Source organism: Lepidochelys olivacea (genome assembly GCF_965140295.1).
Source record: "Lepidochelys olivacea isolate rLepOli2 genome assembly, chromosome: 1".
NCBI lineage: Eukaryota > Metazoa > Chordata > Testudines > Cheloniidae > Lepidochelys > Lepidochelys olivacea.
The window spans coordinates 196582335-196654423 of record NC_140411.1 but is presented as its reverse complement, the minus strand read 5'-3'; the positions used below and the strand labels follow the sequence as shown (position 1 = coordinate 196654423).

At 42.6% G+C, this 72089-nt stretch overlaps 1 long non-coding RNA gene across 1 annotated transcript; it reads right to left on the bottom strand.

Annotated features, from left to right (window-relative positions):
* Nucleotides 1-49409: 49409 nt before the first annotated feature.
* LOC311514787 lies at nt 49410-58051 on the bottom strand. The gene is made up of 3 exons (XR_014709939.1): nt 57938-58051; nt 57277-57363; nt 49410-49575 (listed from the first exon to the last, which is right to left on the bottom strand). It is a non-coding gene; the product is annotated as an uncharacterized lncRNA (long non-coding RNA).
* Nucleotides 58052-72089: the final 14038 nt, after the last annotated feature.

Sequence of the window (72089 nt, the reverse complement as noted above, 5' to 3'; positions counted from 1 at the left end):
GTGTTATTCATTGTTTCTATTTTGATGGTGCCTAGAGGTCCCAGTCAGGCATAAGAGTCCCACTGCACTGTAGGGCTCCGAATATGCTGCTGTTTTATTGCAGTGTAGATATGGAGGCTTTGGCTAGAGCCTGGGCTCTAGGACCCTGGAAGGAGTGAGGGTTCCCAGAGCTGGGGCTGCAGCCCATGCCCAAATGTCTACATACACCAAAATAAAACTTAGCCCGAGCCCTGCAAGGCCAAGTCAGCTGGCATGGGCCAGTCGCGGGTGTCATTGCAGTGCAGGCATACCCTTAGAGGGAGTTTTGAGTGGCTTAGAGCTTTGCATTTCCCCAATCATTTAATATTTTCTTCCTTTGCCCATTTATATTTTATTCTCTAGGATTTTGTCTCTTTGCTTTAGTGTCATTTGCAGGGACAGATTAAAGCCGGATACTTAAATGCCTGCAATTGTGGCCTTCAGTCAGACATAGGCCAGATGGCACCATGGGTCAGAGGAAAAGTCACAGCCACCAGTGCAGTACAGTACCAGCTGTAGCTCACGAAAGCTCATGCTCAAATAAACTGGTTAGTCTCTAAGGTGCCACAAGTACTCCGTTACTCTGAAACCAGCCACCAGTACAGTGTACACCTAAATTTTCCTTCCGGGCTGGCTCTCTTGGGAGGAAGATCAAGGACTTAGGAGCAGAAAGTTCACTCCCACTGCGTGTGTTTGATTTGTTCATCCTGTCTGACTTCTAGGCTAAGTTCTTTGGAATAAGGACTGTATGTGACTGCACAGCACCTAGAACAGTGAAGGTCTGATCCTTGATTGGAGTACCTAGGCTACAAATAATAATCTAGAGGAAGAGTCTCCATGTGGCCTTATCAGAAAGATTATTGGGGGTAACCAAATGAGGGAAAATGGAGAGGCTCTTAGGAGTTGTGGAAAAGGGGGGAAAAATCCAGATGGGAGGCTGAGCACTTCACCAATTGAAAATTTTCACCCCGACAGGTTTTCCTTGCTGAATTCTAGTATCCAGGCCATGAGGCTGCTAGAGCGAGTGAGCATCTATAATTTTTCCTCTAGAGTCTAGCTGGTGGGGGAGGGTATTTTGATAGATTGGGTGCCTTTTTTTACCCTAATATACTTGCACTGAGCTCGGGCAGTGATGGTCCACTCTTGTCTTTCTCAGCAAGCAGAGGAAAACTCTATTCTTCATATTTACAATGAAGCACTAAATGTATCAACCTGAAAATAAACTACTAAGCAGTTTCCACTTACAGTCTACAAACTTTTCTGATGATTTTTCCCCCTCCCTCTAATGCCTTTGTGGCCTTTGTGTCCCTCCTCCTCCTTTCCACCTCTCAAGGGAGTGTGAAAGCTGTTGATCAGGAACGTAAAATTCAGATTAAGCCCACTGGATCAGAAAGTCAAATTTGTCCTTTGATTCTTCTCCTGCTTTTGCCAAGTAGTGGAAAATTGCTTTTTGATTATGGAAAAGACTCAGAGCTACAAGTGTGTGTGTGTGTGTGTGCGCGTGCACTTATTGGAGGGATGCTGGGGATAGTGGAGGTGCTGGCTACTTTGTTGTTATAGTTTTATTTGAACAGCTTTATTTTATGCTTCTAGCCTTGAAGAGTTCACTAGACAGACACTAGCCAAAAGCAGCTGAATGAACCCACTGGGTATGACTGATAATGTGCTGGCTTACATGCAAAGCATGTGTCACTGCAGACTTCTGAGGGATGGAATGTCACACTTGCTAGTAAGGTTCTCTCGAGTGGTTGTCCTGCAATGGATATTATAGCTAGTGGTGATGGGAAGGGAACTTGTGTGTTTTCATGCTGAAGGTCCTGGCTCCTTTCCCCCACTCTCATATGTACATGATTTAGTTGACTACAGTATCTGAGACATGTGGCAATGGATTAATCCCGATCAATGAGTCCCAAAAGAAATCCTTATCCTCTTTTTTGCCTCCCATCCCTGAACTGGATCTTGGAGGAACACCCTTCTCCAAGTGTGTATTGAAACAGTGTGGGAATTTCAAGGGGACATAATGCTGTTTGTTGTGTCATCTTTCAGATGTGATTTTAAACCTGTGGTCCTGAGCACTTGTGATCACTAAAGGTTCCATGGCAATTTATGCAAGAGAGAAATAGAAACCTTGATGTCCTGGCTGAATACAACTGTTTCCATACTGGGTGTGGTGACCTCCCTAAGCTGACTATCAAAAATTCTTTTTGCACTCTTAATTGAATATTTCTGCCCTCTTAATTGAAGATTATTCTTTACTACCTGTCCTAAACTGTGTTGAAATATTTCTGTGAGTTGTGGAAGATCCACTGCCTTCCACACCAACCAAGAAGCTGCATTTCAGTGATGGCTCCTTTCAGGGATCCTTTAGGATGTAAGTTGCTATATAAACATTCAGTATCCATTAAATGTGGCCTAAATCTTGGGGCTGTGTGGATTTACAGATACATAGGTTTTCTTGGTTAACTTGACTGTTTGCATTACTTTAAATTAGTTTTATTAAAACCTCAAAGAAAAGAATATTCCTGCCATCCTAGCCCTCCTGTAGAACCCCCAAAAGTACTCACACGGGCTGCTTCGTGACAAAGGAAATCTGTTTATAAACCTGTGGAACAGAGGGCCCTACTGATTTACAGCCAACTTGGATTTGTGAAATACAGATTGTGCCAAACTAACTCAAGGACCTTTTTCAGTATAGTAACTGTCTAGGTGGAATAAGGAAACTGTGTGGACAGAAAGGCCCCTGATGGCATAAACAGTTCAGAGAGGCTGGAGAAGAGTTGTCCGGATAATATAATGTAGATATTAAACAAACAAATCAACCTGGCAGTCCATCTAGCAAACAATGAGTTAGTGGCATTGTATTAGAATAAAGGCAGGAGTTGTCAACTGAGGTCCCATAGGCACTGATGTTTAACATATTCATTATTGATGTAGAGGAAAGTGAAAGAGACAAAATGGCCTGATGATGCAAAGCTAGGACTTATAGCAAACACACACACAGTCGATTTGTTGGACCAGTGGGAGATGAGGTTTAATGTAGAGTGTAAGATTATTCACTTTGGATAAGATGCACCCCTTTGCAGAGGTCTATAGCAGATGTAATCCCCTAAAGGGGGACATAAGGAGCACACAGACCTTGTGCAGGCTGCATGCATGGGGTGAAAGTCACACTTAAGGAAGATTAATACTGATTTTACATGGCATTGAGTTAAATTAGAAGTAAAAAGGGGCAACTGTTGCTCAAACTGAATGAATTATCAGTTCAATGACTGCAAAAAGAAGGCCAATTCCATTCTAGGGGTGCAAATACAGAGCACTTTCTCTTTGGGCAAAGACGTTATATTGCCACTTTTCACTGCATTGTGAAAGACCACATTTATTATACCCCACATAGTTTGGATTTTCACACTCTGAAAAGAAATTCCAAATGAACCAGAGAGAGGGTTAAAAGAAAGGTAACTACAATGATATAAGGTAAGTCAGGAGCATGACCTGGGAGGGAGATGATTCCCACTGCTTTCCAGGGTCTAAAAAAGGAACAAGAGACTGAAGCTGGGATAAAACCCCCCAAACATACATGTCCCTAAGCAGCACCCTCAATGTCAGCCTTGGCTTAGAGACAAGGGAAGGCATTCAGCCATGGCAGTTCACTCTGCCCTCTCATCCTCACGGTGATCCTCCGAGGTCAAGTTTGAAATGTGTTTGTGGCAGGGAGATGCTTGCCCTGCGTCCCCTATGATGTACAGTGGCTGGCCTGGGGATAAATAGATTACATTGGTCTCCGCGCTATCAGTCGGATATCTTTCCTAAGCAATACATGCACACAAAAATTGAAAGTAATAAAAGATCTATTTAAGGTTGGATATTAGGGTAAAAGTTTAGTGACACTAGGAGAACGGGGAAGTGTACTTAGTAAGGTCTACAGTCATCACTAGTTTCAGAGTAACAGCCGTGTTAGTCTGTATTTGCAAAAAGAAAAGGAGTACTTGTGGCACCTTAGAGACTAACCAATTTATTTGAGCATAAGCTTTCGTGAGCTACGGCTCACTTCATCGGATCACTTCGGATCCGATGAAGTGAGCTGTAGCTCATGAAAGCTTATGCTCAAATAAATTGGTTAGTCTCTAAGTCATCACTAGACATCTGTAAGAAATAGATAGGAATAGCTAATAGAATAAGTAAGGTGTTCTATTAGATAACCCAAGAGCTCACTTCCAATCCTGCTATGATTCTATGAAGACTTCAATCATGATAGCCAGAGCAAGGCAGCAGAGTGGAGAAGGTAGTTGACTTATTTGTAGTTTTATTGTGCAAGTTGCTCTGTGGTGGGTGAGGAGAGGTGGGGAGCCAGATCTGTGTCAAAGACGTGGTTAGAACTCAAAATATGAACAGGGGTATAATCATCTGCAATTGCAGATATGTGGCAATTTATTTGAACTATTACTCATATTTTTTAAAGTTTTAGGCATCAGAATTACAAGCATCTGCATTACAAGCACTCCGCATACTGAGGCAGTGAGCCATAGAGATATTTTAAGAATGATCTAGGTTAAGATTTCCAGACTGCATAAGAGATTTGGAAACCCAATTCCTACTAAAATTAATGGAAATTGGGCATCCAATTCCCCTTAGATGTCTTTAGAAATCTGTCTTATTTTTTGTTCTCCCTAGCTTTTCCTCTTATGTGTAGTATGCACCTTTAAGGATTATTGCATACTAGGATAAAGTCACACTGTTGGGATTCTGACAGCCATCTTACAAATATATATGGGTACCTTAATTTTTGAGCCTTTGTTTGCTGAGTTTTCTGTGAAAACAGCAGTATATTTGTATTCACATTTGCATTCAAATGTTAATAGATTTGCAATGAACATGTGATTCTTCCCACTTGCTAAACAGAAGGGAAAGAGTACTATGGGCAGAATTTTCCAGTGTGGATCTCTACATTAGATGCCCAGTTTCACATTTAGGGAATGCAGTAAGTGCCTCAATGTGCATTTTAAATTCCTCAGTGCCTATTTGGTGTAATGCCCTGGCTCCTGTATCTGTATTACTGCTGCCCTCTCCTTTTGAAACCCCTGTACTGATTTGAGTGATCAGATATGGAACTGGATGTCCAAATCTGAAAACGGGGCTCAATGGGCCAAACTCTGCCCTAACTTTCATCCTGCACAACTCCACTGCTTTGAATAATCACTGGAGGTGCATAGGGCATATGTCAGGGGAGAATCTGTCCCACTGTGCTGGGAAGGCCTGGTTTTATTAAATAACTACAGGTGGGCCTGAGGTGCAAAGCTTTGATTCAGATCTGAACTGGCTTGGGGTGTTTGCTGGGGATTTGGTTTGGGCCATTATAGAGTTAAATGCCAGCTACGAAGTCTGTGGCTGTTCAGAATGGAGACTGTGATACAGTCATAGCTACACTAAACAGAGGGGGAAGGCTCAGCAGAAGCCCATTGTTAATTGCTGGTTGTTTAGGTTCACCAGCCTTTTCTTCGGTTCAGCTTTCCAGGAACATACAAGTACAAGCAAATAGTGTGTGTGTGTAAAACACACTGAGATCTATAGTTTCTGTGGGCCCTAATTATATGTTATAAATAGGGTGTAGCCCTCCTCTGGCTCCTGGTAAGCTATTGGTATGGTCTTGTTGTCCCACAGCTTGTGTACTCTAGACTGCTGTAAGCAGAGATGTAAGCCAGACTCACATCATGTGGCCTCCAACAAAGGGCAACTCAGACATACAAATAAAGGCTGTTTTTAAAGTTGTTTTGAAATCGGCTGCTCTTGTTTTCGTTTCCTAAAAAATATTGTATCTGTAGATAATTAACTCTCTCAAAGAGACAGTTGTTATTGAACAGCTTAAAGGCACATTCCACCCTCAGGCTAGGTTTGACATGGGGTTTTCTGAAGGCCATCATAGCCTTTATTTTTAATTTATGTAATAGGTTCCCAAAGGTTCATGCACTGCTAGGAAATTGGAGGCGATTTCTCTCTTGAATGGGCAACTTCCACAAAAGTTAGTGCATACATGGTAGGATTATTAAGACTAGGGTTATCCACCCCTAAAACAGAAAAAGATTACTCAGTATTCCTGGGCTGAATGTTGAGTTAGGGGAGGAAGGGGAATCTGGGTTCTCTTGAAAAGATCATTTAAGGGGACCTATTAACTTGCCTGATTGACAACAGTGTTGGCAAATTACCTAGAGCACCAGCAGCCCCATCTAATAGGTATAGATAGATAGAATGGTAAATGCAATCGGGTTAATAGGAAGTATAAACCACAGAACTACAGGTCTCAGCATGCAAGCTGGAGCACTGTATGATGGGACCGGGAATCTCTGAAGGCATCACCTCTGTATTGAGAAGAAGAGCAACCATGGAATGAATCTAAAATCACATGGCCTGCATTTTGCCTGTGGGATTCTCTGTGATTCTACTGCATTAAAAGCTGCTGACAGCTGTTGCCCTGAGGGAGGGCCTCACCTGTATATGGATATGGATCAGACTTTAAATAGCTATTAAAACAAAACAAAAAACTTGCTTTAAGAAGTAAAAGGCACTGATCAGACAGAGCAAAGCTAACCTCCAGCTATGTCATCAGAAGGGTTCATATTTGAAAGGTGAAATGGAAGGGTTTAAAAAGAAAAGTTTATGGGTCTGCATTATTAATGTGATACATTTGGGGATTTTAAAAGGATGAAAAAGACAGTTTGAAAATTCTTAAAAGCTCTTCACAAGCAGAGCTTAGCAGTAGAGACAGATTGTATGCTGGTTGGGGCAGGGACTATCTTTTTGTTCTGTGTTTTACAGCGCCTAGCACAATGGGGTCCTGGTCCATGACTGGGGCTCCGGGTGCGATGATAATAAATAAAATCATCATTAACAACAACAATAATAATAGAGGTAAGCAGTAGGTCCTGGAAAAAGCCCTGTTAGGTCAGAAATCCATAGGGGCTGGATAGAAAGACTGTGGTAACCAGAGGCAGCAATGCAATGAGAAGAATTTAGGAGACCTGGATTTGCTCATATTTTGGCTACTGTCCTGTCTGTAAAAACAACGAGGAGTCCTTGTGGCATCTTAGAGACTAATGAATGTATTATGCCCAAATAAATTGGTTAGTCTCGGGGCCGGCTCTGCCATTTTTGCCGCCCCAAGCAGGACGTCTGAAGACAGAAGCTGCTGCTGAATTGCCGCCGCGGCAGCCAGAAGAGTAGAGCTGCCGCCAAATTGCTGCCAGGGCACAGCCTGCAGAGTGGAGCTGCTGCTGATTTGCCGCTGCGCCACAGCCTACAGAGTTAAGCTGCCGCCCTGATGGCACACAGACTGCCATCCCTTTCACAGTGCCGCCCCAAGCACCTGCTTTGAACGCTGGTGCCTCGAGCCAGCCCTGGTTAGTCTCTAAGGTGCCACAAGGACTCCTCATTGTTTTTGCTGATACAGACTAACAGGGCTACCACTCTGAAATGTCCTGTTTGTGATTGCAGCCTGTGTACATTAGGGAATAATCTTATGTGCAAGGTTCTATCCTATGTCATCTAACTTCTCCTAATTCCAGACATTCTGTGGCCAATGTAAATACATATTTGTGCTCCTGCAGGAAGAAGTGTCCCCTCCCCTTTGCCTTCTTATTCCCATACTGCTTAGTCATACAGTACAGTATGTCCCTTCTCAGTGGGTGGCAGACAGCTAGCTGCCCTTTCTCCCCTTTCATCTTTTGCGAAAGCAAAATCAGACATGCTGAAATACTGATATTACCTTACTGGGGAGGTCTGGAAGAGAAAGTACAGGGCACCCTGAGCAGTGTAGTTCAAGTACCCAGCTGGTGACTTTTCCTTGGAAGGACAGACTTGAAAAGGAGGCAGTTTGTGTGCAACTCTGACCACGTTAAAAGTCTTTAGAAAGTCATAAGCCTTCTCTTCATTGCTCCTGGATTGGCTCTCTGCATTTGTGGCAAAACCCACTCAGTAAGGCAGGAAAGCCATATCACAGTCTTTGAATAATAAGCGCTTCATGTTAGTATCTTCATGTTCTCAGAAATGCTCTGATACTAGGAAGTCAACTCAGCACTTACAGCCATAAAACTCAAAAAGCAGTTATCTCCCGTGTGTGTAGTTTAAAAAAAAATAGATGGCAAAGCTTTTAATTATAAGGAGGGGAAGAAGGTAGCCATAAAAGTGTTTAAAGCATATACACAACTGGCAGGCATGCACATGACTTCTGCTAAGCACAGGCAGAATATTTTCATGCCATGCTTCCTCTGGCAGGGCTTCGTGACAGCCTCTCTGGGTGTGTGAATGATTGTCCTATCATTAAGAATAATTGTGTGTTCTGGTTGAGGTAATGATGCCTGTAAGTAGGGTTGGAAGGATTCGATTTTTATTGGTAAATGTCAGTAAATGTTTTCACGTACACACACAAACCGACGAAACAATACTTCCACTGATGATGGCCTACATTTAGAGATGGGCAAAGTAAGAAAAGTGCTGCTTGAGAAGGTATTTGTTTGATTTAAGGATATTTGCTTTGTATATTTTGACACGTGCTGCTGACCATTTGTGTTGTAATGGTTGTAAGTAAGGCTTTAACTTTTTGAAACTCAGCATCTACATTAAATAATTATTGTCTGAGTTCCCTATTGTCTGAACATCATAACTTCCCACAGCTGTGGGAAAAAAAACAGCAAAACAATCTAAATTGAATACAAATGCATAAAAATAAACATCAGTATTATCCACCAAAATTACAGATTATTTTTTTAATCTATAAAATGTCAGCGTCACCACTTCTTTAATAGAGTCCTTTTCTTGGGCCAGATCCTCAGCTGATACAAATCATTTTAGCTTCAGCTGAGCATATGGCCTGTGTTACATTTTTTTTAACATAAATCAAAGAAAATTAAAAGCTAGCTGGAGCTGGTGGCATTAATTTCTTGATGTGAATTGCCATGTTGCCCTCACTTCTAATTTTTCTCCAGTCTTATTTCATTTGATGTTAGTTGAATGTTACTTAGTACAATCCCACATGTACCCCACAGGACTTAAGGCTATGCATTCAGAAGAAGTCTTGTATGTATTTTAGTTAATATTTGTGTTGTGGCAGCTCCTTGAGGTCCCAATCTGGAATTGGGGACCCAATGTGCTGTATGCATGTATAACACACAGATGGGCCCTGCCCTAAAGAGCATGCAATCTAAGAAATACCACAAAAACAATGCAAGTTAATATCACTGTGCCTAGTGATACAGTGGTACAAATGTGGCAGAGAGCTATTTAGCGAGTTACCGTTCTAGCTACTTGATTATACCTGATTGGAAATTACCACATATTTGTCACTGGAATTCAGTGTGTGAAATTCACCCATGTTCAGAGATCTATTTATCACTTAAGTCCCACTTAAACTCAATTTTTGGAGGGCTTAGAAGGGACTTAAGTGGTGCAAGTATCCTTGTGCTGTCCCTCTGAACAGGAGTACTTTCTCCCCACCTATGTAACATTATTACAATACTGCATGAACATGCAGTGGATAAGTAGTAGTACTTAGCACTTTCCAAACATAAATCTCAAAGCACAGGGTGGCGGCGGCGGTGGGGAGGTAAGTACCATTGACCTTATCTTGCAGGTAAAGGGTGAAATCCTGGCCCCATTGAAGTTAAGGGCAAAACTCTTGTTGGCTTCAGTGTGACCTGGATTTCACATGGAGACTCTAAGGTTCAGAGAAATGACCTGCCAAAGAACACATAGCAAGTAAATAGCAAAACCAGGGATAGAACCATGTTTCTTGATTTCCAATCCAGTGTTTTCCCTAGCGGGAGACTAACTGCTTTTCCCCCCCATTAGGGCACCATTTGGATGCCTGAATTTGGATGTTTGATGGAAGTTAGATCATATTACATGAATAATTTCCTGGAGCAGTTGTGGTTTTCAAATGTGGGCAAAATCTGCTCTCTCTCTTCTTGTGACCTATACCCTGGAATAGCAATGCATTCTGGCCAGGTATGAGCAGTTTCAGTTCTGTTGCAGTGTGATGAAAGGAAAGAGATGCAGGACTGGAGTATTTGAGTTTCATTTCTGCTAACTTGCTGGGTGATGGAAGAATCCCATGCACTGCTACAGGCTGGGACCAGACTGGCTAAGCAGCAGTTCTGCAGAAAGGGACCTGGGGATTACAGTGGATGAGAAGCTGGATATGAGTCAGCAGTGTGCCTTGTTGCCAAGAAGGCTAACGACATATTGGGGAGCATTAGTAGGAGCATTGCCAGCAGATCGAGGGAAGTGATTATTCCCCTCTATTTTGGCACTGGTGAGGACACATCTGGAGTATTACATCCAGTTTTGGGAACCCTACTACAGAAAGGATGTGGACAAATTGGAGAGAGTCCAGCGGAGGGAAATGAAAATGATCAGGGGATTGGGGCACATGACTTACGAGGAGAGGCTGAGGGAACTGGGCTTGTTTAGTCTGCAGAAGAGAAGGGTGACAGGGTATTTGATAGCAGCCTTCAACTACCTGAAGGGGGATTCCAAAGAGGACGTAGATCGAATGTTCTCAGTGCTGGCAGATGACAGAACAAGGAGCTATGGTCTCAAGTTGCAGTGGGGGAGGTCTAGGCTGGATATTAGGAAACACTATTTCACTAGGAGAGTGGTGAAGCACTGGAATGGGTTACCTAGGGAGGTGGTGAAATCTCCATCCTCAGAGGTTTTTAAGGCCTGGCTTGACAAAGCCCTGGCTGGGATGATTTAGTTGGTGCTGGTCCTGCTTTCAGCAGGGGGTTGGACTAGATGACCTCCTGAGGTCTCTTCCAACTCTGATATTCTATCATTCTATGACTATGTTAAGTCACTTAACTTCTCTGCACTTCAGTTTCCTGATAATGTAGTATGGGGATAGTAATGCTGACCTCTCTGAAATGTCTGAGAGTGCTCTCATGCAAATCAGCGTCACCAAGTGAACAGAGCATTGGCGTGGTACTCAGGATGCCTGGGTTCTGTTCCTGGCTCTGTCACTGGTCTGCTGGGTGACCCTGGGCAGGTCAAGTCTCCCTGTGTCGTTTCTCCCTCTGTAAAATGGGGATAATGAAACTGATTGCACTTGAAAAGTGCTTTGAGATCTACTGATGAAAAGCCATGGGTAAGAGCTAGGGATTATTGTTATGATATAAATAAGTGCAGATGACCACTTGGAATCAAAATTATCCACTGTTGGTTGATGTTGTGTGGAGCTAGGCATTTTGTGTGTGCTTTAGCACTCTGAGTGACCTGCTTAACTGTTTCCCTTCTGCCTATTGCATCAGATGTGTGGGGCAAAACACAGCTTCTTATTCTCCCCTATATACCCTTCCATAGTCTGCCTTGGCTGAAGCCCCATGCATTGTCACTTTGTGGAACACATTGGAGGTATTCCTCTGAAATAGACAGGACATGATGCTGTCTAGCTGAGATGATCTATTAGAACAACTCTACTAGAACTCAGAGTAACAGCCGTGTTAGTCTGTATTCGCAAAAAGAAAAGGAGTACTTGTGGCACCTTAGAGACTAACCAATTTATTTGAGCATGAGCTTTCGTGAGCTACAGCTCACTTCATCGGATGCATAGTGTGGAAACTGCAGAAGACATTATATACACAGAGACCATGAAACAATACCTCCTCCCATCCCACTCTCCTGCTGGTAATAGCTTATCTAAAGTGATCACTCTCCTTACAGTGTGTATGATAATCAAGGTGGGCCATTTCCAGCACAAATCCAGGTTTTCTCAACCCCCACCCCCCACACACACAAACTCACTCTCCTGCTGGTAATAGTTCATCCAAAGTGACCACTCTCCCTACAATGTGCATGATAATCAAGATGGGCCATTTCCAGCACAAATCCAAGTTTAACCAGAACGTCAGGGTGGGGGGTAGGAAAAAACAAGGGGAAATAGGCTACCTTGCATAATGACTTAGCCACTCCCAGTCTCTATTTAAGCCTAAATTAATAGTATCCAATTTGCAAATGAATTCCAATTCAGCAGTTTCTCGCTGGAGTCTGGATTTGAAGTTTTTTTGTTTTAAGATAGCGACCTTCATGTCTGTAATTGCGTGACCAGAGAGATTGAAGTGTTCTCCGACTGGTTTATGAATGTTATAATTCTTGACATTTGATTTGTGTCCATTTATTCTTTTACGTAGAGACTGTCCAGTTTGACCAATGTACATGGCAGAGGGGCATTACTGGCACATAATGGCATATATCACATTGGTGGATGTGCAGGTGAACGAGCCTCTGATAGTGTGGCTGATGTTATTAGGCCCTGTGATGGTGTCCCCTGAATAGATATGTGGGTACAGTTGGCAACGGGCTTTGTTGCAAGGATAGGTTCCTGGGTTAGTGGTTCTGTTGTGTGGTATGTGGTTGCTGGTGAGTATTTGCTTCAGGTTGGGGGGCTGTCTGTAGGCAAGGACTGGCCTGTCTCCCAGGATTTGTGAGAGTGTTGGGTCATCCTTCAGGATAGGTTGTAGATCCTTAATAATGCGTTGGAGGGGTTTTAGTTGGGGGCTGAAGGTGACGGCTAGTGGCGTTCTGTTATTTTCTTTGTTAGGCCTGTCCTGTAGTAGGTGACTTCTGGGAACTCTTCTGGCTCTATCAATCTGTTTCTTCACTTCCACAGGTGGGTATTGTAGTTGTAAGAATGCTTGATAGAGATCTTGTAGGTGTTTGTCTCTGTCTGAGGGGTTGGAGCAAATGCGGCTGTATCGCAGAGCTTGGCTGTAGACGATGGATCGTGTGGTGTGGTCAGGGTGAAAGCTAGGTAGGTAGGAATAGCGGTCAGTAGGTTTCCGGTATAGGGTGGTGTTTAGGTGACCATCGTTTATTAGCACTGTAGTGTCCAGGAAGTGGATCTCTTGTGTGGACTGGACCAGGCTGAGGTTGATGGTGGGATGGAAATTGTTGCAATCATGGTGGAATTCCTCAAGGGCTTCTTTTCCATGGGTCCAGATGATGAAGATGTCATCAATATAGCGCAAGTAGAGTAGGGGCGTTAGGGGACGAGAGCTGAGGAAGCGTTGTTCTAAGTCAGCCATAAAAATGTTGGCATACTGTGGGGCCATGCGGGTACCCATAGCAGTGCCGCTGATCTGAAGGTATACATTGTCCCCAAATGTAAAATAGTTATGGGTAAGGACAAAGTCACAAAGTTCAGCCACCAGGTTAGCCGTGACATTATCGGGGATAGTATTCTTGACGGCTTGTAGTCCATCTTTGTGTGGCATGTTGGTGTAGAGGGCTTCTACATCCATAGTGGCCAGGATGGTGTTATCAGGAAGATCACCGATGGATTGTAGTTTCCTCAGGAAGTCAGTGGTGTCTCGAAGGTAGCTGGGAGTGCTGGTAGTATAGGGCCTGAGGAGGGAGTCTACATAGCCAGACGATCCTGCTGTCAGGGTGCCAATGCCTGAGATGATGGGGTGCCCAGGATTTCCAGGTTTATGGATCTTAGGTAGTAGATAAAATATCCTAGGTCGGGGTTCCAGGGGTGTGTCTGTGCAGATTTGATCTTGTGCTTTTTCAGGAAGTTTCTTGAGCAAATGCTGTAGTTGCTTTTGGTAACTCTCAGTGGGATCATAGGGTAATGGCTTGTAGAAAGTGGTGTTGGAGAGCTGCTGAGCAGCCTCTTGTTCATATTCCGACCTATTCATGATGACAACAGCACCTCCTTTGTCAGCCTTTTTGATTATGATGTCAGAGTTGTTTCTGAGGCTGTGGATGGCATTGTGTTCTGCACGGCTGAGGTTATGGGGCAAGTGATGCTGCTTTTCCACAATTTCAGCCCGTGCACATCGGCGGAAGCATTCTATGTAGAAGTCCAGTCTGCTGTTTCGACCTTCAGGAGGAGTCCACCTAGAATCCTTCTTTTTGTAGTGCTGGTAGGGAGGCCTCTGTGGATTAGTATGTTGTTCAGAGGTATTTTGGAAATATTCCTTGAGTCGGAGATGTCGAAAATAGGATTCTAGGTCACCACAGAACAGTATCATGTTCGTGGGGGTGGAGGGGCGGAAGGAGAGGCCCCGAGATAGGACAGCTTCTTCTGCTGGGCTGAGAGTATAGTTGGATAGGTTAACAATATTGCTGGGTGGGTTGAGGGAACCATTGCTGTGGCCCCTTGTAGCATGTAGTAGTTTAGAAAGTTTAGTGTCCTTTTTCTTTTGTAGAGAAGCAAAGTGTGCGTTGTAAATGGCTTGTCTAGTTTTAGTAAATTCCAGCCACGAGGAAGTTTGTGTGGAAGGTTGGTTTTTTTATGAGAGTATCCAGTTCTGAGAGCTCATTCTTAATCTTTCCCTGTTTGCTATAGAGGATGTTGATCAGGTGGTTCCGCAGTTTCTTTGAGAGTGTGTGGCACAAGCTGTCAGCATAGTCTGTGTGGTATGTAGATTGTAGTGGATTTTTTACCTTCAGTCCTTTTGGTACGATGTCCATCTGTTTGCATTTGGAAAGGAAGATGATGTCTGTCTGTATCTGTACAAGTTTTTTCATGCAGTTGATAGATTTCCACTCCATACGGCTAAATGCAGTGCCTTGCATAATGACAGGTTTCAGAGTAACAGCCGTGTTAGTCTGTATTTGCAAAAAGAAAAGGAGTACTTGTGGCACCTTAGAGACTAACCAATTTATTTGAGCATAAGCTTTCCTGAGCTACAGCTCACTTCATCGGATGCATACTGTGGAAACTGCAGAAGACATTATATACACAGAGACCATGAAACAATACCTCCTCCCACCCCACTCTCCTGCTGGTAATAGCGTACCTAAAGTGATCACTCTCCTTACAATGTGTATGATAATCAAGTTGGGCCATTTACAGCACAAATCCAGGTTTTCTCACCCCCCCCCCCTTTTTTCCAAAAACCACACACACAAACTCACTCTCTTGCTGGTAATAGCTTATCCAAAGTGACCACTCTCCCTACAATGTGCATGATAATCAAGGTGGGCCATTATCATACACATTGTAAAGAGAGTGATCACTTTGGATGGGCTATTACCAGCAGGAGAGTGAGTTTGGGCGGGGGGGGGGGTCAGGGGGTGAGAAAACCTGGATTTGTGCTGAAAATGGCCCAACTTGATTATCATACACATTGTAAGGAGAGTGATCACTTTAGGTAAGCTATTACCAGCAGGAGAGTGGGGTGGGAGGAGGTATTGTTTCATGGTCTCTGTGTATATAATGTCTTCTGCAGTTTCCACAGTATGCATCTGATGAAGTGAGCTGTAGCTCAGGAAAGCTTATGCTCAAATAAATTGGTTAGTCTCTAAGGTGCCACAAGTACTCCTTTTCTTTCTACTAGAACTTTTATGACTCAGTGAAATGTCTATTTTAAAGGTAAAATGGCATCCAGGCCCTGGTACAGAAAAAGAAGCTGTTTTCCAAGTTGAGAACATTTAAATTCTTTATCTTTAGAACTGATTGAATACTTTTTAAAATGCATAATTTACAAAAAACAAATTGCTCCTTGCAGTATATGCATATGCATCACAATGAGTTGCCCACACTTTTGAGGGTCGAAAACATACGCATGATCTGTCTCTGCTTGGTACAGAGACAGATTCAAAATGACTGGGTTAAAAGGATGATTATATTTTTCCCCCTGTACATTTTGGTTAAAATGACAGTGTCTTCCTTCTTCTTTTTATCATGTGAAAGATGTCACGGAGGAGGATGGCCCCGTGAGAACCTTGTGCTATGCAGGAAAAAGAAGAGGCTAAGTGTCAATGATACAATACAGATGCGGACATCAAATGACAGTACTTTTTTGCCGGGGGGTGGGGCGGGGGGAGGAAATATATTTGCTGCATTGGGAGCAGGCAGTTCTCCATGTAAACCAGCAGTTGTGTAGGCAGGATATTGATGGGGTGCTTATAACTTGAGGCTGATATTCTTAAAGCTTCCAAAGGGAAATGGAAGCCCCATTTCCATGGAAATGAAAGGCAATTACAACTGAACATCCATGTTGCCTAGATGGCTTTGAAAATACAGCCTGGCCTTTTAAGGTGGCTTGCTAATTGGAGCTGATTATATTGAATTGTACTGCTATGTATTCACTATGCTGGAGTGTAATTGTGATATATTTTTAAGATGTGATGGGTGCTGTGATGGTGCACGACTCACCACTGCAGCACCTCCTGCTGGCTGTCTAGGGAATTAGCACTGCACCCTCTTTTGGTGGTGTCTTGCCCACTGTCACCTCTGTTCCTGGACCCACATCACTCCCAGGACCACAGCGTCCTCTTCAGTGATGCTGCTTTCCAGCTGTGTCACACTCTGTGTTCACCCCCTATCGGGGGGACCTGCAGTCCACGGTCTAGCCACTTCCTTCAGTAGCTCCAGCACCCTCTTTGCCCTGGCATCAGGGCCTCAGTCTGGAGATCCCTGCAGCCTGCCCAGGGAATATCCTTCCACACAGACTCTTTGTCTCCTGGTTCTCCGCTGGAAATGTTTTTTTCAAGAAGGGGGCTGAAACTATAAAAAGGAGGGGCAAACACGCCAAGGCACGCCCACCTCATTCTCCACATCTGAGAAGACAACAAAAACAGCTGTTGGACTCTGGGGGAGGGATCCTGACCTGAAAGTTTGGTCAGTAATCTGCTAGAGCATGTGGTGAGAAAGTTTGCTTTGTAACTAAAATAGTTTAAGTAGATGCTAGTAAGCGTTTTATCTTTATTTTTCTATTATCCATTTCTGACTCTTATGTCTCATTATTTGTATTCACTTAAAATTTCTCTCTTTGTAGTTAATAAACTTGTTTTACTGTTTTATCTAATCCAGTGTGTTTAAATTGGAATGTCTGGATAACCCTATTTAAAGTAATAAAATGGCATATTGTTCCCTTAAAGGAATAATGGACTTAATGTATTTGGACTGTCTAGGAGACGGTTGGGCAGTGCAAAACATACATTTCTGGTGGAAGATCTGGGGTTGGGGGTGTGTTGGGGACACCCTGAAGTATAACGAAGGCTGGTGAGAGCCAGGCTGAAGCTGGCAGGCTGCAATTAGACACAGCACTCAGGATATGGCTTGCATGCTGGAAGGCTGTTTGTGAGCGGCTCAGGTGGAAGCTACTATAGCAAGGCAGTGTAAAGCACCCCAGGTTGCAGGGCAGGGGTGACACAGCCCTCCCATTAGTTTGGATTGTGCCCTGGTATGTCACAACTTATTTATTATTTGTATTGCAGTATGCCCAGGAGCCCCAGTCATGGGCCAGGGACCCATTGTGCCAGGCACTGTTCAAACACAGAACAAAAAGACAGTCCCTGCCCCAGACTGCTTACAATCTAAGGGCTTGTTTACACGAACAATTAGACTGCAGCAGGCTGGGGTGAAAATCTACCCCGCGCTAGCCTGCTGCAGTCTAACTGTGTACATCCTACTGTGGGCATTCACAGTTCATTATTTGCCCCCTTTGAAAGAGGACTTGATCAAAGTGCCCTAATGAGCTGTTAGCATGCATCAGCAGGGTGCAAATGGAAAATTAGACCACAGCAGGTTAGTGGGGGGCTAGACTTTTACGCCAGCTTGCAGCAGTCTAATTGTTCGTGTTCACAAGCCTTAAGTAAATAAACTGGAGAGACAAGGGGTTCTGATTCTCCACAGCCTTGCATAGCCATTCACACATATGCAAAGCAGATGTAACATGCTACCATTGCTGCAAGTAACTAGGGAAAAGATTGGAATTCTCTAGTGTTTTTACTACCACTTCGGTGTCAATGACATTACAAAGTTCAATGTAATGAAGAATCAGACCCAACCAATGTACTGAGTTTACAACTGCTTGAAATACAGTGGAAGATTTCACTGTAGCTAATGTGTGACTTCAGTGGAATCAAGGGTAACTCCAGGAATGCTACCAAACCATATTATCCAGTTATATCATTGAACACTTGTTACCATTGAAGCTAAACCACCGTGGCTTGTGATTTTTATCAGCTGTCATGTATTAGGCCTGGTTAAACTTTATTAGTCTTTGGATGGAAGACCACCAAGGAAAACCCATGATGCACGAGATGGTGGGTGTCTCAGTGGATACCACCGTTCCTCTTCTGAGTCAGTCCTGAACCAATGCCCTAACATGGACCTAGAAGTTTCTATGCCCTCTTTAACATAATCCGCACAGGCTGGCCCCAGCCTAGAAGCTGCTCAAGCCCATATCACTGGCATCCCTAAGGGACTTTTATGATAGTGGAGGATTAGTGCTGTGGAGCAAAACTTCTTCCAGCCCAAGTGTGCCCCAACCATTCCCCAGCACATAACTATGGCAGAGGTGGCGATGATGAGTGACACAGGGGCAGCTTCCCCCAACTTTATACCAGTTGAGAGTTTCCCCCCAAGTAGAGGAATTCTTCACCAGCTATTCTACACCCAGAATCAGGACCCCTGATTCTAAGCCACCCCCCTCCAGCATTATTACAGTTGATAAAAGGAGATTTGTACATGGAATTTGCCAGCAGATAATTCACTCACACTACTGGCTAAATGCTTCATCTTAGCAGCAATGTAGTGGCTCATGCTTTGAGAAACTGCTCTATGTTTTTGAAGCACAGAGGCCTGAGGCTCAAATGGAAACAAGAGAGAGGAGAATGGGCACTGAAGGAAATAGATTTTCCCTTTAAAAAAAAAAGGTAATTAGGATAGACAGAGGGCCCTTGTTAACTGTTTACTATTCAAACACTGTTTGTGCAGATCTGTGATATATTGGTTTTTCAAGGTAAATATAAATTTTTAATACATTTTGCAGGGGGTCCTAGCCTGTGGAAATGGTTAGTGTACAGTGTGGCATTAATTTGTGTGCTTCTGATTTTAGTACACATACTCTGGTTTTTGTCAGGGAATAAGCAATGGCATTGCTTGCACTTCTGAGACCAGGCCTTCTGTAGCTTTGTCCCTTGCCCTTTTCTAGAGCATATAGTGCAGTCAGAGGGGTTAATTGGGGTGGGAATAATTTGTTCACAGTGGTAGTCTAAGGATTATTCACCATGCACAATTCTCTCCTTCTTATAGTACAGTCACCCTTAGTTTAGCATGCATAGTTAAAAAGGATCTGACCATCAGTCCGAAACAAATAGAACCTCAATCATTTCCCTGTAATGTACTGAATGTGTAGTTATTATTAGTGCAGATAGTATTTTGCAGCTCATGATCCGGTAAAAATGTTCATTAGATAGAAGATCTGTGAGTGCACATTTTAGAAGTATTAATAATATTGCCAATCCTACATTTGTACAGTCTATAGCAGTGTTTTTACTTAGCCTATGGAAGTCCTTATCATTATCTGCCTCCCTACCTATGCATTTCTACTGTGCTCATTAGCATAGTGTATGTCCACAGTATAAACGGATGGATGGATAGATTGATAGACGTGAAAAAGCTAAACCGATGGATACATTATACAAAAAATTAAAAATACATCCAAGATGATTTCATAGGCTAAAAAAGGCATACTTGTACCAAAGTATGGCCCAAAGACCAAATGCAGTCTATCGAGTCAAACTGAGTGTGCTGGTTGAAGACCCACTGCATGCTTATAGTGCTAGTGAGCTTATATGACAAGCAATTCCCATTGTCTATCAAAGAAGGTACAAATATACTAGTGAATAGAGGCAACGGGAAGTCAGGACTCATGGGTTCCATTTCCAGCTATGCTATTGACTCAGTGTATGGTCTCAGTGAAATAGTAACATCAATATTTTTTAAAGTGTCCATTAGTTTTGAGTAACTCAGACTTTTTTGTGTGTGTGCCTAGCTTTTGAGACACCTTAGATTTTCAGAAGTGCTGAGCACCCACAGTTGCACTGATTTCAGCTGAGGATTGGAATTGAAGGTGCTTAGCTCCTCTGAAAATGAGGCCTAAGGTCAATCAAATTGGGAACCCAAAAGCCAAAGGTTCCGATTATTAATGGACTCTTTGAAAAAGAAAAGGAGTACTTGTGGCACCTTAGAGACTAACCAATTTATTTGAGCATAAGCTTTCGTGAGCTACAGCTCACTTCATTGGATGAAAACCTTTGAAAAAGGTTGTCCTTAACCTTTATGCCTCAGTTTCTATCTCTGTATAGTAGCTACAGTAATAGGTTACTGCTTGGAACAGGTGTTGTTAGACATTAATAAATGTGAATGTTTTGCAGTCCTTGGATTCAGGAACTGCCAGGTAAAATTTTCAAGGCACAGTTTACACTCTGCAAAGCCTTTGATAGTCTGTTTCTAAGAGGACTCCCTCCCTGCTCCACATTGGAATCTCTGATTGTCTCTCCCAATGGCGTAGCTTATCGGAGCTGTTAGCAGGACATTTCCCATTATTAGTTCTCACCTTTTTGTATCTCCCCCCCCCCCACACATTTGTAATTCATTTGAATTTGAGAGCTCTTAGAACACATTGTAAAACTGCTGACGCTCTTTGTTCAGGATTTCCATTAAGTGTCCCACTGAATCTTTATCATTTGTGTCACTAACTGGGTCCCTTGCCTCTCGTTGTTGTAGGGGATCATGAAGTATTCTATTCTGGTTTGATTCATATAGCTTCACATATGAACTCCAGATTTGGGTAATATGGTTGTTTTGAACATTTTCTATCCCTGTGTAAAGTGCAGCCAGATGCTGCAGTGAAGGGTGCCTTGTAAATGCATGTAATAATAAAAGTGGAGTGTATTACATGATGGTTGTGTCATCTGTTTGTTTTTTTTTTAATTCATTTAAGAATATTTTAAGCAGGCTTTCAGGCACTTGGCTAGTAGCTAGTTTGGACCGCTGTATTTCTATATTTGGGACTTGATCCCAAAGCCTGTTGAAATCAACAGACTCCCGTTGACTTCAGTGAACTTAGATTACACCTTGGGACACTCATGGTCTGATTCTAATCTCACTCCAGTACTACACTGGTAGAACTCCATTGATTTCAGTGGCTTCTCTTAATTTATAATTGAGATCAAAATCAGGCCTCCACCAAGATCTAACTTATTTTTTATTTCTACTACTGGGGCATAGCTGGGGTCTTACACATAATCACTATCTTCCTGCACTGGTGAGTATGAAGGCAAGTAGAACCAGAGAAACAGGATGCATGGACAGTACAGTGATATATTTAGCAAGTGTTTGCACCAGCTAAGGTGTCAGCTTTCAGGTAGGTTGTAATTTTTTTTTAAGCTGCATTGGCAAAACCCTGTGTTTTGAGTCGTTCTGCTGTTTATCACCACATCAGATCAAAGCATAAAGAACTGGGTTTATGTTCCCTCAGACCAGATTAATGCTGACACACAGCTGTCTTGTCCTCCTCCCCAACACATCAGGACTGAATGTTTTACAGATTGGAAGCATAGCACTGAGTGGGTCCTGAAATAAAACATCTATTGCCGTGTGTGTGTGTGTGTGTGTTTTAAAGAAACCGTCAACCTTAGTTAGTTTATTTATATTTTCTTCTGCAGGAAGGAGGGGAGAAAATCATGCATACATCTGTTCGCAATCATAGTTTTTAAGAGCCTAAAAATAAAATAATCCCACATGAAAAGCTTGTTTGTGGGCACTTTGAAACTAGGGATAATGTGTGCTTCAGAATCCAGTTTATTTTAAAAAATAAGTAAATCATATAGAATTAACAAGTCCCAATTGAGTGGCTTACCACTTAAAAAAATATTTTAAGTCTGCTGTCCAAACACAAATATTTTCTAACAAAGTAAGAACACTGGTATTTAAACTCCATTTGTAAACTTTTTTTTTTTGCTTCATGTCTTGTCCTGCACCAACCCAGGCAAGATATGGATGTGAGAAATCACTGAGCTCTGATATGACTAAGCTAGAACAGTTCAGCAAGTTATCAGGTATTGTAAAGGGGTTTACAAACCCCACACTATACCATGGCAAGGCATAGAGCAGTACTGGGTTAGTGAGGTGCGACAGACTGTACCCCATCTCCACCATTTTTACAAGACTATGATAAATTTTGTACAAAGTATGTCTTGTGAGGTATCATTTGAAAACACATAATCTGCTGAACATTATTGTCCTGGTAAAATGTGTGGCAACATTCTATGTAATGCTATAAGATTCTGCTGTATAACATTGCTGTAACACATTCCAGAGTTAGAAAAGCAGGCCTAAACCAGTTCTTCAGACACAAAAGACACACTGATGCCCCTAACAGGTATCAGTATAATCAGATGGACTGTCATAAACTATTACCTGGCTAAGTGGTCATTCTTTGGCAGGTAGAAAGGTGTAAGCTAGAACTTTACAACTTGGCAAAGACACAAAGGGTTTCTGTGTAAACAGGCTGGCTGACTCCTGAAATGCATCTGGAGATAATCCTCAAAGATGGGAGAAGGGTATAAGAATGAGAAGCAGAGGCTCCCAAATCACCTCTCTCCCCTCATCTCTACTCATGGCAGCTACAGTGTTTGAAAGATAAAGGAAGTATCATTTAACCGTGGGGGAAGTCCTGGCTGAAGCAATCCAGCCAGACTGCTGTAAGATTTTGGTAAGGAAAACCCTTTTTTGCTTTTAAGTTCACCTAGCTTGTTAAGTTAGGTATTAGTTTGCGATTTATCTTTTTATTTTCTTTGTAACCAGTTTTGACTTCTATGCCTCATTACTAGTAATCACTTAAAATCTATCTTTCTATAGTTACACTGGTTTAGAAAAAACAAATGTATTATGTTTGGTTTGAAGTGTTTGGGAACCTCCAGTTGAGATAACAGGGTCTGTGCCTATCATTTTCCATTGATGAAATGATGGACTTTCTATGAGCTTGTATTGTACAGGAGGCTGCTGGGCAGTGCAAGATGCACATTTCTGGGGGAAGGTCTGGGACTAGGAATTTGCTGGTGTTTCCCTGTATGTAATTCATGAATGGCTGGCCAGAGTGGGAGTGATTTTGCATGCTAGATGCTGAGTGCAAACTGGCCAAGAGTGGCTGCTCTCATAACAAGGCAGTGTAAAAGGCACCCTAGTCTGGAGTATTGAGGGGACACAGCTGTTTAGGAGTCCAGATTGTATCCTGCAGAATGTCACAGGAGGCCCCACCCCGTAGCAGCTGCACGGCATGCTCTAGGTAGAGGCTTTGTTTAAAAGGGCACTGGTAGCATGGAAAGGAGCTACAGGCTCCATCAGAAAGTGAAACTGAGGCCTAGAGCAGTGAGCAGAGTGGGTACAGTATTGTTAATGTTACTCTGGAAGCACTGATACAGATTCCTTCCCTTTCATTGGGAGTTGGGAATTCACAAGAGAGTGTGAAAAATAGGACATTGTCCGCTGGCTGACTAAGTGGCTATTCCTAGGTCTGGGGCCGTGCCCCAAATGGAGGAGCCACAGCCTGGTTAGAAGCAAGCCAATGGGGAATATAACTTGGGGTGAACCAATGAGTGTTCCAGACACTGTGATGCCCCTCTTGGGCTTTGGTTTGGGAGGGACCAGTGGAGTGGGTGGACCTGGGTTCCCCTTCTTTGCTCTCTTACACCTGCACCATGACAGAACCCTAAGGGGAGGGAAAGGGACACAGGAGAATTGAGGCCTGCAGCATGTGACCTGGCCAGAGTTCCCTGTAGTCTGAGCAGGCTGCCTGACCACCAGGCTCGACTGCCCCACGACAGCTGTCAATACATTTTTTGCATACAAGGTGAAAGAGCCCATGCAAGACAATCCACAGCACAGCACCCTGCAATGGGGCTGCTTTTTGGCACCCCTGGAGTAGCTACATAGCGGGGTGTGTGTGTGTGTCTCTCTCTCTCTCTCTCTCTTCCCTTAACCTAATCACTGCAGTTTCTTGTTTGTTTGAAACCTTGTCTCACTAGCTCAGGATAGTTTCTTCCCTCTCTAGCCACTCAGCTAGGCATAAGGTTAAATGACTCATGACTTCCTGGAAATTCTCTTTTGTTTGTTTTAGACAGAAATATTCAGGAAGTTTCTCCTCCATGCCAGCTCTGCTACTTTGGCACCACATTGTCCTCAACACTTGAGTCACATGCATGCACGCTGCACAGTTTCTTTAACACAAGTTAAATTGTTTCCTGTCCAATGCTAACTATAGGGCTGGCTATTTCCATATATGCCAGGCAGGTATTCTCTGAAGATCACTCACACCTGGATTAGTGATGAAATATCTCCTTACCTGATCTGGAAATGAATATGACAGCTACCATTCTGGCTGAGTGTACAGCCTTCAGATGAACATGTTTCGTGCTCATCCTTAGGCTATATCCTTAGGCTATAGGTATTGAAAATCATTTGTTAGGACAACTTTTTCACATTAGCAGCTATGATTACTCTACATAGTGGGTTTCCTTTCACTTTAATTCTCAGTGAGGTCTGGGTGAATGATCCATAAGAATAAATTTATTCAATGTACTTGGTGTTTTTTTGCTCTGTGTGAAGTGGTGAGACTGCATTATCTCTGAAACTAGTTTTGTGGTCATTCACTCTTCTTAATTTGGTAATTTAAAGCACATGAGATCGTTTCCCTTCCTTGACTGGGTATAGCTATAACTTCTTAAATGGGAGAATGGCACATCCTCTTGCTAATCTACAAATATACTCCTTTTACATGACTTCAGTACTTGTACAACAAAGCAGAGAGCATATCAGTATTTCAGTGAACAAAAACCAGTCATCTCTATGTTCCTGGAAAAACAGGTACAGGGAGTAGAAATAAGACCAGACCAAATCATGAGTAAGAATTCACAGACATGTGTGTAAATATGATTTTTCCCATTACTCCAACTCTAGAAGGATTTATGCATTTTAAAATAGAACAACTGTAATGAAACAGAAATGTAAATGCTCAGAAACATTGTTGATAGAATATTCTTCTGTAGCTTAGCTCTCACAAACAGTTTACCAGGCTTTTAGCTGAATCAGCATTTTATTTCTCTTTATATGACTGTGATTAAGAAAGAGGAATCATCTGATACATCACTTGATTCATAGGCTAGGATTCCCAGACATGCCTTTGATTTGCAACATATGAGTACTACCAGCAAAAGGCCTGTTTTTTTTTAAATAATAACTTTCTTGTTGTGCTTCCATCTAATGTAAAACGAATGCATTACAATGTGTCCTGAAATATGTCTCAGTTCTTCTTTGACAGAGGTTCTGTGAATTATTCTTTACAATAATTCATCTCAATGTGACATCTGTGTTTGTATGTGAATTTAGTGCCCAAGAAATGTGCCAGATTGATCAACTCAGCACCAGCTAAAGTAGGGTAAACTTCCCTCTGCCATTGTGCATCAGGCCCTGGCCTACAGGGTCCCCCATTAGAGATAAGGGAAGTGTTCAATCTATGTGATTCAAATGTGCCCATTAATGCCTGTTGTGACATAGACACTTGTCTAGTTCCTCATGGACCACTCATTTCATATAGGCCATCAGGTGGAGATAACTTTTGCTACCAGGCAGGGCTGGACTCAAACCACTGATCTTGAGCGGAAAGGCATGTATGTCATACTCACAACAACATAAAGTGAAGATCATGATAGTTTTAGCAGGGTGTGGATTGGTTTATAGCCACCTAACTGTGGTACTAGAAAAGAGCAATAAGTATACAGCACTGCGATGCTTTGATAACTTAAAACAATTAGTACTGTTGTTTTACTTTTCTTTTTTTGTTTTGATTGTTTTAATTTGTCAGGAGGGGTTAAGATGTCATCAGACTAGCTTATCTTTTTTAGGTGATGCATTGGGCCAGATTCTGATGCTCTCACCGTGCAGTAATGCTAGAAAGGATATTGGAATCTGGCCCTAAATACTTATTAGTGAAGAAATTCTTCTGCTCTTTGCTTTCATTCCTTAGGAGTGCCTTCACATTCACCCTGTAAGTCTCATGCTGTCACTGCTGCTGTAGTATATGTGAGGGTGCTTCCTTTTGCTTTGGCTTTTTGGCACAGATCTTATTTCATGCTTTGCTTTCAAGGCAGTTGAGTTGATTAACAAGGGAAGAAGCAGCTTTAAATAATCTACCTGGGCTTTTCAACTAGTAAACACTTGCTGGCCTACTCTTCTGTAACTAACACGTTTTGATTCATTCCTCCACTCACAGGGATTTCATCGTCCTCACTTAGTATTGGACATTTAACAGTTTAATTAAACTCCCCCTAAGGAGAGAGAGAACCAACTAAAACAGATTTTCCTCCTAAATAAAAATAAATAAATAAGCCCTTGCCATGATCCAGCAACCATTACTCCCTAACACTGCTACTGAAGAGTGAGAAGTAGAGATGATAAGGGCATCAGTGTTACGAGCAAGATCAGCTCGTTTCCCTTGCTGAATTGATGCCATCGTCTAAAATCCGGAGCTGGCACTGCATTCCTTGCAGTGCTTGAGATTTGGGAAAAGAGAAACTGATGGAGTTGTGGTGGCCTGACAGTTAAACCTCTCAGTTTACCTTTAAAATCAATGTATTGGTACATGTAAAGTTTCTACAATGTTCTGTTAATCTTGTGTGCTGCCAAACATTTCAGTTTTGTTCTTATTTTACTCACTTCATTCATATCACAGTAACACCTAGTCATGGATCAGGACCCCATTGTACAAACACAGAACAAAAGATGGTCTCTACTGGAACTACAAAGGCTCTCTTTTGCCGGAAAATGCTGATTTGTCAAAACTGAAACTTGTCAAGGGAAAGGGTCAGTTTTGATGAAAATTTTGTCAGGAAGGCTTCTCAGGTCCAGGATGGAATTTCTGGTGGGAGACGCACCTTTCCTTCTCTAGCTGATTCAGAGCAGGGATTTAACACCAGGTGTTCCCCCATCCCAGATGAGTGCCCTCATCTCCAGGTTATAGGCTATTTTGGAGTAACTCTCTCTCTCACGTTTTATCTGTTGAAGCTGTTCAGCTAAGTATACATTTAATATTCATTGGGCTTGAGAGGGAGACTCTATAGCCTAGTGGTGAGGCACGGGATGTGAGTGCTCAGGTTCCAGTCCCTATTCAAATGAATATTTATTTATACAAAGTGGAATGGCTCCAACTGGCCAGATTGAGAATAGCCACTAGCCTGGGGTTTAGGGCACTCAAACAGCATGTGGGAGACCTAGATTCAAATCCCTGCTTGCGCTCTCTAGCTTTTTTTGAGAAATGACAAAAGGTCTTTGTTTCATCCCTATGCAAGACAAAACACTTGTTGAAATCTCATACTTTTGTGAATTGGGAAAACCATTTCCTGCCCAGTTCTCCAAAGAGCTTACGATCTAATGTTTTACTTTCTGAACTGGCTTTCTTATCAACTCTACTAATTCTTTTTAGAGTGGCGTTGTACTGTGCTTTTTAAAGGCTGTCATACCGCTTTCGCCATCTACTATCTGAGCACCTTCCAGTAGTGCTTAAAGTACCAAGACTAACATCTTAGTCTTGAATGGCCTTGACACAAATGCCATACAGTTCACGTCTTGTCAAAATAAATTTTGGCTAACTGTAATATCACTTTACAACATCCTCACACCATTCTACTCAGTGAACAAAACTAGCCTTTGTTTTTAACTATGTGATTCGCCCGCCCAGCTCTAAAAAACACAGGATATTTTAAGAATGCGAGGAATAAGGGTGCGTGACTCAATTTATGAATTTTGCTGTCTTCTTTTTTCCCTCCTCACATTCTGACACCACAAGGTGTTACTAGTTCCTGAGCAAACAGCTAAATTAAATTAATATCCATGTTTATTTACAGTTTCTACGGGGTGGGAGTAATGCTATGACAGGAAGTGTAAACTGGCAGTAAGCCAAAATGCCTTAAAGAACAAAGTCTTCCAGAGAGAGTGTTCACCCAAGACTTTTTAGGCCAGTAGTTCTCAAACTTTTGTACTGGTGACCCCTTTCACATAGCAAGCCTCTGAGTGCGACCCCCCCTCCATAAATTAAAAACACTTTTTAATATATTTAACACTGTTATAAATGCTGGATGCAAAGCAGGGTTTAGGGTGGAGGCTGACAGCTTGCAACCCCCTGAGGAGTCCTGACCCCCAGTTTGAGAACCCCTGCTTTAGGCATGAGTTTGAGTTTAACAGTTTTTAACATTAGCACTACCTACAGGATTTTGCAAGAAGAGGAAAAGGGTTCTTATGTTACCATAAAATCCAGACCCTTCAAATGTGGTATGACATTTTGATTTCTCCAAAGCTCTTGGAATAATCTGTTTCCTACTACTCTCAGTTCACTCCTCCACATCCTTGAGTGAGCCATTCTTATAGGGCAAGTCCATAGCTCCCTAATTGCTTTCAGGGCAGGATCCTTGCCTCATTAATCCAATCTCTTGACCTGTGTGGGTAGCTACATATTTGAGAGCTACATAGGGAGTTAACTGTTTGCTGGACCTCTGACCCTATGCATAGAAACTTTCAGTTGTGTTCTTTAAGTTTTAAGTCTGAGCATGTGTGATGTGAATTGAAGCATCACAAATGCAGAATAGTCAGATACACATCAACATAACAGTGTTTAGGCTGATGCACGTATTCAATGTATGGACTGAGAAAAATGACATTATTTTACGCATTGTATTCGCATTACTTGCACAGGTGTTTTGCACATCTTATTCCTTTTTACTAAAATGTACTTACATGAACATTAAGGGAAATGCATGCAGTCACATGGGGAACATGCTGTTAATGTAATAAGCAGACATTTGGCAAGTCACTTACTCATATATGTCTCAGATGTCTTGCACTAAGAGACTCCATCATTTTAGCCCCAAAGCTAACAACCTTCCATGCATCCTTGCTTTTGTTAAATTATTTACCTCACAAAAGGAAATCATGAAACTGAGTCTATATAAATTACACTAAAGGAATGTGGCCTGTAGCATTTTTAATTTCTTATATGATTTTGTATTATTTCCCTTCCTACCCAACCCAGTTGGGCATTAGAGAGGGATGGCCACTCAGTTCACTGCACAGTGAATATAATTGTTCTCCTTTAAAAGTCTGGGTCCTGCAAAGGTGCTGAGTATTCCAGTCCTGAGCCAGAAAAGCACTTAAGTACGTGCTAAGTCCCATTGAGGTCAATAGGACTTAAGCATGTGCTTAAGTGTTTTTCTGGCTCCGGGGCAGAGAGTTCAGGACCTTTGCAGGATTCAGACTTGCGTAAAGTCTCTAAGTATCATTTGGCTGCTATCTCCCTAGCAATAACCAACAAAAAACAAACATGAATGTTGTATTACTCTGAGAGTTGTTAATGAAAGGTTCACATCATTGTGATTCAAGGACTTGCATGGATATATGACAACCTTTTACTGCGTGGAGAAAGGACAGCTCTCATATGTGTATTAATTCCCTCTCCAGGCTGGAGGAGACAGCTGTATGGTCTGCTCTAAATAGCCTCTATATACGTCTTAAATGTTGGCTAACCAATGAGTCTGTGAGCTCTTGTATTGCTTTTCCAGGAGTGTGTGAATAGCGACTGCAGAGTTTCTACATTGAGGTAGTGCTCCTTGAAGGCTTTCACTAAATTACATCCATTTTCATGGTGCGTGCGGGAAGAGAATCTCCCACCATGCGCTCTTGGAACTGGCAGTTCTATTCAGCAGCACTTTCCAGATGGCAGGGCCAGTAATGAGACTGTTAGAACATTCTCAATTTAGTAACAGGAAGTCAGCGTAAAAGTTAGAGGCACTCAGGGAAGAACTACAGGGTAGGAAGGCAGCTGTTTCCAGCACCTCTTCCACAGCTCAGCAGCTGCTGCTCCAGCAGCTCTTCATGACCAACTATGCTGCTTTCAAGAGTGTGTGGTGCTTAGATGTTGCTTGTAATTATTAGAATTGGGAGCACTGGCTGTTGGGAGTCTGAAAGGACAGGAAACAGGAAGGAGGGGGGAGGAGTTGAAGAGGCTGAGGGAGAACTACTGAGGGTGCAACAGCAGCTTGGAAAAAAATAAAGTCCTGTTGAAGTTTGTTAGTACCTTGCCTGGCTACTACAACTTTTTGGTGACGAGGACGGATCTTCTGCCTCTGAACCCACCTGCACCCCTTCTACAAAGCCCAGGTAAGCCTCCAATTGCTTTTATTGCCTGGATCCATATGTTTGAGACTTATCTGCTTGCAATCAGTGCTACAGAGATTTCTGAAGAAAGAAAGCATGCTTTGCTAATCCACTGTCTTGGAGCAGAAGGGCAGTGTATATTTTACACTTTTCCCCTTGCAGACGATAAATATGAGACTGCACTCACTGCAGTAAAGAACGTTTTTGTACCAAAAGTGAATGTAGTAGCTAATCACTACAGATTTTGCCAGCATGAGCAGAAACCAGGGGAGGCTATAATGCAGTCTATTGCTTTCCTGAAGAGTCTGGTTGTAACTTGTGACTTTGGGAATATGGCAGATGAGATGATTAGAGACCAGCTCATTGAGAAAACAACCATGCTTCATGTAAGAGAACGTTTACTTCTAGAACCACAACTTACACTAGAAAAAGCAATAACCATTGCTACTCAGATTGAGTCAGCTATAGCTGAAGCCAAAATAATGAGCATGGATACAGGAGGCACAGTCCAGGCTGTGACTCCTTTGCAGAAAAGTTCACTATCACTGCAGACAAACAATTACAAGAGAAAAACTAATAAAAAACCACCAAATCAGCAAATTCAAAATACAGTAAAAGCATGCTTTTGCTGTGGATCCCCACAACACCTTGTAGCTACACAGGATGCCTCGCAAAAGTAGCTCAGGGCAATCATTGCAAAAAGATTGGGCATTTTGCTAAAGTATGTCACAGCAGCCAGTTCAATCAACAGGTGCATGCAGTTACAATACCAGGTGTTACTGTGCTGAGCGTGGACAAAATCACTACTGCACATATTCCAGAACAAATAAGGTGCACGGTAAACATTTCCACCATACCCTCAGGCAAATTACACTCTATTCAACTAATGTGGACACTGGCTCAGCAGTATCTATACTACCTGATTCCATCTATTTGCATTATTTTAAAGATGTGCCTCTTACTGAACCCAAGCTTCACTTGGTGTGCTATTTGAAAAACCATATTCCAGGACGTGGCTGCCTGCCAGCAATAGTTACTTTTGGTGATTGCTGTGTAACTGCAGAGTTCTACATTTTCCACAAAGGCACTCCTATCCTTGACTGAGATTTATTGGCTGCTTTAAATCTCAGGGTAGTTAATGGACAAATTGATCTTCCTCAGCAAAACACTCTTGTGGTACACACACCAGTTTCAGCAGGGACCCAACACCAGGCTAAGGAGAAACTCGACTGTGCTTATGGGTTTCTGCATAAAGTTAAAATGTGGAATAATGTGATGCCTGTACGACAGAAATTATGGCGCTTACCATTTTCAGTCAGGGAAGCTGTTTCAGAGGAACTTAGAAAACTTGTTCAAGAGGACATTATTGAAGAGATTAAATCCTCGGAATGGGTTTCACCTATAGTAGTAATGCAGAAGAAGGGTGGAGGCATTCACCTTTGTGTGGACTTAAAGGAGCCAAATAAAGCTATTGTGATTGACAGCCATCCTCTTCCTCACATAGAAAAAGTATTTACAGAACTCTGTGGAGCAAAGATGTTTTCTACTCTTGATTTGCAGAGCACATACCACCAGGTTATGTTGCATGAAGATAGCAGAGACCTCACAGCATTTATTACACATGAGGGACTATTCCGCTTTAAACGTGTTCTATATGGTCTCGCATCAGCCCCAAGTGCCTTCCAAAAAATGATGTCATTGATTCTGAAGAATCAACATGGAGTTCAGTGCTATTTGGATGATATTATCGTGTTTGGAAATACTTCGAGGAACATGAGAATAACCTGCAGTCTGTACTAAACGCATCAGCAAAGCAGGCCTCAAGCTCAATCGGTCCAAATGCAAATTTAGACAAACTGAACTCTCCTTTCTGGAGCATACGATTTCACAGGCTGGACTAAAACCTGATCCAGCTCATATCCTGGCAAATTCAAATGCTCCTTCTCCAACAGGTTTGCAAACCTTACGTTCCTTCTTGGGTCTTACCTCCTGGGATGCAAAATTCATTCCCAATTATGCTTCTGTCATTGAACCGTTATAAGAATTACTACGGGGAAGTTCAACCTTAGTGTGGACAATGGATGCACAAGCTAGTTTTGAAACGGTGAAAGACTTGATTGTACATAGTCCAGTACTTGCACTATTGAGTCCTGCATTGCCCACAATTGTAACTACTGATGCTTCTGATTATGGACTTGGGGCTGTCCTCACAGAACTTCATGAGGACATCACAGAGAGGACTGTTGCATTTGCTTCAAGAATACTAAGTAATGCTGAGAGAAAATATTCTACAGTCGAAAAAGAAGCACTTGCTTGTGTCTGGGCTACTGAAAAATGGAGAACTTACCTGTGGGGCTGCACGTTCAAGTTGCGCACAGACCACAGCCCTTTGACGACGTTGCTCACCATGAAAGGACTGGGAAGAGCAGGATGTTGTATTGCTAGATGAACTGGAATATAAGCCTGGAAACCAAAATGTGGTCGCTGATTGCCTTTCTCGCCTGCCTTTGCCTTCACCAGATGGTCCACTGGAGGATGAGGATGTAGTAGTTGTGCTTATTACAAGCACTCTCACTGCAGTTACAAGAGAATAATTTCAAGCTGCTTGCTCAGCGTGTCCAATTCAACAAAAACTACGGGAATTTCTGTCAAAGAGATGGCCCTGTAACCCTAAAAATCTTGACCCAGTTTTGCTGCCTTATTTTAGAGTTCGGGATGAACTTTCTTTGCTCGATGGTTGTGTGCTATGAGGTACACACCAGCTACTTGTGCCAGAAGAATTACAGTCAAAACTCATACACCTGGGGCACACGATACTCATCAAGGAATTGTCAGAACCAAACAATGACTGTGGGATCTGTATTGGTGGCCAGGGATGGACTCTCAAACTGAAGCACTCATAAAATCCTGTGTCACTTGCCAAATGCCTGATAAGACAGCAGTGACATGTATCCCTCCATAACAGCCCATTCCTCTTCCTCAATCTGCATGGGAAAAAGTGGCGATTGACATTGTAGGACCCTTTGATATTGCTCCAACTGACTGTCGTTATGTCATCACCTGAATAGACTATTTCAGTAAATGGCCTGAGGTAGTATTTGCATCGCAAATCTCTTCTGCTAACAGTAATTAAGTTCCTCTCTTCAGTTTTTAGCAGGGAAGGTAACCCCAAAGAACTGGTCTCAGATAATGGTAGTCAATTTACTTCCCTGGAGTTTGAAACTTTTCTAGCAGAGAGGAACATTTTACACAGAAGGTCATCCCAATACTACTCTCAAGCCAATGGGGAAATTGAATGGCTTAACAGAAGTTTGAAAGAGAGTTTGCAAATGGCTAAACTGGAAGGGCGATTGTGATAACCTTCACTACTGACTTCTTGCAAGCATACTGGGCTACATGACATGCCACAACACAAAGATCACCCACAGAGTTACTGCATGGGAAACAGATGAATACTAAACTGAACATTGCTGGATTGTTAAAGGCACGACCTGAGGCCCCAACCGAGGATGATGTGAGAAAAACAGTTGAACAGAACCAAGCAAAGTATAAGGCTTTCACAGACAAGTGGCAGGGTGCTAAGAAACCAAAGTTTCAGTGTGGTTCCTTCGTTAGAATACGAAATCCTGGCATTTTATGCAAAGGGGACCATAAATTCACAGCTTCTCTTAAAATCATAGAGAAGAAGGGACCTTACACCTGTTGACTTTCTGATGGGCGGGTATGGAATGCTTCTTATCTTGAACCTGCCTATGCACCAAGAGGAGATTATGCCAACACCCAGTCTGCACTGGATGACTTCACCGTAGTATCAACACAACAAGACATTGCACTGGAACCGGGGTTTGAGAGACGGCCTGTCAGACCCAGACGACCACCTGTCTGGACTAGAGACTATGTTATGTAGTATCTACAGTGTTTTTAGTGTGATATTTCTGTCAACAGTATAGTGCTTTGTTTCCTATTTGTTCCTGTTGTTAGAACAACAATGTTTTATTGTAATTGGGATTGTTTCTTAAGAGAGGAGGGAATGTGGTGTTTAGATGTTGCTTGTAATTATTAGAATTGGGAGCACTGGCTGTTGGGAGTCTGAAAGGACAGGAAACAGGAAGGAGGGGGAGGAGTTGAAGAGGCTGAGGGAGAACTACTGAGGGTGCAATAAATAAATTTTATTTATTAAAAAATAAAGTCCTGTTGAAGTTTGTTAGTACCTTGCCTGGCTACTACAACAGAGTGTTAGCCATCCTCTTGACCTAGTCCTCCTAAGTGCCTCCTTTAACTTTCTTTACAGCAGAATTGTGGAAGCTGAAAAGTGTGTGTGTGGGGAGGGGCAGGCCAGAGGAGACAGCAAGACTCAGTAGAATGTGGGAGCTCAAACTAAAATAGGTGGAGGGGAGATCATACTGCAGTATTAAAATAGAGAAATAAAACTATCCCATTTCATGTGTTTAACACATACTTCCTATCAGCCTTGGGAACAATATTGAAACTAAGTGCACTATCTATCTACAGTAGAATTCAAAGGCAGCATTTACCATTGTGTCCACGGGAGATCATCAAAAGTTGTTTCGCTGGGAGTTATAAGCATGTTTTCCAGATGAGACATAAAGCTGTAACCACAAAATAACCGGAGTTTTCAGGAGACCATCCTAAAATTCCACAGAGACCATGTTAAGGAAGGTTTTTTTAACTACAATTTCAGGCAAATGCAGACAAAAAAACCAACAAAACAATTAGGGCTGCAGTGACAAACATCCAAAAGATCACACAACTCTTGGCTATTTGGCAGTGTCCCACAAGACTATTTAGCCCTAATTTTTTCATAATCTCTTATCTGTTGAGCTCCCAAGCCACTCAAGCCAGTTAGACTGGACAGTATCAGAATTAATCCAGCCATATCCTCTGAGTACTCTGTAGTTCATGGAAGCTAGGTTTAAAGTTGGCATATTTATCCATAACACAGCATGAGTTAAAAGTCATAATACAGGGGTGGGCAAAATTTTTGGTCTGAGGGCCACATCAGGGTTCCGAAACTGTATGGACGGTTGGGTAGGGAAGGCTGTGCCTCCCCAAACAGCTTGGCCCCCGCCCGCTATCCGCCCCCTCCCACTTCCCGCCCCCTGATTGCCTTCCTTAGAACCCCCTGACTCGTCCAACCTCTGCCCCCCTCTTGTCCCCTGACCTCCCCCTCCCGGGGCCCCCCGCCCCAACTGCCCCCCTGGAACCCCATCCCCTATCCAACCACCCCTGATCCCTGTCCCCTGACTGCCCCAACCCCTATCCACACCCCCACACCCTTACAGGCTCCCCGGGACTCCTACGCCTATCTAACATCCTCTCACCGCCCCCCCAAGAACCTCTGCACCATCCACCGGCCCCCCTTCCCCTGACTGCACCCCAGACTCCCAGCCTCTTATCCAACCCTCCCGCTCCCCGCCCCCTTACCATGCTGCTCAGAGCAGCAGGATTGGCAGCCGCACCACCCGGCTGGAGCCTGCCACGCCGCTGTGCTTCCCGGCAGGAGCTCGCAGCCCCGCTGCCCAGAGCACTGGCAGCACAGGGAGCGGAGGCTGTGGGGAAGGGGGGACAGGAGACGAGGGGTGTGGGGCTAGCCTCCCCAGCTGGGAGCTCAAAGGCCAGGCAGGACAGTCCCGCAGGCCGTATGTGGCCCACGGGCCATAGTTTGCCCACATCTGTCATAATTTAAATCACATACGTGCAAATATCTGCACTAGAAAGAATTAAACTGGGCAATGGAACAATAATGATTACAACTCTGTAAAGTTAGCATAACTGTTTACTAACTCAGAAATAACATCTGCTCCTCCACCTTTACCATGATGGGAAAAAAAAGATACGCTGCTTATGTATCAAAACAATTACTCACCTCAGGCATGTAGAATTTTTGAGTCTGAAATACTCCCTCCTTTCCCCATCACACTTTATTAGGCATTATCCAAATTAGCCATTATTTTCTATTCTATGTTTTTACAAGTAGTTGGTGTTAGCAGTTTCTACATTCACTACAGTACTCACATGTTTCAGGACACTGGCAAGAAGCACAAACATGTTACTTAAGTGAGTAATCCCTTTGCGTGGAATCATGGAATCATGGAATCAATCCCTTTGCGTGGAATCAATCCTAGACAAATTGGAGGATTGGGCCAAAAGAAATCTGATGAGGTTCGCTAAGGATAAGTGCAGGGTCCTGCACTTAGGACGGAAGAACCCAATGCACAGCTACAGACTAGGGACCGAATGGCTAGGCAGCAGTTCTGCGGAAAAGGACCTAGGGGTGACAATGGACGAGAAGCTGGATATGAGTCAGCAGTGTGCCCTTGTTGCCAAGAAGGCCAATGGCATTTTGGGATGTATAAGTAGGGGCATAGCGAGCAGATCGAGAGACGTGATCGTTCCCCTCTATTCGACATTGGTGAGGCCTCATCTGGAGTACTGTGTCCAGTTTTGGGCCCCACACTACAAGAAGGATGTGGATAAATTGGAAAGAGTCCGGCGAAGGGCAACAAAAATGATTAGGGGTCTGGAACACATGACTTATGAGGAGAGGCTGAGGGAACTGGGAATGTTTAGTCTGCAGAAGAGAAGAATGAGGGGGGATTTGATAGCTGCTTTCAACTACCTGAGAGGTGATTCCAGAGAGGATGGTTCTAGACTATTCTCAGTGGTAGAAGAGGACAGGACAAGGAGTAATGGTCTCAAGTTGCAGTGGGGAAGATTTAGGTTGGATATTAGGAAAAACTTTTTCACTAGGAGGGTGGTGAAACACTGGAATGCGTTACCTAGGGAGGTGGTAGAATCTCCTTCCTTAGAAGTTTTTAAGGTCAGGCTTGACAAAGCCCTGGCTGGGATGATTTAATTGGGGATTGGTCCTGCTTTGAGCAGGGGGTTGGACTAGATGACCTCCTGAGGTCCCTTCCAACCCTGATATTCTATGATTCTATGTGAGCAAATGTGCACATGCTTAAGTATTTGCAGGATCAGGACTGAGTGTAGACAGCAGAAATTCTGTTTGTTTTCCTATGATGTAACTGAACGCACAGGACAACAGCTCAGCTTATGTCATTAGCTCTCCCTCCACCTTGACCATCTGTTCAGATTGCAACATGCAGCAACTGAAATATACAGTTGTAGTGAGGTGCTTTGATATTTTAAAAAACTTCGACTATCTTACATTGTGTTTTAGTTAATCTAATTGCAAAAATTATAAATGTCTCATAAGCAAGTTCTAGTTTATCCATTGGGCCTTCAGTCATCCACTGAGATCTTTGCAGATGGGCCCTTGTACCACTGACACATTGCAGACTGCGGTCATACAAAATTCTCCTGCTGCTCACACAGCTTCCTCTCTGAGGACCGCTGCCTCTACATAGAGCTTTTATAACAAAAGTTAACAACACGACAGCCTGTCTCCCAACTGAACATTTGCTCACCCGCCAAGGAAAAGAACATGGAAGACTATGGAACAGTACCACAATACGCAACAGCACTAATAAAGATGTGGGCTGAGTTATATGCTTGGCAGTGCTGTGGAAAATGCCACATTAAACATTGTATGCGTAGATCACAACCTCCATATTTAAAGCTGAGCAAAGTTTTGAATTTGGATTAGTTTATAAATAACATGTAAACTCATTTTCCCGTCCTTCGGTTGGATGGAGCTCTCATTTCCACCAGTTTGACAGCATTGTGACTCCACAGATTTCAGTTACTCCTTAAATTGCTTCAGAGTGAGATGAGAATCAGGCTCTGTGGGTGAGGTTCAATGATAGACACAACAACCCATGTGCTATTTTTAAATAATGGCTATATACATAGCTTTCTATGGTGCTGTGTGCCATCATTAATAAATTCTTTAGCCCTTATCAACTGGCATTATGGGTCTGCAGACTTAAAGGGTCATTTGAAATAACTGTAATTCATTTTTTCTTATTATGATGGCTTCTAAAAATCATGTTGTGCCTATTGGAGCTGTTCTTTTAACTTTATTTTAAGGAGGTGGTTTTTTTTCTGGTGTGTAGCTCTAGTACAAGTGGCCTGTAAGTGTAACTGTAGACTGTTCTATGAGAAGGGATACAGAGCATTATTTTGACAGGTTGGGGAGTAGGAGGCACTATGAAATCCATTTGTTGGATGTTCTCCGCTCTTCTCTCAACTGTCCTTAATTTATAAAAGATGGCCCCAATTTTAAAGATGTCCCCAACTGTGAAGCTCTCTGACACAACCACCTCAGGAAACTCCTCAAAACAACTGAGTCGTTTAGATTCTAACTTTACTAAAACAATTCTTTCCTAGGCAGACCCCAGGGGAGAAATCCTACTTACTTTACTCACACCAATAATCTCACTTAAGTCAACTCAGATAAGCAAGGCAAAAATAAAATAAAATAAAATAAAATTGGACCCCTGGCCTGGAAAATTTCAGCCCAAAAGGTGAAAGTTGTGAGAGACTTAAAACAAGGGCTCAGAATGGAAACAATGTCAGTATTAATTGTAAATTATAGTATCTTCATCTGTAATAATACTTACATAGCACTTTTCATGTTCAAAGCACTCAACATGAAGGAGTTGGCGGATGTGATTGCAGAGCCATTGGCCATTATCTTTGAAAACTCATGGCGATTGGGGGAGGTCCTGGACGACTGGAAAAAGGCTAATATAGTGCCCATCTTTAAAAAAGGGAAGAAGGAGGATTCTGGGAACTACAGGCCAGTCAGCCTCACCTCAGTCCCTGGAAAAATCATGGAGCAGGTCCTCAAGGAATCAATTCTGAAGCACTTACATGAGAGGAAAGTGATCAGGAACAGTCAGCATGGATTCACCAAGGGCAAGTCATGCCTGACTAATCTAATTGCCTTCTATGACGAGATAACTGGTTCTGTGGATGAAGAGAAAGCAGTGGACGTGTTGTTCCTTGACTTTAGCAAAGCTTTTGACACTGTCTCCCACAGTATTCTTGCCAGCAAGTTAAAGAAGTATATGCTGGATGAATGGACTATAAGGTGGATAGAAAGCTGGCTAGATTGTCGGGCTCAACGGGTAGTGATCAATGGCTCCATGTCTAGTTGGCAGCCGGTATCAAGTGGAGTGCCCCAAGGGTCAGTCCTGGGGCCGGTTTTGATCAATATCTTCATAAATGATCTGGAGGATGGTGTAGATTGCACCCTCAACAAGTTTGCAGATGACACTAAACTGGGAGGAGAGGTAGATACGCTGGAGGGTAGGGATAAGATACAGAGGGACCTAGACAAATTGGAGGATTGGGCCAAAAGAAATCTGATGAGGTTCAACAAGGACAAGTGCAGAGTCCTGCACTTAGGACGGAAGAATACAATGCACCGCTACAGACTAGGGACCGAATGGCTCGGCAGCAGCTCTGCAGAAAAAGACCTAGGGGTTACAGTGGACGAGAAGCTGGATATGAGTCAACAGTGTGCCCTTGTTGCCAAGAAGGCCAAAGGCATTTTGGGATGTATATGTAGTGGCATTGCCAGCCAGATCGAGGGACGTGATTGTTCCCCTCTATTCGACACTGGTGAGGCCTCATCTGGAGTACTGTGTCCAGTTTTGGGCCCCACACTACAAGAAGGATGTGGAAAAACTGGAAAACGTCCAGCGGAGGGCAACAAAAATGATTAGAGGACTGGAACACATGAGTTATGAGGAGAGGCTGAGGGAACTGGGAATGTTTAGTCTGCGGAAGAGAAGAATGAGGGGGGATTTGATAGCTGCTTTCAACTTCCTGAAAGGGGGTTCCAAAGAGGATGGCTCTAGACTGTTGTCAGTGGTAGCAGATGACACAACAAGGAGTAATGGTCTCAAGTTGCAGTTGGGGAGATTTAGGTTGGATATTAGGAAAAACGTTTTCACTAGGAGGGTGGAGAAACACTGGAATGCGTTACCTAGGGAGGTGGTGGAATCTCCTTCCTTAGAAGTTTTTACGGTCAGGCTTGAAAAAGCCCTGGCTGGGATGATTTAATTGGGGATTGGTCCTGCTTTGAGCAGGGGTTGGACTAGATGACCTCCTGAGGTCCCTTCCAACCCTGATATTCTATGATTCTATGACTCTATGTTCTCCACAATTGCCACATGACTATGCTAGGGATATTGCAAGAGAGGTATGATGGAAGGTAATGTAAATCTGGATGAATTCTAGAGCTGATTGGAAATTTTCCAGCGGAAGTTTGTCAGTAAATGCAATTTAATCAAAATCAAACCTTTCCACAGGGATGTGTCATTTTCAAACCTGGCTAAATGGGCAACAAAATGGCAGATAGAAAAGGAGTACTTGTGGCACCTTAGAGAAGTACTCCTTTTCTTTTTGCGGATATAGACTAACACGGCTGCTACTCTGAAAAATGGCAGATGAAATTCAATGTTGATAAATGCAAAGTAATGGACATTGAAAAATATCCCAACTATACATACAAAATGATGGGGTCTAAATTAGCTGTTACCACTGAAGAAAGAGATCTTGGAGTCACCATGGATATTCTTTGAAAACATCTGCTCAATGTGCAGCAGCAGTCAAAAGAGCTAACAGAATGTTAGGAACCATTAGGAAAGAGAGAGATAATAAGACAAAAAATAACATAATGCCACTATATAAATCCATGGTATTCCCACACTTGAATGCTGCATGCAGTTCTGGTCCGCCCCATCTCGAAAAAGAGATATTAGAACCGAGAAAGGTACAGAGAAGGGCAATAAAATGATGGTTATTAGCTAAGATGGTCAGGGATGCAACCCCCTGCATCTGGTGTCCCTAAATCTCCAACTGCTACAAGCTGGGACTGGATGACAGGGATAATTGGCCTGTTCTGTTCATTCCCCCTGAAGCATCTGGCAGTGGCCAGTATCAGAGACAGGATACTGGGCCAGATGGACCATTGGTCTAACCAATATGGCCATTCATATGTTCAACTAAACTTTGTTTTTTTAAAAAAGTGTTTTGATAAATAGGAAATGTTGTTTTTGTTATTCCCCAGTGGTATAAAAGGGAAAGAAAAATGGTATATTTTTAAAGAGAGCAAGAGAGAGAGAAAATTCCCAATATGCTTAAAAAAACAAAGCAAAACAACTCCCCTCCACACACACACGCACACACGCCCCCACACACCCACCCAGATCTGAACAAAACTGAAATGATTCATATTTGAACCTTTTCATGGAAAAAAATGACCATCTAATACAGTACTTAGTAGTAATAATTAGTGAACTTCAGATGGTTTGGAGTCTTGAGTTTTCTTCTGTTAAGTTTGTGTGCAAAACTGAAATTAATAGATTTTTGGTGTAAACTATGCAAAAAATTGTGTCTTTTTCAAACTAGGAAGTTTCATCCAAATTCTGCTTTCAGTTTTTCAGTCTTGAAACTCAAGAGTGCAAACCCACATGAAATGATGTAGACTGAGTAAAGGTTTGTATAGCCCCACCTGAAAACAGAAATGCTAAGATACACTCAGTTCCTCTACTAGGCGAGGAGCAGACTTCATCAATTTGGTTGACTTAATGTACCTCACTACACACACTTAAATCATATATCATTTGAAAGCTTATTTTGCCTACTTTAAGATGAAGTATGATGTGGAGCTGTCAAGTGGTGCTATTACCATAGAAATGGGGATAAACAATGACATCATCAACAAGTTAAAATGACCACTTTGAAGTATTTGCATTTGTTTGTTAGTTTAATGACTGTATAATTTCAAGACCTAACATTGGATTTCATTGTGACCTCAAAATATCACAACACTCTAAAGGGTAAAACAAAATCTAATAATACATTTGTACAAGTATCATTGAAATGTAATGGTGCTGGTGACATTTCTAGTAAACATTATCATCATCTTGTTCATCATTATGTTCTCTGTCGAGAGTGCATGGTTTACTGTAGTCTTCATTGGCTTGGCATTTACACAGCTCTGTGCAGGTAAGATTGTTCTTAATACAGACATAGTTGATTCTGTGCAGGTAAGATTGTTCTTAATACAGACAGTTGCAGCAGCCCCAACTGGCATAGGCACAAATAAGGTCTTTTAGAAGCTTAGATGCCACTGAACCCTTCAAGAATGCAGGAATTAGTTCTTCATTCACATTTTTTCATTCATTTGCAATGGTGATCCAATATCTGGTTTATCTTTGTGCGAACACATCCAAAACTTTGTGTGACAAGATGCTCTTTTGGCATGGTCTTCAAAACTGTCCTCATGTGGTAGGAGTTTGGGCTGTGACTTGTCTTTTTTGATTGTATCTGAATTAATTTTTGATGGCTAGACTGAGGTGCAAGCAATTCAGGTCTCTGTGTTCTCTTTTTCTTTTGCTGGTCATGCAGCACTGCCAGCAACTTCCTTGCTGTAGAAATTGCAGCTTGTCTGTCACTCTCCAATTTGGCAAGATTTCTGAGGTGGTAAACTCCCTTTGTTTTGGCAACATTAAAACAGATTTCCTCCCACCCCCATATTAAACAGGGACGAGATAGAATCATATCTGTTAATACATATAGAGCAGGAAGTCAGGAGTGAATGCGTCACAAATTGCATGCATGGGTATGAAGTGATGCTTGTCAGTTGTGCTGGTAATGGTACCTGTTTCAATCCACCTTATCTTTGTGTTCCATTTTTGGAATGTAGTGAACAGCAAGGACCAAAACATCTGTGTCAGACTTAAATACTATGGTTCCTTTGATGCCCAGAGATCCAAAAGCATCTTTATGTCCACTTCCTCCTGAGTATTGTTCAAGTCTTGGACTTCAGCACCTCTACTGATGATGGACTTTGCTACTTCACCATTGGAAAAGCCTCCAGCAAGAAGAAATGTTAGTGATAGGTGTGCTTCTACATGCTCGGGTGCATTTTGAACCATACATTCACAAAGGAATTTTACAAGTGACTGCTTGCTGGATGCAATGTTTAAAAACATTTTCCATGTAGGCACAGGCCATCCACCAGTCACCTGGTATTTCTTTCCAACTATAGATCCTGTCCAGTGCAGTTTTTCTTCAGTTTTCACAGAGTTACTGTTGTCATAGTTGTCAAATACTTCAATTAGCTTTGTTGAATCCTTTTAGGACCTGCCTCAAGTACTCAGCAGCCAATTAATCAAGTGTGTGGAATTTCTCTCCAGCCGTCATTTATACAACAGCCGTGGCATCTCTGATGTAGGCTGTGCTTTCTTTGTTGCATGCTCTTAACTCATGAATTCTTTCAGCTTGAGCTTCCAGCTGATGCCCCAATTCAGCTTTCTGTTCTTCTAATTTCTCCATTAGTTGCCATTGAAACACCATCTCTGCATCTTGCTATGGACAGGGTTCTGCGGAAAACAATTTCTGGATGGATAGCTACTGTGATTGTTCCTCCCTTGCCAGACTTAAATTTGGTGGTCTTGTTCCTTGTCAGCAAATGTTCTGATGCCAGATTTCTTCACCTGGGCTGAAGAAACTATGTGTCCTATTGAATCAAGTGCACCTCTCACAAATCTCTCCATTTGTTCTTCACCAACATCTGTTATTTTCAGTAGAGATTCTTGCACATGTGATGTTATATGCAGTCCAGTAGATAGGTTGATAAGCTCCTTTGGATGTGATTCAGGGTCAAATGAGTTTGTCATAGTGTTGGTGACATGACTGGTAAGAGCTGTAACATGCTTTTCATCCCACTTCAGTGCAGAGTCTGTGGTCTGTCTTCACTACTCCTTGTTAGGCCACTTCTTTCTCTCATTACTTCTGCATTTTCACTCAGGACATGTCTTGTGAGGGTCCATCTGACAAGGGTTGGCCTCTTTCCTGTCAGTCCTCCTGTCCCACTGCTGCCTTTTGAGCCTTTGTGACAGAGTGCTGGTAGCTAGCAGGTGAGCCAGTATTCTGATCACTCTGGCATTAATTGGTTCTCCCAGAGGGTCTGATTGAGTTACAGAATGTAATGAGCTAATCAGGGCTGGCAGGCCAGGTGAGCTAAAGGATTAATTTACCCATCAGCTGAGGGCTGATGAAAAGGTACAGGAAGACTGTTCAGGGAGAGAGAGGAGTGGGGCTGACTGAGCCCAGACTTAGAGAGAGCTCAAGGAAGGCAGACCTCTTCTCCTCTTGCACCCTGGGGAAAGGGCTGATGGTACAAGGGACATTGTAAATAGTATTGCCACACAAAACTGTAAAGGTGTTGGTGGAGGGAATTTAAATAAACTGTGCAGTGTGGGTATGTGATATTGCACTCCATATGTTTATGGAAATATGCTTATGAATGTGAATATGATGTTTCTGGAATATGCTTTATGAAAAAGGTCTCTTGTAAGGTATCATTACAAAGCTTATAATCTACTGAGTGTGTTCATTCTATTTGTATGAATGTATCATTCTTGTATCTGAAGCATTACTCTGAAGTCCTATTGTAACTATGCAAAGCATGAGCCATTAATGGTGGCTTGGAATCTTGATGGCTTCCATTAACTAGGACAATTGGTTGTAAATGGCTGTTTACTTGTAAGCCTGCCTATATACGTGGGTGCCAGCCAGTGAGTAATGAAGTCTCACAGGACATGTGAACATGTTACATGGTACTGGAATCCATCTTAAACCTGGTGCTTTTCCATTTAGAAGGAAGGGTGGGAACCCAGAAAGAGAGACAAAGGATTTCCGCCTTGTGCCAAAGCTATAAAAGGGGGTGGAACAGAACAAAGGGGGTTGCCAGTCATGAGAAATCTCCTAATTACCACCTGAGCTGAAACTAACAAGAACTGTACCAGGGGAAAGGATTGGGCCCAGACTAGGAAGGAGTCTAGTTTGTGAAAGAAGCTTATTGGAACATCTCTAAGGGTGAGATTTTACCTGTAATCAGTTTCTTAATGTATTAGGCTTAGACTTGTGTGGTTTTGTTTTATTTTGCTTGGTAACTTACTTTGTTCTGTCTGTTACTACTTGAAACCGCTTAAATCCTACTTTTCATACTTAATAAAATCACTTTTGTTTATTAATTAACCCAGAGTAAGTGATTAATGCCTGGGGGAGCAAACAGCTGTCCATATCTCTCTATCAGTGATACAGAGGGCGGACAATTTAAGAGTTTACCCTGTATAAGCTTTATTCGGAATAAAACGGATTTATGTGAGGTTTGGATCTCATTGGGAGCTGGGTGTCTGGGTGCTGGAGATAGGTGACTTGCTGAGCAGTTTTTGGTTAAAGTCTTCAGTTTTGGGGGCGTGGACCATACCTGGGTCTGTGTTGCAGCAGGCGAGCGTGTCTGGCTCAAGAAGGCAGGGTTCTGGAGTCCCAAACTGGCAGGGAAAATGGGCTCAGAGGTAGTTTCAGCATATCAGGTGACAGTCCCAAGGGGGTCTTTGTGACCGAACCCATCACAGGGTACTTAATCGGCGGAGTATGAGCAGTTTTTGTAAGGCTAGCGGGGAAGAGTGGCGCACACACTGCTACCATCTTTGACAGTTTTCTCTGTTCCCACATCACTCCAAATTCCATTGAAAGAACCAGGAGCCTGATGCACAGCAAATTCCCCAGATTCAAAGGCACTGTGTATTTCTTCACAGAGATTTAACACATCAGGAATGTAGATGGGTATCTACTTGGTGTAGCTGGGCCTGTTTGTAGCAAAGAAATATGGAAACATGGCATGCTGTGTGTATGTATGTGAAGTTTCCAATCACCATCCTGGCTTGTCTGGACATTTAGAAGTAGCATCTGCCTATCCTGGAAAAAACAATCCCAGAACTTGAATGTAGGAGACCGGGCATCCCCCATGTCAGAACTTCCTCCAGAAGTGGTAGCATATGCTGAGTTACAGCATCTTCAGGCTCTTTAATGACATGTTGTAAGTACTCAGTGTCTTCAGACTCAAACACCTTTTGCGTGTCAGCCACCATTTGCCAAACAAATGCTAGAACTACATGAGTACCCCCCATCTGCTTAAACCACTTAACAAACGAATAACATTTCAGAGCACTTAGGCCACATCAAGCATGGTTGAATAGCTTACCAGAAAGCATTTGCTCTTCATTACAAGCTGCATATACATCAGAATCAATAAAGTCTAGCAATCCTGGGTCTCCCCAAAATTTCCCAGTGCATGCAGTAAAACAGCACAGGGTGTGAAAACCACTCAGGTGAATCATATTGGTATCAAGTTAATTTGAGAGAGTCCATTTCCTTGCTGAGCAACAGCATTCAGCTGCTGAGGTCTGAATGGCATGCTGCTGTCCTAGAGCTGCTGACATTTCCTTAATTTTAGCATTGTCCTATAGACAGTGGCCATGACAGCTAGTTTGGAATCCACAATAGGTGCACATGCAACTGCTGTGTAGTTTCTCTTCTTTGTTGTAAGCTTGTGGTTGAAACCACTCCAAACTGGAATAACCTGAGTATGACCAATATCAGCATCATTTGACAGTGGTAGAATATTCTGAGGTGGTAGTCTTTAAAAGACACTAGGATAGATCTTGGACATTGTTCATTTGCAGGTGACAAGAGTTGTGAGTGAGCTGGTTCTGGATGTGTTCTGGTTTTTCAAATGCTGTACAATGCATAAGAGATTTTGATTGCCGGGGGAGAGTAAGTGACTTTGCTTTCTCATGCTTCTATGATATTTCTTGTGATCCTGAACTATTCTTTCCATCAGTGGTCTCTAGATTGATAGAGACATAATCATCTCCTTCATGGATGAGATTACCAGAATGCAGTGGTACAATTCCATTTGGAATGAACACACCTCCCTGGAGTCTTTCTACTTTAGTGTTTGCAGCACTAGTGATAAACTGCCTCAGCTCATCAAAATTGATGTACAATCCATGAAGGTGTAGCATGTCAATTAAATTACAAGACTCAAACTCCTGGTAGTGTTGTGCAGTAAAGCTTACATGCAATTGCTTGATAATTTTGGCACTATTAAACTTCACAACTGAAAGGCACCTTCATTGAATATCTTCTGAAGGATGATATTCATTGCTGGCTGAACTATATGCCTCTTTATCTATAAGATAAAAAACAAACTCCGGCACCAACTGGGGCACAAAAGTAGCTGATCTCTGTAAACTACAATCTCCTAGCTTTGGATAATATTTGGAGGCTTTCATTTTGGGTATTACCAATCGAAAGATTCAAGTGGCATTATACAAAACCACTTGTTAATTTGAAAGCTGTTCATCAGGCTCACTCACTAGAAGAATGTCCACAAAACATTTGGCAGATACCAAAGGCCAAGGATCAAGCCAGAGGTCAGAGGCCAGGGCTGAAGCCAGGACTGATAACTGATGGTTGGAAGCAAGGTGTAAGGGTGGGATTTGGAGGAGAGGCAAGGATAAAGCATGGAGCAGGAGCACAGTGGGAACAGTAGCAAAAGCAGGGATGAGACAGGAGTGGAGCAGAAATCAGGCTGGGTGCATGGAATGAAATTGCATGGAATGAAATTGCATAATGTTTTTATAATCTTGCCTGTAATTTGCTACTGGGATACCTTGCCGTTTCTACAGTTCAGGGAAGTAGGGCTTTAGATCTTTGCAGCAGCTAGGACAGAAGAGCCGCCTTGTTGTGTATAAGATCATTGTCTCTCTCTCTTCAATCAGCTGATAAAGTGCAATGTCACAAGGTTGATTGTATTGTTGCAGAGTAACAGGATGGTTTTGCTTTAGGATTTGTTTTACTCACATAGGTGGAAATGCAGTGCTCAGTGAAAAACTGCATCCTTAGCAATCAAGTCTTCCACAGATATTCTGTGCAACGTGTCATCATCTCCTCTTTGAGCTGCTGCTTCTCTTAGTTTGGTAGGTCTTGCAAATGTTTCTATTTTATGAAGTTTCTTGTCTTTCTTGTATGTTTTTTCTCAATCAAACAATGCAACAGGACCAATCGCTGAAGATGTTCTTGCTTTTGTGGTTATAGGTGAACATAATGTTCTCTGATCAGATTCAGAGTCTGTTTTCTTTCCTGGATTAAATGCTATTCCGACATGTGCCAAATTCAACTTGATTGTGTATTTCTGAGAGCAATGCCTGTGATAGAGTATTGGTGGCACATCATCTAAACTAGGAAACTCATCCAGTAGCCACCAATTATAGTTAATCTCTCCTGGCTTCTGCGGCCAGCTTCACAGCCTTGTGTCCTGGTAGCGTTTGACAGTTTTTCATTCTTTTGATTTTCTTGACAAATAAGACATTTTTGAGTTTGTGGGGAGTCTTTTTCTCTTTGATGTAAGCTTTAAGAGGCTTTTACCTCCATGTCTTAATGTAGTTTCACTTCTCTGTAGAGGTAAAATTTCCAGAGTAGATTGTTAGGATTACCACTACACTACCAGATATAAATTAGAGCTATACGTTAGTATCAAAATTGTCATGTTTGTTTAAGGAGCACTTTGACTGAAGCCTAATTTGAAGATGTGTATTGTTATATCTAACAGTAATACTGACCTCTGCATAAGCATCAATGAATTAAAACGATAGCTTTAAAATATTCTAGAAACTAGTTCTGCATGCATAGGCAATTACAAATTAAAACCTTCTATCAGGCAGACTAGATGCTACATTGTATGTAGAAAAGTTTATAAATGGAGCAGCATTAGATTAGTAATTCACATACATTTATATCTACCCACTATGCAGTACAAGCTATGGGCATGCAATCTACTGGCACACAATCTTCACTGTGAGACTGATCTGGACAGCAAATTTCAACTGAAGATATAGAAAACTGCTATTATCACTTGTGAGATACTTTGACAATTAAGAATGTGTGATGTGAAAACATTTCATGTTAGTATATTGCAAAGTGTTGATAGTCACCATTTTTACCAAATGCGAAATAGCTTAATCATTTCTGGAAAAATAATACTTGTCCATGCAAAACCAATAAAAATATTTTAATACATTGTTGTTTGGCAGTTTTGATCAATAAACATCATGTTATGGTGCTGAAATTAACAAACAGTAAAAACTGTAGTCACAACCATGTTGCACTGTTTCTGGAACTGTTGAAAAAATGACACTTTCTCATTTTGGTACCATGGGTTCACCTTCCCTATAGGCTTACAACATCAGTTGATAGCTCCACATCATACCACTCTAAACTTACATAAAATAAGTTTTCAAATGATATATGATGTGGGTGTGTGTAGGGTGGGTACATTAAACTCCAAAAATATGGCCCATTTTGGAAAATTGCCACACACCTATACTCAGAAAGTATAAAAACAAAGGGGAAATGCTGTTTTCAGTGGAAAACAGCTTTATTCAGCTTAGTTTAATAACAACACAACTAGGAAAATACCATAAATGGGAAATAATCTTAATTTAGGATAAAGAACGTTAATAGGGAAAGTAAATTAAAGCAACTGTAAATAAGCGGAAGCTTAAGCCTTAGGTTAAGGATTTTTCTCCATCTGATAGATTTGTGTGGGAAGGGCAAGTGAAAAGTAATAACCTATAGAGAGCTCTAAAGTTTCCATGGAAAGAAATTCTCCAAGGCACCTCCTTGGTGCTAAAGACTCCAGTCCTCTGGCATCCTTATCTATTCTGGACAATCCATGTCAAGTTTGATTATCTTTGCCAATGGTGGGCGAGTAACTGAAAGGAAAGTATAAAATAGTAAGAATGGTGGCCTCCATGGCCTGATATTCAGGATTATTTATAATAAATCATCATCAGCTCCATGAGAAGAAGTCCAGGGGACCTGTGCTCTCTAATGAACAGACTCTCCTGATATATTAGAGGAGCAACATACTGTAGCTGTTGTAACTACTATCCCAGGACAGGGAATCAGGATAGGCCACTTGGAGTGTGGTTAATAAAAGAGCTAGTTCAATATTTCCATTTGTAATCTGTGAAGTGGCATTGTGTGAGGGCATTATGGGATTGGTCTGAACTGAAATTCACAAGATTTGATTGACAGGACATTGCCTGGTCTATTCAAGGTCCTTTCTCTTACAAAAACTATTATAGTCCTTACTGCTCATTCATTTATTTATAAGAAATATAAGGCCAAATTGTTAAAAAGAGGTCTTAGGTCCATGCGCAGAAGTGATACTTTCATGGCCAGTTATCATAGCTGCATAGGTGAATTGTATAACTAAGTGTCCAATAGCTGGTTAGATACCTAAGTAACTATTTGCATGTTCAATTGTCATCTTTTCAGATCGTATGATAGTGTTGTGTAGTAATTCGTAATATGTATTTGGATAGGACTTCATCCTGCAAGATGCTGAGCACAGTAGCCCTAATCCATCAGAACATTAAACACATGCTAAACACTACACACCAGAGTAACCTCATAGACATTAAAAATTGGAAGTTCATTCCCACTGAGGAAAATAGAAAGGAACATAAACTCTGTCAAGTCAAATGTAAAAGTATAATTAAGCAGGCTAAAAATAAATTTGAAGAACAACTAGCGAAAGACTCAAAAAACAACAGCAATTTTTTAAAAGTAGATCAGAAGCAGGAAGCCTGCCAAACAGTGAGTGGGGCCACTGAATGATTGAGGTGCCAAAGGAGCACTCCCGAGAGATAAGGCCATTGCAGAGAAGATAAATGAATTCTTTGCGTCAATCTTCACCGCAGAGGATGTGAAGGAGATTCCTACACCTCAGCCATTCTTTTTAGGTGACAAATCTGAGGAACTGTCCTAGATTAGGTGTCAAGAGAGGAGGTTTTGGAACAAATTGATACATTAAACAGTAATAAGTCACCAGTACCAGATGGTATTCACCCAAGAGTTCTGAACTCAAATAGAAATTGCAGAACTACTAACTGTGGTATGTAAGCTATCATTTAAATCAGCTTCTTTACCAGATGACTGGAGGATAGTTAATGTGATGCCAATTTTTAAAAAAAGTCTCCAGAAGCTATCCTGTCAATTACAGACCTGTAAGACTAACTTCAGTCCCAGGCAAATTGATTGACAGTATAGTAAAGAATAGAATTATCAAAATAGAATTAACATGATTTGTTGGGGAAGAGCCAACAGAACTTTTGTAAAGAGAAATCATGCCTTGCCAATCTATGGAATCTATCTATTCCTTGAAGGGGTCAACAAACATGTGGACCAGGGGTGATCCAGGGGCTATAGTGTACTTGGACTTTCAGAAAGTCTTTGACAAGGTCCCTCACCAAAAGCCCTTAAGCAAAGTGAGAAGTCATGGGGTAAGAGGGAAGGTCCTCTCATGTAACCAGTTAAAAGACAGGAAACAAAGGGTAGGAATAAACTATCATTTTTCAGATGGCGTTTACTAATGGGGCAGCATTACATTAGTAATTCACATACATTTATATCTACCCACTGTGCAGTACAAGCTATGGGCACACAATCTTCAATGTGAGACTGATCTGGACAGCAAATTTCAATTGAGAATATAGAAAACAGTTACCACTTGTGAGATACTTTGACAATTAAGAATATGCAATGTGAAAACATTTCATGTCATTATATTGCAAAATGTTGACAGTCATCATTTTTGCCAGATGCTAAACAGCTTAATCATTTCTGAAAAAAACCAAAAACTTGCTCATGGAAAACCTTTAAAAATCTTTTAATACATTGTTGTTTGGCAGCTTTGATCAATAAACACCACATTATGGTGTTGAAATTAACTTAAACTGTAGTCATAACCATGTTGCAGTGTTTCTGGAACTGTTGAAAAAAATGTCACTTTCTCATTTTGGGTACTATTGTTTCACCTTGCCCACAGGCTTACAACATGACTTGATAGCTCCACATCATAGGGAAAGAGGGTGTCCCCTAGGGATCTGTACTGGGAACAGTGCTGTTTAACACGTTCATAAATGATCTGGAAAAAGGGCTAAACAGTGAGGTGGCAACACTTGCAATTGATACAAATTACTCAAGATGGTGAAGTCCAAAGCAGACAGTGAAGAGTTAAAAAGGGCTCTCACAAAACAGGGTAACAAAATGGCAGATGAAATTCAGTGTTGATAAATGCAGAAGTAATGCACACTGGAAAACACAATCACAACTATCCATACAAAATGATGGGGTCTATATTAGCTGTTCCCACTCAAGGAAGAGGTCTTGGAGTCACTGTGGGACTGGGAAAAATATCTGGGAAAAATATCTGCTCAATGTGGAGCAGCAGCCCAAAAAGCTAACAGAATGTTAGAAACGATTAGGGAGGAATAGATAATAAGATAGAAAATATCATAATGCCACTGTGTAAATCCATGGTACGTGTGCAGTTCTGGTCACCCCATCTCAAAAATATATATATTAGAATTGAAAAAAGAGAGGAGGGCCAAAAAAAAAAAAGAAAGAAGAAGAGACAAGGGGAATGGAACACCTTCCATATGAATAGAGATAAAAAAGACTGGGACTTTTCATCTTGGAAAAGAGACGACTAAGAGGGGATGTGATAGAGGCCTTGACTGGTGTGGAGAAAGTGAATCAGGAAGTGTTATTTATTCTTTCACACAACACAAGAACCAGGGGTCACCCAATGAACTTAATAGGCAGCAAACAAACAGACAAACAGAAGGAAGTACTTCTTCACACAACCCTCAGTCAACCCTGTGGACCTCTGTGCCAGGGGATGTTGTGAAGGCCAAACTATATTGTGCTTCAAAAAGAATTAGATAAATACATGGCAGGTAGGTCCATCAATGGCTATTAGCCAAGATGGTCAGGGATGCAACCCCATGCCTTGGATGTCCCTAGCCTCTGATTGCCAGAAACTGTGGCTGGATGACAGGGGATGGATCGCTCAATAATAGCCCTGTTCTGTTCATTCCCTGGTATTGGCCACTGTGGGAAGACAGGATACTGGGCTAGAGGGACCTTTGGTCCTATACAGTATGGCCATTCTTATGTTTTTACATAGTAGTAACAAGACTGGGCTCAGCATTTTGCAAGATGGAGACCATTATTTACAATATACAGCTATAGTAATTGTGCATGCAAATATAGCTGTAAAGTGGACCTCTGTTCTAGTGTCTAACCAGTATGTAGGTTTTGGGTCAAGAGCCTGGATTAATAATATCTTTTGCACCTATTAACACCATATCTCTTCTATCCCTTTAACATTCCCCCTCTTGTTTATCAGACAGGAACCCTTCACCATTATCATGTGTTACAAAAGCCTATCGGGAGGTTTAAAATAAGGCTGAGGTTACCCACAAAAGAACCTTATGTGTATATTTGTCCCATCAGCTAGAAGTTATGGAGGAAGAAACAAGAGTGAGCAGCACTCAGGGCAGATAAGGTAAAGTGGCTTGTGGTATAGCTGCAAAGAAAAACATCAGGGACACAGCATTTCCAGACACCCTGTACATTGTCAAACTAGGGTGCATGTTTCCATTTCCAAAGTTAGGCAGCCATACTCTCTGCAAATATCTAGTAATAAAAAAATAAGAATTATGCTCTGTAACCACTAACTACACTATTTAATATTTACAACTCTAAACTGGCAACAGTTTTACATATAAATTAGGAGTTGTCTGTCAACAGTCAATGTTCAGTAATGGTGAATACCAATTAGGTCTAATGCATGCAAATTAAATGGATCTTCCTAAAATTAGTCTTAACATTCTTCCCAGCTTTTCCTTGTCATTCCCTCCCAGCTGCCAGCTGGAGTGGTGCAGACTGCTCTGCAAAAGATCCAATGTGTGGCACGCAGTTTTATTTTTTCCTTCCCCTTGGGAACATTACCAAGAGTTTGCCAAGGGTGTTGGATAAGGAAGTGAGGTGGGGAGAGAGTGAAATGGCATGGCAATGGGGCAGGAATCATACAAGAGTTGGCTGAATGAGATCATGTGCTGACTGTGAAAGGGATATTTGACCTTATGAAAATACAAGTCACCTAGCAAGAAAGTGGAAATGTGGTGTAAGAAGTTCCACGGGGAAAAGAGAAGCACTATTAAAGAGCAACAACAACAACAAACTGAGATCCCTGGGCAACAATGCGGCAAAGAGAACAGAGAACAGATGGGTTCTGCCTATCCACAGAAAGCCCATGCGGTAAGGATAAGAAGAAAGGACACTGGGATCGTTTCCTGTATTTGGCTGGAAGACCACCTGAGACAGTGACTTCCACTGGCCAATGCAAGTGCATGTGTACATGCGCACACAATGTCCCACAGCCTGCCTCACTCTCCATGGACACAGATGGCCCTATCCATGCAGAGTCACTGTTCTCTTGCAAATCAGAGTAGGGTGGAGGGGAGCTGGGATGCCAGGACCTAGATGTATGGGGCGTTGCACCATTCCTCCCTTTGTCTGGCAGAGTCCAGCTCCATGGGAGATTCCTGCTCAGACGTGCACAGCCTCTCAGAGGGTGGAAATGGAGCTGGCAAGCGTGACACTACTGCATTTGAAACCATCTGTTTCTGTGGCTTAAGCTGCCATGTTGGATGTGGTCACTGCCTCTACTTCCCCCCTCATTGGTATAGTCAGTTAAAACAAAGCCCATCCCTCCTGGAGATTGTCCCAGAGTGCAACTGTTCACCAGCCTGGACTGGTCATTTCACTCCCACGGTCTTCCCAAGGTTCTGTAGCAAAGTCAACAGAAAAAAAATGATATAAAAAGTAAATGATTCCTTCCCTGAAGTTCCTCACAGCAGGCCAGTGTTAATGTTCCCACGCCCCCTATTTCTCCAGGGGCTTCTTAAGCAGGCTGGGCAGGTTTCCAACCACTCCTCCTCCTCCTTCAGTGGAGAGACCCAGAAGCCATTCCTTCTCCCTCCAGGTATGTCTCTCTTGTTGCTAAGGAAGACCCACAATAGATTGTACCTTTCCCCTGGTCTCACTCTTACTGGGAGAATGGGAGCTCTTGTATTCCTGCCCCCATTTCCTAGTCAGCATTGCTCCTTAGCCTACAACTCCCTTCAGGCCTGGGAACTGCCATTGCCATGTAGACTGAAATCAGAAAGAGGGTAGGGCTGGACTTTGAACTTGTCTTAAAGGGACCAATTCACCCTGTGTCACCAACCATTGATCCAACAAGGGGATCGAGGCCCCCCATGGGTTGCAGAGGCTACTAAAGCCATAGGGCTGGAGTCGCAGCCAGGAAGCCTCTGTGGCTGATCTGTCTGGTGTGAGCTGATTTCTGAGGAACCCTGGTGCCCATTCCTTCTCTTCAGACTGGGCTCTGGGAACAGATGTAAAGATTTTCTTCTGTTCCTTTCAGTTTCCCAGCTGTGCTCTGGATTTACAGTTGCCAATGTTGTCAAAGTCAATACAGTTAAAAATGGCAAAAATATCAGTTTGAGCCTTGATAACTTCCCCCCAACTTCCCACCCCATGTAAAATCAAACACAGACTACAGTCTGCAAGGCCATCCATTACTATTGATCTATATAACTTGGCTCTGAATCAAACCATCAAAGGAAGAATGGACAAAAGTGCAGGTCCTGATTCCTTACACGGAGGAACTTTTTATGCTGAGATAATGTGAAACATTTAAAAGTCTGTCTGAAAAATGTAAGATGCTGTTTCATTTCTTTTGAACCCGTAACAGTCACATAGTACACAATTGGCTCGCCTGTGGATGAAGGCCCTGCATTTCATGAGAGCAGCTCTCATTTCTATTTTGGGATCAGTTGTGCCTTTGAGGCACTGGCCCACACTGGGGGTGGTGCAGAGTCACGCCACCTCAGCAGGATCTCTAGTAGGCATTGTACCAAGCAAAAGGTTGGGTTCCCTAAGGAGAAGAGGCTGAGGTTTATTCATCCCTAGTGACAATGAATACAGCATTAACCATTTCCCAGCTTTTATATAGAAGCAGCTAGCACAGGATGTATCTCTCAGCGATGAATTAGTAGCTCAAATTTCCTGTAAGCACACTGAGCTAAATCTGTGGGTCCACCAAGCTACGTGCAGTGCCAGAACCAGGGTGCGTAGGAGGGATGTGGGGAGAGAAAGATGTCTCTAAGATACCTTTCCACTCCCCAGTTCCTGGACAGAGTGGAGGTTAAACCAGCCCCAGCATAATTAAAAGCAGTCTTTAGGATGCTCTAAATTATTATGCTAGGTAGAATAATACTCCAAGGGCCATTCCCACAGTAGGGGATTTCCGGAATGTTTCCTGCTCTGACTTTATGCTCCCTTCTGCTCCCGGCCTACCGAAGATTGCTCCCGACACATAAACGGGGGTGGGGGGCTGTAGAGCTGACTTAATTGGCTTTAATGCACATGGGGATTGTTTTGTGTCAGAAGAAAACCAGCTCTTGTGTCAGAGCAGCTTTGTGTTACAGCATCGCAAAGGCAAAGGAGCTGGAGGCCAGGATCTGGACCAATGGGTGCATGCATCATCTATAGCTCTGTGAGCTAAGTTGTTAAATCTTTAATCAGCCCTTGCTCAAGCAAAACTGCCACTGAAATGAATGGGAATGTCATTGGAGTGAGGTGGGAAAAGACTTAAGTTTCCCCGTTCTCCAATATTTATAAGATACAATAACTAAAGAAGGGGCAACAATTTCTGTATGTCTGGTCCTCCTTCTCTTAAAGATCCAGCCTTTAAAGCTTACTTGATGTCTTACCTTGCTCCTTTTCAATCCTTTTGGCTGCCTTTAAAGCTACTTTTTCAAGGTCTCTTGAATCATGCTACTTAGCATGCGCTGGAAGGACTCAGGATTCAGCCTATTGGTTCACGCTGCACTAATCCTGTTTCTGAAGGTTTCAATTAACAGTGGTCTGAATTACTTTTTATTTGGGATCATTTCAAAAACTTCTGCAAAGTCATGCAGCCTTGAGAATCCATTTAGTTTCTAGCCATGGTTATAGATGTACTTACATAGCTTTAAATCAAACAAGTGGGATACCCTTCCTTTCTGAGCTCGATCAGATCAAAGAGCCACTGACACTTATCACTGTAAAAACCCACATGAATTATCAAAATGTGGCTTGTTCTAAAGATCTGGTTTGATAGTAAACTTTGCTAAGAAGAGGCTCAGGCATACGCCACATTTTGTTATATTAAAAAGGTTGCTCAGCAGCTGCATTTCCATGCACTGACCCCTAAATACTCTGTAGGGCTCCATCTGCTTCCTGCTGTGACAACATAACATCATTTGTGAGAGCGGGGAGAGTAGCGTATACATACCTGCCAACATTTGAAAGCTATTAACAGAGACATCTGGGGAGATAAATAGGAACACATTTTGTAACTCAATTCAAATACATTAGATTAAGATCCTTTTTTTTTTTAAGCTTGGAAAAATGCTAAGCATTAGTAGAGATTTTCCTTCGCAAATAAGTAGTAGGCATGCTTGTGTTCTATATGACCTTGTATATGTCATTATATTATGTAAGCATATACTTGCCAGTTCGTTTTAAAGGTGGAGGGTGCTCCTGGTGAGCAATTACAAGACGAGCTTGGTTCAGTTTGGTCAGACATCATCTTTGCTCCTCTGGTAAAGAAAAGATAAAACATAAAAGACTCAGGCTCTCATTCTGTTACTAACTAGCAGCTGCAATGTGATATAAGAAAGCTCATTACAAATCTTTCTGTGGTTAGGATAAAAGAAAAGGGAAAAACAATCTGTCTATATTTTTATGGGGTTATGCTAAAAAGGGTGTTTGAGGAAAGATGGAAAAATAATACTTTGGGGTCTACAATATTTTCTTATACTAAGCTCTCAAGCTGAAAGGTTAAAAGAAACACTGATGAATAATTTCAGTTCAAAATGTAGGCTTTGTAAAACAATAGATAAATAAAATACAATAAAAAGTTTTACCAATTCTAACAAATAGACCCATACAATTAAAATCAAAGAAACAGTTGTATGTGTATTTACATTTATGCCTGTAGCAGCCCCAATCCTGAAAATACTTTAAGCATATCAGTCCTTGGGGCAGGGATCTTGAAGTGTTGTGAGGCGCTTAGCATGCTCTTGGATATTAATAAAATTACAGAAGCAGCTTTTGCATAAGTAAAAATGTCTTTTCTGCTAACGAAGGTCGTTTGCTCCTGGCTACACATACCTCAGAAGAGTTCATATAGCCAGACTACAGCTAGCCTTGTGGATGTGTGATAACAAAGGGTGAAGATACAAGAAGCCTTATTCCACACGCCTCCACACAGCCTCCTCCTGGCAGCCAGGATCTGCAAGTGAACACAAGAAGGTATATTGGTTAGCAGTGCTCCGTGGGCTACAAGGGATGTGTCTTGGGATGGGGGTTAGGGCCATTTACTGCCCTGTTCCCAATGGACTGGAAAGATCTGAGGTGACATGAGCATTGACTATTACTTTCTAGAGGACCAGCAAGTGCTGCTGCCCAGTGCCCAGGAAGTATAGTGCCTTTAGCAGGCATAATGTCTCTTTCCAGAGAGTGTGTGCACTGAAGATGTTCAGCCCTTGCCCTTTGCTGGTTCTTAAGAGCCATATTTTAACCCATCGTGTTTTGTGTGTGACCTCCGTTGTAGAGATGGTTAGTGTCCTAAACAGAGCATTATGACTTCAGGGCAGAATTGAGCCACAAGAAGAGATGAATTCACTCAAATAAAAATCTTATTTGTAATAAGTGTCCTTAAAAAACAGCAAAAGAAGGAAAAGAATCCCAGAAAAACATGATGCATAGGAATAATTTTTCCTGAATAGAATGTTTTCCATGCGGTATCAGTGGCTCTTTAAGACATGCTCTAATTTAGGAGAAATCTGTGGAATGTGTTTTATGATATGACCGTTTTACTAGAGTCTTTTTCTGAGGAAACAAGATTAACAGCAACATTCCCTCCTTTAGTGACTAATATGCTTGCGTCAGCTAAATTACTACATTGAGGCAGGTTTTTTTTTCTTATAAGCACTTGTTCCTCCAGAATTCTACCAAGCTAGACAGGAGTTCCTCCCTGCCTTCTCACCTTCTTCCCCACTTCCCTGCCCCCCCCAAAATGAAAGGACTAGAAATACAAGCTTAATTTTACTCCATCCCTCCTACTGTTGCATAGAAAAGGAAACAAGTGAGATGCATTAGTGTGAAATATCACTTGAGAGGTAAGCAACCAGTAATTGCTCCTTCCTTTAAAAGGCATAAAATGTAAAGTACAAGAGCTAGGCACTCACTAGTGCAATTTATTCAGTGAAATATTATAACTACATTAGTCACCCAGAAGACAAAATGTACAATTGCCACCCACTAAGGTTTTAATGGAGACAAAAGGGGAGCAGAGAGATTATAGCAACAATTCTCACATAAAGGTGAGGGTGCACAGTTACCACTCACTGCTTCTGTAATGGATTGAAATTACATGTGGCAACTCCATGGAACAGAGAAGACCAAAACATGTATTTGCTAAGAGGCTAATGGAAACACATGACGAGAAAGTGATTAACTCCAAAAGTCACTGACTAATCTAATGGGGAAAAGTGAACACTGTTAGCTGACTGAAGAATCCGTTTTAAGACAGCCAGTGTGCTTGTGTTGCTCTTCTCTTATTTACTGAAGTACAAAATGAGACTTAGAAGGACAAGATCATAAGGCCAAAAACGTAAGCTGGGAAAACTGCTACTCTCTGGAAGTAAACAGTATGGGTGAAATTCTGGCTCCACTGAAATGAATGGCAAAAGTCCCATTGACTTCAATGGGGTCAGGATTTTCCCCTCATTGTTTCTGCTTTCCCTTTCAAACACAGCACTTAGATATAATTTTAGTCCCAGAGGAAAATTATTTTCTGAGTAAGTTACTTCCATATTGTTGTTCCATGCAATCTAAACACTGAAGACAAATTTATTTTAAAATAAAATGTTTTAAACCTTGCAGAAATTCTTACTAATGTTGCAATTAGAAGATATGCCTTATCTTTGTTATTCCTTGTTTCCCTAGTCCTTATTGAAGATTTGTCTTTAGTTCAGTTTCAAAAAATGTGACTTTGATATATAAATATGAAGAGCATCTGTTGTCATGCTAGCTAGGACAAATGTACAAGAGGTGTCAATTCTTATACTTCAGAAGGTGATTGTATAGATATGAATGTGTGATGCCTTCATTTTTGATGTACTGCAACTTTAAATTCTTCAGCACTCTGCTTGTGTGCTTAAGCAGCAGCCATTTTGTTAGAGATGCTGCATCCTATTGAGGGGACAGGGGGAGAGACACACAGGCATTGCTCCCTCATAGAGACTTTCCATTTGCTCTCAACTAATGATATTTTTAGACTAAAAATATTCGATTTCCCTTTGTGTAAGGAAAAAACATAACAGACAATAAACTGATCAGCAGCTGTCAAGGTTCCTCCCCCACTCTGAACTCTAGGGTACAGATGTGGGGACCTGCATGAAAAACCTCCTAAGCTTATCTTTACCAGCTTAGGTCAAAACTTCCCCAAGGTAACAAATATTACCCCCGTTATCCTTGGAATGGCCGCTACCACCACCAAACTAATACTGGTTACTGGGGAAGAGCTGTTTGGACGCGTCCTTCCCCCCAAAATACTTCCCAAAACCTTGCACCCCACTTCCTGGACAAGGTTTGGTAAAAAGCCTCACCAATTTGCCTAGGTGACTACAGACCCAGACCCTTGGATCTTAAGAACAATGAACAATCCTCCCAACACTTGCACTCCCCCTTTCTTGGGAAATGTTGGATAAAAAGCCTCACCAATTTGCATAGGTGACCACAGACCCAAACCCTTGGATCTGAGAACAATGAAAAAGCATTCAGTGTTTTACAAGAAGACTTTTAATAAAAAATAGAAGTAAATAGAAATAAAGAAATCCCCCCTGTAAAATCAGGATGGTATATATCTTACAGGGTAATTAGATTCAAAAACATAGAGAACCCCTCTAGGCAAAACCTTAAGTTACAAAAAAGATACACAGACAGAAATAGTTATTCTATTCAGCACAATTCTTTTCTCAGCCATTTAAAGAAATCATAATCTAACACATACCTAGCTAGATTACTTACTAAAAGTTCTAAGACTCCATTCCTGTTCTGTCCCCGGCCAAAACGACTACAGACAGACACACAAACCCTTTGTTTCTCTCCCTCCTCCCAGCTTTTGAAAGTATCTTGTCTCCTCATTGGTCATTTTGGTCAGGTGCCAGCGAGGTTACCTTTAGCTTCTTAACCCTTTACAGGTGAGAGGAGCTTTCCCCTGGCCAGGAGGGATTTCAAAGGGGTTTACCCTTCCCTTTATATTTATGACACGCCCCCCAAATCTCAGCTAGGGTGAAACACTGGCTGGGATTTCTTCCTGGAGCTCTAGGAAAACAGAGTTAATAAGACACATGCATCTCTAAATATACTACCAAGTACATAAAGACTAACAATATTTTCCACATCTCAAGGACGATTTTAACCAGTTGATTCTGGGAAACTTTCACGGGAGAGTGCATCAGCCACTTTGTTAGAAGCTCCTGAGATGTGTTGGATGTCGAAATCAAAATCTTGGAGAGCTAAACTCCACCGAAGAAGTTTTCTGTTAGTTTCTTTGACGGTGTGAAGCCACTTTAGTGCAGCATGGTCGGTTTGCAGGTGGAAACGCCGTCCCCAAACATATGGGCGTAGCTTTTCCAGAGCGTAGACAATGGCATAACATTCTTTTTCAGTGACTGACCAGTTGCTTTCCCTCTCAGACAGTTTTTTGCTGAGAAACACTACAGGGTGGAATTCTTGATCAGGTCCTTTCTGCATTAAAACTGCTCCCACACCACGCTCGGATGCATCTGTGGTTACTAGGAACGGTTTGTCAAAGTCTGGGGCCCTTAGTACAGGGTCAGACATGAGTGTCGCTTTAAGCTTGTTAAAGGCCTTCTGACACTTTCCGGTCCACTGAACAGCATTTGGCTGTTTCTTTTTGGTTAGGTCTGTCAGTGGGGCAGCGATTTGGCTGTAGTGCGGTACAAATCGTCTGTAATAACCGGCCAAGCCTAAGAAGGATTGAACCTGTTTCTTTGACTTTGGGACAGGCCACTTTTGGATAGCATCCACTTTGGCCTGTAGGGGGCTGATAGTTCCTTGACCCACCTGGTGTCCAAGGTAAGTCACTCGGTTTAGGCCTATTTGACACTTCTTAGCCTTAACAGTTAGTCCTGCCTCCCTTATGCGCTCAAGGACTTTTTGTAGATGTTCCAGGTGGTCTGCCCAGGAATCCGAAAATATGGCCACATCGTCAAGGTAGGCGACTGCATATTCTCCTAATCCCGCTAGGAGACCATCTACAAGTCTTTGGAAAGTGGCGGGTGCATTTCGCAGCCCGAAAGGGAGTACATTAAATTCATACAGCCCGAGATGTGTGATGAAGGCTGACCTTTCCTTGGCAGATTCATCTAGCGGTACCTGCCAGTACCCCTTGGTTAAGTCCAAGGTAGAGATGAACTGGGCCCTTCCCAGTTTCTCTAATAGTTCATCTGTGCGTGGCATGGGATAGTTGTCTGGGCGAGTTACAGCATTTAGCTTACGGTAGTCCACGCAAAAACGTATTTCCCCATCTGGTTTGGGAACTAGAACCACTGGAGATGCCCATGCACTTTCAGAGGGGCGGATTACACCCATCTGTAACATATCCTGGATCTCCCGTTCTATAGCAGTTTTAGCTTGAGGAGACACCCGGTAAGGTTGGACCCTAATTGGGTGAGCATTACCTGTGTCAATGGAGTGGTATGCCCGTTCAGTCAGTCCTGGGGTGGCTGAGAACGTTGGCGCGTAGCTAGTGCACAGCTCCTGGATCTGCTGTCGCTGCATACGCCCAAGGGTCATGGAGAGGTTCACCTCTTCCACACCACCAGCACATTTCCCTTCGTAGTAGACACCTTCAGGCCACTCAGCGTCGTCTCCTCCCTGGGCTGTAAACTGACAAACCTTTAATTCTCTGGAATAAAAGGGCTTTAGAGAATTAATATGATACACCTTAGGCTTTCGGTTGGAGGTGGGGAATGCTATGAGATAATTAACAGCTCCCAGGCGCTCCTGGACCACGAATGGCCCTTCCCACGATGCTTCCATTTTATGGGCCTGGAGCGCCTTTAAGACCATGACCTGGTCTCCTACTTTGAAGGAACGCTCTCTGGCATGTTTATCATACCAGGCTTTTTGCTCTTTTTGAGCATCCTGTAAGTTTTCTCTAGCAAGGGCTAAAGAGGTTCGGAGGGTGTTTTGTAGGTTGGTTACAAAGTCCAGAATGTTAGTTCCTGGAGAAGGTGTAAATCCCTCCCATTGCTGCTTCACCAACTGCAATGGCCCCTTAACCTCACGGCCATATACAAGTTCAAATGGAGAAAACCCTAAACTGGGATGTGGTACAGCTCTGTAGGCAAAGAGCAACTGCTGCAATACTAGGTCCCAATCATTGGAGTGCTCATTTACGAATTTACGTATCATGGCCCCCAAAGTTCCATTAAACTTCTCCACCATGCCATTTGTTTGATGATGGTAAGGAGTGGCAACCAAGTGATTTACCCCATGAGCTTCCCAAAGGTTTTTCATAGTTCCTGCCAGGAAATTAGTCCCTGCATCTGTGAGGATGTCGGAGGGCCAACCTACCCTGGCAAAAATGTCTGCTAGTGCCTGGCACACACTTTTAGCCCTGGTGTTGCTTAGAGCTACTGCTTCCGGCCATCGGGTGGCAAAATCCATGAAAGTCAGTATGTACTGCTTTCCTCTGGGTGTCTTTTTCGGAAAAGGACCCAGAATATCCACAGCTACTCGCTGAAATGGAACTTCAATGATGGGGAGTGGCTGGAGAGGAGCTTTGACCTGGTCTTGGGGTTTTCCCACTCTTTGGCACACCTCACAAGACTGGACATAGGTAGAAACATCCTTGCCCATTCCCTCCCAGTGGAATGACCCCCCCAAACGGTCTTTGGTCCTGTTCACCCCAGCATGGCCACTAGGGTGATCATGGGCTAAGCTCAAGAGCTTGGCCCGGTATTTAGTTGGAACTACCAACTGTCTCTGAGGATGCCAGTCTTCCTGGTGTCCCCCAGAAAGAGTTTCCTTGTATAAAAGTCCTCTTTCTACAACAAACCTGGATCGATTAGAAGAGCTGAGAGGCGGTGGGTTGCTCTGTGCCGCCGTCCAAGCTCTCTGGAGGCTTTCATCTGCTTCCTGTTCAGTCTGGAACTGTTCCCTTGATGCTGGAGACATCAGTTCCTCATGGGATTGTGGACCTAGGCTTGGTCCCTCTGGAAGCGATATAGGGGATGGAGCTGTTTCTGTTGACTGTGAACCGCTCTCCGCTGGTGCACTATGTTGGGATTCAGGCTCCGGCTGAGCCTCTTGTGTAGGGTTATCGGCTGCTGCCAGTTCAGGTTCGGTGGGGCCCTCTGGTGTTGAGGTTGCAAGTACTGGATTCAGTGCTGACACGGGGTCTGGTGTTGGTTGTTTGGCTGGTTCCGGTTCTGGGACTGGTTCCGTCTGGGTCTCTGGGACTGGATCCACTACTGCTGTTGCAGACATTGGCCTGGGGTCCAGGTCCATCACCTCTGACTGGGTCCTGATAGAAGTTTCCGGAACAGAGCTAGGCCTCACGGCTTGTTTAGCCTGGTTGCGGGTGACCATTCCCACCCTCTTGGCCTGCTTCACATGATTGGCCAAGTCTTCCCCCAACAGCATGGAGATGGGATAATCATCATAGACTGCAAAAGTCCACATTCCTGACCAGCCCTTGTACTGGACAGGCAACTTGGCTGTAGGCAAATTGAAAGAGTTGGACTTGAAGGGTTGAATCGTCACTTGGATCTCTGGGTTGATTAAATTGGGGTCCACTAAGGAAGCATGGATAGCTGACACTTGTGCTCCGGTGTCCCTCCACGCGGTGACCTTCTTCCCACCCACACTCACAGTTTCCCTCCGCTCCAAGGGTATCTGGGAGGTATCTGGGCCTGTGGACCTCTGGTGTGATTCCGGTGCAATGAACTGTAACCTGTTGGGGTTCTTGGGGCAGTTGGCCTTTACATGCCCCAGCTCGTTACATTTAAAACATCGTCCAGCTGACGGGTCACCGGGGCGAGGAGGGTTGCTGGAGAACGGGGTGGTGGGACGATAAGGGGTCTGGAGGGTTCTTTGGGAGGTAGGTGGGGCTTTGGGCGGCCCCCGGTAATAGGGTGTGGTCTGGGGTGGTCCCTTCTGGTCTCCGCTCCAACTGCGACCAGTTTTCTTCTTCTCTGCCACCTCCACCCATCTGGCTCCAATCTCTCCTGCCTCAATTACAGTTTTGGGTTTCCCATCTAGGATGTATCTTTCTATTTCCTCAGGAACACCCTCTAAGAATTGTTCCATTTGCATTAGGAAGGGCAAATTTACTGGAGATTCAACACTTGCTCCTGATATCCAGGCATCCCAATGTTTTACAATGTGGTAGGCATGTCGGGTAAATGACATGTCTGGTTTCCACCTTAGGGCTCTGAACCTCCGACGAGACTGCTCGGGTGTTATCCCCATTCTGACTCTCGCCTTGGATTTAAACAGTTCATACTTGTTCATGTGTTCTTTAGGCATTTCAGCTGCCACCTCAGCTAAGGGTCCACTGAGCTGCGGCCTCAGCTCTACCATGTATTGGTCAGTAGAGATGTTGTACCCAAGGCAGGCCCTTTCGAAGTTTTCTAAGAAGGCCTCAGTATCATCACCTGCCTTGTAGGTGGGGAACTTTCTGGGATGGGAAGTGGTACCTGGAGAAGGATTGCTAGGGTTTGTTGGTATATTCTGCTGGGCCTTTATCCTCTCCATCTCCTCCACATGCTTCCTTGCCTCCATTTCCCTCTTGTGGGCAGCCTCCTGTACCTCCTTCTCCAGCCGCATGAGTTCTATCTGTCTTTCATGTTCCCTTTGTTTTTCCTCAGCCTGAAATTTGGCTAATTCCAGCTGTAGTCGAGCTGAGGATTTGGCCATTCTAACCTCTCTGTTTTTAACTAACTTTACACCCGAGGTTTAGAAATAAACAAACAAAACTTGGCTGTAAACTTTTGCTGTGCTGGAATAGAGTACCTATTCTCTGATAGTGATTGTCAGCCTACAGAAAAAGACAATTCCCTTGTCTCTGCTCTGGGCCCAAATTAAAGCAAAAAACCTCCAACTACTTGGAAAACTGCTTACCCAGCCCAAAGAAAAAAAAATTTCTTTTCAAACCTGTGCTCCTTGTAAAACAAAAAAAAAAAATCAAAATCCTAAAAAAAAACCCTGCCACTTTTGTCTCCAGGCAAATGGGTAGAGCACACACCCCCTATTTACTTTTAGGAAGAAAAGAAAAAAAAAAAAAACCTCTGGGTTGGAAGACTGTGAATTTCCCTGCAGGAGTTAAGTACCCTGCCTCCAGGCAAGAAAACCTGCAATTCACAAGATAATCCCCTTTTGTCTCTGCTTGGCCACAAAGCAGAGAGAAACCAAGCTGCTTTCAGTTTCAAAGCTGCCTTCTGGACTTCCTAAAAATTCCTTTTTAAAATCTGTATTTCTAGTTCAAAAAATCTCAACTGGATCTCAAAATGATTTCAGGTTAATCCCACCACTGTGCCACCATGTCAAGGTTCCTCCCCCACTCTGAACTCTAGGGTACAGATGTGGGGACCTGCATGAAAAACCTCCTAAGCTTATCTTTACCAGCTTAGGTCAAAACTTCCCCAAGGTAACAAATATTACCCCCGTTATCCTTGGAATGGCCGCTACCACCACCAAACTAATACTGGTTACTGGGGAAGAGCTGTTTGGACGCGTCCTTCCCCCCAAAATACTTCCCAAAACCTTGCACCCCACTTCCTGGACAAGGTTTGGTAAAAAGCCTCACCAATTTGCCTAGGTGACTACAGACCCAGACCCTTGGATCTTAAGAACAATGAACAATCCTCCCAACACTTGCACTCCCCCTTTCTTGGGAAATGTTGGATAAAAAGCCTCACCAATTTGCATAGGTGACCACAGACCCAAACCCTTGGATCTGAGAACAATGAAAAAGCATTCAGTGTTTTACAAGAAGACTTTTAATAAAAAATAGAAGTAAATAGAAATAAAGAAATCCCCCCTGTAAAATCAGGATGGTATATATCTTACAGGGTAATTAGATTCAAAAACATAGAGAACCCCTCTAGGCAAAACCTTAAGTTACAAAAAAGATACACAGACAGAAATAGTTATTCTATTCAGCACAATTCTTTTCTCAGCCATTTAAAGAAATCATAATCTAACACATACCTAGCTAGATTACTTACTAAAAGTTCTAAGACTCCATTCCTGTTCTGTCCCCGGCCAAAACGACTACAGACAGACACACAAACCCTTTGTTTCTCTCCCTCCTCCCAGCTTTTGAAAGTATCTTGTCTCCTCATTGGTCATTTTGGTCAGGTGCCAGCGAGGTTACCTTTAGCTTCTTAACCCTTTACAGGTGAGAGGAGCTTTCCCCTGGCCAGGAGGGATTTCAAAGGGGTTTACCCTTCCCTTTATATTTATGACAGCAGCTGTGATCAGGAAATATTTTAATTAAATACTACATAATTAGCTGCATTATAGGTATTTTATGCATAATAAAGGATCTAGTACTGGCTGCCATCAAAGATGAGATACCAAATTAGACAAAAAGAAAAGGAGTACTTGTGGCACCTTAGAGACTAACAAATTTATTTGAGCATAAGCTTTTGTGAGCTTCATATCACTTCATCGGATGCATCCAATGAAGTGATCTGAAGCTCACAAAAGCTTATGCTCAAATAAATTTGTTAGTCTCTAAGGTGCCACAAGTACTCCTTTTCTTTTTGTGAATACAGACTAACACGGCTGCTACTCTGAAGCCTGTCAAATTAGACAGGCCATTGTTTTGTTCTAGTAAGCCAGTTCTTATTCTTACTCTTAGAAAGCATCATCATTCAGATCCTGGTCCAAAATCCCTTGAAGTCTATAGGAGTCTTTCCATTGGCTTCAGTGGGCTGTGGATCAGGGTTTCAGAGATCAAAATGATAAAGTTTATAGAGGTAGCACCTTTCTTCTACTCCACATAGGTTCTCATACCAACCCCATCACTGTGTCTTCTGATCATCTTCCAGTAGAGTATTAAGTGACTAACATCTGTCCAGTGTGGTTTGTTCTCTCATCCTCTCCCTAAGGGGATAATTGTGTGTGTAGTGGAGAGTTATTTAAAATATATATGTGCAGCTGCATGCTTGTAAGAGAGAAGGGAAGAAGGTCTCCACAGGGCCTTTGCTACAAGAATTCTTCCCAGCCACATTCAGGGTTTCTAGGACCCATTTTCTTTATTTCAACACTTTTATCTGGTGTAAAGGGAACAGAGTGTGTGCATGGAGGGTGTGAGCAGGGTGAGGATCATGGCCTGTCATCTTTTATGAAAAAATGTTGCATTTTTTTGTCCCAAAAGCTATACCCTTAACAAAGATACAACTTTGACAGTGGTGCAGAGTGGAATATTTCTGCTAAATATGTATTTCAAAGTTCCATCTAACCCAAGTGTAGATTATTCAGCTGTGATATTGTGCATGTTTCCCTCTAAAAGCGTTGGTGCACATCTTTCACTGGAGCCTATCCAGGAAAGTTGTTAAAATTGTATCACTGAGGAAGCAATACATCTCGAGTCAATCAGCTGGAAGCCAACTGGAAAATAATTTTACAACTCATCTTATATTTTTTTGTTGGGTTTTGAAAGTATGCTGAATGTGAATATAATTTACAGAGGGTTAGTTGCCAGAGCCAGATATGTCCATAAAAGATTATCTTCACTTAAACGTATACAGCACATCAAAGTTTAAATCAGTGTCATCCTTAGTGTCTGTACTCATTCCTTCTCTTAGATGTTAAGAAGATCCCACTGGAAAAATATTTTTCCTTTCCTGTTTCTAATTAGATTTTGTAACAATCAGTACTCTGTTGCATTTTGCCATCCTGAAAGGCCTCTTGAATATTACAGTATCCTTGTGAGAACCTTATTTAGGACCATAAACAATCATTGATCCTGACAGTAAAACAGTCAGGGCATTCTTGGGCTGTGTGTATAGAGTTGGCATGTCAGCACAAAAAGGGTTGGTCTCTCTTTTAGACATAGATCATCCCCTTCCTCTGTGGACAGATCCGTTCTCCATTAAACAGAAAGAGACTCCAGCCTGTGGTCTCTATCCCAAGCAGCCTACATTCTAAATAGACAAGGCAGGTGAAGGGTGGCAGAAAAGGAAGTAGTCTACCCATTTACAGCTGGGGAACTGAGGCAGAGAGAGACTAAATGACTTGCTCAGGGTCACACAACAAGTCTGAAAGAGGCAGGAGTTGAACTCTGAAGTCTAAGTTCCAGTCCAATGCCTTTATCACACACAAACACAACTGCTGCTCTTCCTGAAAGAACAAGTTTCTCTGGGACCCGGAACACCAATGCTCTCAAATGTTTCTTTCCCACTGCGTTCTGTGGTTCCTTTTAGGCTGCTCCCAATCCAGATTGTCGAGACTCAATAGTTCCAGGATGATTTTAGAATATTTTGCTTATTTTATAAAACTACACTTAAAGTCTGATCTTTTTTCCATTGCTATCCCTGTGGAAACTCCGATTGACCTCAACTGGGTCCCAAGTAAAATGTCCATGTGTACCCCTAATGCTTCTGGAGTCTGCATCAATATAAATGGCAGTACTAAAAATTACCCATTTGAATGCACCCTAGGAAAAGTTTGATACCTACGCAATCAGATGTACTCAGAACTACAGCACTATTAAAATACATGGTCTATACCTGAATAAAATAATCAATCACGATACAACTCCACACAATTTTCATGGCTGTCATTTTGCGGCAAACTTATGGCCATTTGGAAGTTTGAGCGACAACAGGGATGGAATTTATATCCTACTGCTCCAAATAAACAGGCCCCTTACAACTTAAGCTAAAGGAGACTCTTCATGAACAATTAACAGTATAGCACCTATGACACACAGCCAAGCATTTCTTATTCCATTTAGCAGAGGACTACAAAGTGTAACTACACTAGTAACTTCATTATATCATTAACTACCGTTTATGTTAAGTTCAGTATCTCAGAAAACAGAGTCATATAGCACAAGTGAGACTAAAATCACAATGTCTTTAGATCAGGAGGCTGCAAGACTCCGATATTTTTATCTAGGATTTTTAGATATACATCTGCTTGGGGAGGTCTAGACACATGATATTGTTTCCATTGCATAAGAGGTTTCCTCTTATAAACTAAGTGACTCCAATCTTGAACTTCGTTTATGCAGCACGAGTTATGTTCTGTATGACTCACAGAGTCTTTGGCAAAGAAAGATGTTTACCCTTTTGTGGAGGGTAAACAGGCTTTTGAGGAATGCCAAACATTGGAAACTCTTAGCTGTGCTCATGAAGGACTGTGGATTTGATTCCATTGGCGAGTTTGCTTGAGTAAAGAGTAAAAACTCAATGGGGACCTCAGGATTGTGCTGTAGTCCAGTTTAGACATCATTCAGCCATAGCATGAAGGGAGGGGGGAAGTTTCAGGCAGCGGCGGAGAGACTTAATTTAAGCAAAAGTCACAGGCTGACATGGCCCTAAAGAGCACAGAAAATGGTGTTTTGACATCCTCTCCATTAAGAATCTGAGCATTAACACAGAGCCAGATCTCTGGGCCCAACCAGTGCTTGGCACAGGATACAGGGTGGAGTGAGAAAATAGCTCTAAACTACTTTTCTGCTTCTCTGAGTATCTGCCTCACCAGGGGTTGAACTAGTCCCACAGTGTAACTTAGAGTGGACTGTAGGCTGCTCCAAGTTACACTAACAAGAGTGAACCTCTAGGGATCATCACTGGGTAGGCATCACCCCCTCTCACTTCCAGTCTGTTTGGAAATGACCCCTTTGCCAGGATGGGTGGGAATGGGTGCCGAACTGGTATTATACCAGCTTTATGACACAACAGGATTCCCATTGGGAAATCCCTGACAGGCCTGGTAGGGACAGCTCTCCATTGCTTTTGTACTACCAGAGTGGCAAAAAGTGGATGGAACCAAGCTCCAGTCCACTGACTTCTCTTCCTTGCTCATCCCAAAAAGGGGCAAGGTGTAGGCAGAACATTGCTTACACACCTGATTGTACAGTTGCAAGGACACGGCATACAGTTCCACCACTGGAGAGGTAGGCTTTATTACAACTATATATAAAAGAGACTCAAACCAATGGAGACAACAAATAATAATTAATAACTGTACCCTAAGCAGATTTTCTGTGCTTCAAATGAGGGAGTAGAGCTGAAATTCCCCAAGGGACTTTGTTATTGCCAGTTGGTTTTATGTGGAAGTGCTTGGATACTATGGGGATGGGTAATAAAACCAGACACAGACACCACCACTCCAGATTAGTGCACCTTTTGCTTCTTATGAAGTAGAGACAGTCAGAAAAATCATTTCTTTCTGATGAAGGAAATGGCTGAGCATACGCCAAGGATAGATAATACTAGAACTGACAGCTTGCTAAGGAGGATGGATCCAATTAACAAGATCAGTCTTAGGAAATGTGCAATACTGGTAACTATAACTCTCCTCCTTGGGCTCCTGGATGCATCTACAGGGAGCAAGCAATGGCGATATCCACCAGTATCATATAGGGTCAAATCCTGAGGCCATGACTTGGTTTCTATTTAGTCCTTACTCAAGCAAAAAACAAACAAACAAACAACCAAACAAACCAAACAAACCAAAAACCAAAAAAAAAACCCCACAACAAACCAACTGACCTCAGGGGTTGAGTAAAAACTCAGTGAGGTTCTCAGGATTTGGCCCATGGGGAAAAAAAAAAGTACAACTTTATTCCAAGGTAAAAAAAAAATCACTTTAGCAGCATTTACATTAACCCAACAGCAATTTATTACTGGTGAAAAGCTGACAACTTGCTGCAATCAGGCTCTCATATGAATAAAGAGAGAAAGGTGAAGGACAGAGAACACTGCTGATTCATACACTGGAGACAAAGAGAGGAATGAAAAGCAGGAAATCAAAATGATTATACATTACACTACATTGACATCCAGAAGTCACTGATCAAGGTCTTTTTTCCCCCTCCCCGCAACCCACGGGGGAGGAAGTTTGCGGTTCCCTTTGTGGAGATTTTTCCAGTTTGTTCTGTTTGTTCCCATCCTACCACAGATCAGACCACATGACTGTCCCCCAATTTTATGCATCCCTGCACTACCAGGGATCCCCCACTCTTAAAGGGGTACCCCCACCTGGG